Here is a 72,089-nt window from a genome sequence, read left to right on the forward strand (position 1 = left end):
GAGCTAGATTCAGAGAGGCTCATTTCCAATTAATAGAATATGAAAATAGAAAAACAGTAAGTTTACAATACAGAAACCTGGCAGACCCTACCTTGTCCAAATGATCAAGTGTAACATCACCATCTATATATATAAAACCCTAATATGCAAATAGACCAAACAGCGGAACAACTGAACAACCGGTCACTATGATGTGCGCTGACCACCAGGGTATGTGTGTAGAACATGGTGGGCATCGGCAGCAGGCGGCAGAATGTGGAACATGGTGGGCGTCGGCCATGGCAGGATGGTGGAGCAGGTGAGTGGGGGCACCAGAACAAGGCAGAGCACCGGTCACTGTCATTGGGGTGAGCCTCTGGTGGTTACTGAAAATTCTTTGCTCCCGCACACCAAGGTCCTGCCCAGAGCTCGCACCTGTTACTGGCGCTGGCCCTGATTGCCCCCTGAGGGCTTCTTCACTCTCCCTTCTCCTGAGGAGCGATCGGGGCAGCAGCCACTAGTTGCACCCACTGATGACACTGACCCTGCTCGTACCTGCTACTGGCGCTGGTCCCAATTACTCCGTGCTGTCAGCGGGTGTGAGCAGGGCTGCTGGCAGACAGAGAACTGGGCGCCACAGCGGGAGGAGCCGGGTGGGGGCGCGGAGAATGGGCCAATACCTGCCCCTGTGCCCTCTGCAGCCTCTTGGCCAACAGTTCCTTTCAAGGTGCACAAATTTGTACACTGGGCCCCTAGCCCCTAATATGCAAACTGACCAAACAGCAGAATGACTGGATGCTATGACGTGCACTGACCACCAGGGGGCAGACACTCAATGCAGAAGCTGCTCCGTGGTGGTCAGTGCGCTCCCACAGGGGGAGTGCTGCTCAGCCAGAAGCTGGGCTCACAGCTGGTGAGCGCAGCGGAGGTGTTGGGAGCCTCTCCTGCCTCTACAGCAGCACTAAGGAACAGCGAACAGGTGGGCAGAAAGGAGCAAGGGGTCCTGGACTGCGAGAGGGATGTCTGACTGCCAGCTTAGGCTGAGCAGGCCTAAGCTGGCAGTCAAACATCCCCTGAGAGTCCCGGACTGTGAGAGGGCGCAGACCGGGGTGATGGATGCCCACCCCCCCCCCCCCCCCACACACACACACACACAGTGCAGGAATTTTGTGCACTAGGCCTCTCCTTAATGATAATTGCCCTATATGAAAGAGACACATGATCTCTGTTATATTCTTCCCTAAACGTCTTAATCTCATTATACTCATTAGAAAACATACCTATGATCAACAAAATAACTTAGAATTCTTACAAAGTGTCAAGATCATAAAAGAAAAAGAAAGACTGAGAAAGACTGTTAGATTAGAGGAGACTAAGTTGATATGAGACCTAAAGGCAACATGGTACCCTAAATTATATCCTGGAAGAGAAAGAGGAAAAATTGGGGAAATGTGTGAGTAAATTTCAAAATTCATATATTCATATGTGTCATTTAGTTAGAAAGATTGCACTGATGTTAACACCTTAGATTTGATAAATTCACCTTAGTAAATAAATATTAACATCGGGAGAAGCTGTGTGAAGGCAATATGGGTAGAATCTGCACTAGCTTTACAACTTTTCTTAAAATCCAAATTCCTTTCAAACTATATAGTTAAAAAGATACTTTCTACAACAGTTATTCAAGTATATTGAAAACAAGATTAACTACTCTTTTAGAATGTCCTGGTGTTGCCAGAGGAATTAATGGGCCAGAGTTCCCAGACAGTTACATGAGTGAGGTTCCTGGGGTACAGCTGAAATGAGCACTTTCAGAAGCCCGCACAAGAGAATGAGATGTAGCAAAGGGTTTTATTTGCATGGAGTTACATTCATCCAGGTGTAATGTCCATGCCCCTTAAACCAGGCCTGGAAAAGGTGCAGCTGGGCTTCCAACAGAGCCAAGGCCAACTTCCAGAGCTTCCATTCCACATTGCAGCTGGGTCCAGTTCAGCATTCAGGCGAATTCAAGTCCAGCAGTCCACTGTGTGGGTCCCACATGACCATGAGCCACATGGATGAATGCAGGGGAATGTGTCTCCCTTCAACAGGAGAGACAATATCCAGGAGAGAGAGAGAGAGAGAGAGAGAGAGAGAGAGAGAGAGAGAGAGCAGGCGCCTCCTTTGTTCAGAAGGTATATATTCAGGTTTAGGGACTTTGCAATGGCCCGGCCTATTCTGGGCAAGGACCTTCTGGTTACTCAGACCTTACGGGGCAGGCATCCAAGCTTCCTTTGTCCAGTCCCTTCCCTGGATCAGCAGGGAACAGACTTGGAGAATGTTAAATTAGCAAAACTGTATTCTAGGTGTACGGTTAATAATTCGGATTTTTTTCAATAGGTGGAGTTACACATATGTTGATATATATATATATATATATATATATGCGATTTGATATGTATGCTATTTTGTTGAATTGACAGCAAGCTTCAAAAATTCATATGTCAAATTTGCTGAAGGTATTAACATCATAGATATTTTTACACCTAAAAATGTCAAATTTCGTGCCAAAGAAAAGAGCATTTGCGGAAAGTTTTAATGCATTACTTTATTTTGAAGAAAAAGTTATCGCATACTTCGGGAAGCTTATGGTGAACATGCTCCAGCTCAAGATACTTGTGAACACTGGTTTAAATGCTTTAAAAGTGATGATTCTGATGTGAAAGAACATCCAGGTCAACTGAAAAAGTTTGGAGACCAACAATTACAAGCATTATTGGATGAAGATGCATGTCAAACTCAAAAACAACTTGCAGAAAGATTAAACGTTGCTCAGCAAACAATTTCTGACAGTTTACAAGCAATGGGAAAGATTTTAAAGGGAGGAAAATGGGTGCCACATCAACTGAACAAAAGACAAATGGAAAACCGAAAAGTCCTCAGTAAAATGTTGCTTCAATAGCATGAAAGAAAGTCCTTTTTTGCATCGAATTGTGACTGGCGATGAAAAATGGATTTATTTTCAGAATCCCAAATGCACAAAATCATGGGTTGATCCAGGTCAACCATCAACATGGACTGCAAGGCCAAATTGCTTTGGAAAGAAGACAATGCTGTGCGTTTGGTGGGATCAGGAAGGTGTGGTGTATTATGAGCTTCTAAAACCAGGTGAAACTGTTAATACTGATCGCTACCGACAACAAATAATCAATTTGAACCACGCTTTGATACTAAAACAACCAGAATGGGCCAGAAGACAGGGCAAAGTAATTTTGCTTCATAACGACGCACCATCACACACTTCAAACCAGTTAAAAACACATTAAAAGATCTTGCCTGGGAAGTATTAACCCAGCCGCTGTATTCACCAGACCTTGCTCCTTCAGGTTACCACTTGTTCTGATGGATGGCACACGCACTTTCTGAGCAGCACTTCAAAATGTACAAAGAAGTGGAAAATTGGGTCTCTGAATGGTTTGCCTCTATTAGGACAGTTCTATTGGGACGGTATCCACAAATTACCTGAAAGACGGGGGAAATGTGTAGCTAGTGATGGACATTACTTTGAATAAAGCACTTTTGATGTTTCTCTTAAAATTATTGTGTTTTCTTTGATTACAAAATCCGCCATTATTAACTGGTACACCTAGTAAATGGCATGCCTATATTATGTAGTCTTTCCTTTACCCCTTTCCTGTTAATAATAACCAGATTATTACAACGGTATCACTGGGATTCAAAAGTCTTCACAGATTTTAAGTTTTGCTTGAAAAATAATCTTAAATTATGAGTTAAGAATATTTCAGTTTGAAGTTGCTTGTATGAGAAATAGCACAGCAGTAAAAATAATAGGATAGATACCTTGTGATCTTTGAATAAGGAATATATGTCTTCAAACAATACAGCACCATCATCCCAAGAGCTATAGAAGTTGTAGCACATAGGGCTGGCAGGCACACCTCTTATATAAATGACAGAAACAGAGGGCTTTCTTGTTCTGAGTTTTTAAAGGGATCATCCTATATTCTTTTTTATTCAAATGTGAATCTAAATGTGAATAATACCATCTTTACCTTTCCAGGTTCTACTTCAATTGCAGCAGAAAAGAGAAATTGACCACATTTTTAAAGAAAAATCAAGATGCTGGTAGTGGAAAGTAGGGGTGACCACTTGTCTAAATCTTTTTCTCAGTGAGACCTGTTAAGTTTGAAGCTGTGTATAGCATAGAAATAAAAGCAATGAGGCACTGTCTAGCAGAATCGCTTCTCACTCAGCAAATGCAATGAAACACTCCTTAATGTCAAGTCACCATGTTTAACTGCCACTGTCACCAACAGAGCAAACTTTATAATAACCAATTCTGAATTCTTATGAGGTTCTCTCACCAGTTAGCATTGCCAGGTTTTCTGCTGTTTTGTAGTTTACCACTCTGTTGTATTTTCAAAAAGATTGCCTGAGGCAATTAGCATTCCAGTGAAAAGAGAGAAAGAGAAGTGCGCTGCATCGCAACTCATGGCTGACACTGAATAAATATTTTTAGTGCTTTGTAATCATTTTTCTGTGTTAAAAAATCTGTAACAAAAACTTCACAATGGCTCAGTGGGCCCACTTTTAAATCTTGCTACTCTCCTGAGGCACATTCTTAGAAAAGGACCAAAAAAATTTAACTATGTTTACACATACACATAATCCTTGTAGATGAGACAGATTTGAATAGCCCTACAATAACTATGGTTACAATGGACTTAACTCTGCCTATTGCCCCTGTCAAAGAACCACAGTGTCACATTATTTGGATACCACACAAATCTAAGCAACTAGGAACTATGAGTAAGAAGCTAATTTTTTTCATTTTTACATTTTTCCCCACAAATAATTCTGGATCTGTTCTTTGGGGAAATTATATAAATCATCTGCCATAAGGTAATTAAAGACATGATAATGATTTCTGCTCGGTGAAATTCTCATTTAGAGCTCCATCATGGAGCTTGCACACTGCATAGGCTTCAGTCATGAAAAGATTGGCAGCTCCCTCTGCTGTTTCTCCGGGGGAGGTGCGAGGACTCAAGGCTCACCTCTTTGTATAATTTCCTTTCCTGTGAAGCTAGGCTTTCCAGGTTGTCAATTAATGGCTTCAAGCTGGCAAGCTTTCAAATACCAGCTGATTTTCAGCAATATGAAGGCACCTTTAGGATACATGCCTGGAAAACCAAGGTACTTCAAAAGATAGCCTGGTTACTGCTATTAAAGCAAGGCATGTGAGTCACACCCTTTCTTTGAAGCTTTCTATTTCTGTGTGTATTTGTCTGGTCTGTTTGTAACAGATGCGGGCTTCTGAAAAGCAGTCCTGCTTGGCAATAAAAAATTGTGGCTTCAGACTGATTTCTTTTACTTTTTTTTCCAGAAACATTTACTTTTTTTATGAAGCACAGATTAGTCGGTACTATTCTTCTAGACCTCATTCACATGTGCACAAATTGACTTTTTCATTTATTCATCCTACTAGATACATCTCTCACAATAAGGTCTACATCTCTTTACTCATGCCTTTGTTATTGTGACTACGGAGAACAGGGGAAAAAACAGGTGCTATCCTCTCTCTACATACAATTTTCCAGAAACTTGTCAGCATTCCTAATATCCTTTTTATATACTGAGAGAAAGAGAACCTTTTAAATAGCATGGAATAAAAGTGTTCATTATATTATAGTGGTTCAACTATTTTAGCTTAAGAGACAAGGATAAAATAACCTTCTTCATCTGTTAAAACATGTAGAGAAGCATAATTACTTTATTTCTTCTGAAAATGAAATTTAGCACAAGAGTATATATATTTGAAACATATTCAAATATATAAGAACATGAAAAAAGAACTAAATTATTTCATTCTAATATTTGTTCTTACAAATATTACTACTTATAAAAAAGATACAGACTTATTTTTGACACACTTGTTAACAGCCAACTAACATGAGTACTATTACTTTTCAAATGGACTATACTACACCTTTATTTTTTCCAACAAATACCTTTCTCTACTTTTAAAAAAAAAATGAATGCTCTTTGTATATTGAAATAATTGCTCTGTGTATCATAGTGATGGTATTGTGCATCTCTCTTGAGGTAAGATAATTGTTTTCACTACAATGAGGTTCAATGTAGAGAGATTTCCATGTAGTGACAAATGTGCAAGAAAATGGCCCTCCTTCTACCCTCTACTATGATCAATGAACCATAAGGCAGTGATAAGGATAAAATAATAAAGCAGACCATGGATGCTAAATTGAAACTCTTATAATTTTGAGAGGAAGACATGTACATAAATAAAGCTCAAATAGTAAGAGTCATACACAAGTGATGTTTAAAAATTTGAAGCAAATAGCATTTAAGTAAATAGGAATAATTAAAACTCTGAAACAGTATACTATAAGAAAAGAAGTCTGTGTCTACATAACAATGAAGCAATCATGTTAATTAAATAAAAAAATACCCAATTTTATCAGATAAGCAGATTGCAGAAGTTCTCACACTGTTGTTCCTTAAAGGAGAAGCAGATAATTATTCGTTGAGAATTCTTCATGGATTTTAGAGCACAGCACCATGAAGATAGAATGAATATCACAGGAATACTTACACATCTATTATTTGACCATTTAACTGTTCTTTATTCATTCAATGAAATTATAAATAGAAAGCCTTTATTGGTATCTAATGATAATAAAACACAGAAATGCATAAAGCTACATTGAATTAAATGGACATAAATAACCATAATTTTAAGAGAATCTTAGTCATTAGTCAAGGAGTATGAAAAAATTCAAGCTGGTGTCCATTAATTACATGATATACTTATCATGACAACTGGTAAGAATCAGTTAGGGGTTCTGTATGAAAATTACCTCCAGTGTCTGCAATATACTCCTTGCTGTTCTCTGAAAGTTTACTGAACTAACTCAGCCCCACTGTAATGTGCTGCAGCATTCATTACCTCCCTCACCTCAGGTTATTATAGTATGCACTGGAGCATTTTCTAAAGCCACTTCATACAGCAGCTGAACTGCAATGGAACACTGAACTATTTTCTTGTCAGGCATCTAGCTCCTAACTTGCAATGTTGAGATCCAATAATTCTCTATTTCCATTTCAACCATGAACTCACACAGTTGTAAACAGGACATGATAGATGTATACTTGTAGTTCCTGAGACTGTGGACAGAAAACTGACTAACTAGTATTAGATACCTAATAATGATCTACAAGTTTTGCTGCATAAGCAAACACAAAGTACGGTTCAAATATGACTTCAATCCTGAAATCATCGAGTCACATGATAAAAAATATCTCACACCTATTGTATTTAGACAAACAGCGTTAGTGTATTTTTCTTGCCTATTTCCCTAAGAAGTATCTTTACAACAGAAAAAAATATCTTATTTAAGGTATAATACCAACAAAAAAGTAAAGAGTTTAGTGTTCAACATTGTTGAATATGAAAAATAAAATTCACAATTTTTATTAAACATTGCAAAGGATCTTTAGTTGTAATAGATTGTTTTCAGAGCTGCTGCTGTATCTTGTTACAAACATGAGGACAACAGATGCATTCTTATGAATAGTTTAAATTAAGACTTTTTTCTTTTGTAGATATTAAACACTAATTAACAGTCTTTAGCTGCATTCCCCAGAGAAAAGTGAACACTCTGGTACTATGTAAGAGTTGGTAGTTTCATAAAATACACCCGTTGGAGGAAAGCTTTGTCAAGAAATGTCAATCCACCCACGTGCTTGGAAAGCCACTGCTGTATGTTCTTCTCCATTAGTGGTGTGGCATAAATTGTTGTTTGCGGTTCCATGCTTTGCAGATGTTACACTGTAGAGAATGTTAAGGGATAATATACATCTGTATGTATGGTCTCATGGGAGAACCAAATCCTGACCCAATGAGAATGACATGTTACATTTCTAAGGAAACTGATCAGAAAGAGTGTCTGAACTCTGCAGTTTATATACTACTCTCAGCATTGCTGTTTTCCAATGGTAAGTAATAATGCCATTACTGTTCACGGTGCACATCAATGTGTTCTGCATTGAGTTTTCATCTTTAAATCTTGGTATCCAGATTTTGAACTTCCTGTCTTTTCTGTGTGAAAGTGTGATCACATGAATTACAAATTTTGCACCACTTGACTGAAATGTCTTTTAAGATTTTATGTTAAATTTCCAAAGATCAACATATCTATAATATATTGAAAAGATAAATGTATTGTCAGCTACTCACCCAATTTATTAGTAGAAATACAATGATAGTAATTATCCTATTCATCACTATATTCAGGTTTATAACTAAAAATAGTTTTATAGATCTAAGGGTAACTTTTGAGACTCTTCACTATAGTTTAGATGCATTTAAACTTCTTTCTTAGGAATTATATTTCTACTTAATGTGTTTTATCTGTCATATGATCTATACCATAGCTCTGCTCAAACAAGCAAGAAAATTTTATAACCCTTGACCAAACTCTCTACTGGTTAGGGCTTTAAACTAAAATATGAATTTGATGGGATTAAATAATTAACCTCATTAATATGGTCACTCACATAATGTGATATTAAAACCAAATGAGTGTTTATCTCTAGATAGAGGGGAAAAAGCACTAGAAACTGGTTTGGCTCATGGCCATTTATCATGTTGGATTGAGAGTTCAGTGTTGTATAATTGCTGTAACAATTGGGCATGCTAAAATAAAGTATAATATGACTGCAGTACTCTAGGGACTTTATAATATGATCAAATTGAGGTTTTTCTTTCTGAAATGATTGTACTAATAAGTAAAATGCTAATAAAATCAATCAATTCAATGTAACTATGGATACTTGGACTGTCAGTTCATAGCTAATTAGCCAATGAAGGGAGATTTTTTAAGGAGATGGTTTTTTATTCATCCTATTAACCATATGTGTGAAGGAGTAAAACCACACTTGTGTGATTCATCAGCTCCAAGCACATCATCATTGTTTATATCCCTTTTAGAAGAGATTTTTTATTTCTATTCTTGATTGAATTATTGTTGAAATTTGAGGTCAGGAGAGCAAACATGTATTAAGTATAATTATATTGTACAAATATTAAGTGAGTATGCTCTGCAGATGATTATTATTGTTTCACATTTTCTGGACTATCCATTTCTATAAAGGCATCATACATTTAGCTTCCTCCAGACAGTGTCATGTGCCTGACATTAAGCTTTTTTATTGTAGTGTAAGTGCCTGACATTACAATTTTGATTGCCAAGATACATCCATTTCGAAAAGCATCTGTATTGAATAAGCAACTGCTAGCTGTATGACACAGCTACAAGCAAACCAACCTGATAAAGAATTAGGCCATCCACACTCATGAAGTTTCCTCTTTAGTAAAGCCTAGGGTAACCTAGATAACTGACTCTTTAAGTGACCTCTCTTAATTTCTGCTCTTATATTATAAACTAGAGGCCCGGTACACGAATTTGTGCATGTATTGGATCCGGCCAGCCCGTCTCAATATGGGCCCATCTGGCTGAGCCGGCGGGAGATAGGAGATAGGGGCCGCAGGAGGTTGGCTGGCCAGCCCTGCCCCCGATGGAGGTGTTGAAGGCCAATCAGGGGTGGGGTTGGCCTGGGGAAGGGAAGCTCCCTCTGTGGTTGGTGTCATTCTTTTAGTTTGACTTCTACTTTCTGAGACTGAACCTGCGTTTCCCCATCACTCCTTGACTTCATTCATGTACTTTTGATTTGGGTGTGGTAACCTCACTTGGACATTTAGAGCTCCTGTCTTTGAGCTGCTATATTGGTTATCACCTCCTTCCCCCTCCCCTTCCTCCTTCTCCCTCCTTTCTACCCCCTTCCTCTGGAGGTTTACTGAGTCAGTAGGTGACTCAACCTGAATGTTGACTCACTAATCAAATCAGTGGGAATTTATTAATTTGGCTCACAACAAAGGTACTGGGGGCCAATCAGGGGCCAGACTGGCCAGGGTGGAGGGGGCCGATCAGACCCGGATTAGGCCAGTTGGCTGCCACAGTGCACATCATAGCCAGCGGTCGTTCCGGTTGTTCTAGTAGTTCTGGTTGTTCTGCTGTTCCAGTCACTGGGCTTTTGTATATATAGATAAGCCAATAAAGAATGAGCCCATTAAGCCCTAGACACCCCACCTTAGGGATCTAATAAAGGCAGAGTCTCAGGTCCTCTCTCTCTATCTATGACCTTGCTGAGTGATCCTTGGGCATGCCATGTGCCCTCCAGGCCTGTGAGTAATAAACCTCATTACTTCCTGAGGGGCTTTGCTGAAATGCATCCTGAAATCATACTAAGAACCACAAGGTCCAGTCCAGCTGCAACACTGCATTCTGGGAAATCTCTGTGGGGCTCACTTCAAGTAACAGGTGCCTGGCCAAGTGCCTCAGGTGTTCCTCACTGACAGTGTTACTATTAATAACCTAGACTTGAACAGTAACAACAAAGTGGGTAAGGTCCTTGACATTGGTCTTGGCAATGAATTTCTGGAATTGACACCAGAAGTAAAGAAAAAAGCAAATGTAAACAAGTGCAACTACATTAAACTAAAAGAAAACAAAAAACAACAAAAACAAAAAAAACCTAAAAACTTCTGCACAACAAAGGAAACCTCAACAAAATTAAAAGAAAATCTATAAAATGGCAGAAAATATTTGCAAACCACATATTCAATATGAGATTAATATCTAAAATACATAAGGAACTCATAAACTCAATAATAACCCAATTAAAAATGGACAAACTATTTAAATAATCCTGTTTCCAAAGAATGCAAACATATGACCAACAGGTACCTGAAATTCTGTTCAACATCACTGGAAACATAAATTAAAACCACAATGAAATATTACTTTACACTTATTAGGATGTCTATAAAAATTTAGACAAATAGTTGCCAGAGGAAAAGGGGGTTGGAGGCTAGGTGAAAAAGATAAAAAGATTAAGCAAATAAAGAAAAACAAAACAAAATAACAACTCATAGACACAGACAACAGTATGGTGATTACTAGAAGGAAAGAAGGTGGGAGGAGGTAGAAGAAGGTAATGGGGGGGATAAATGGTGATGGAAGGAGACTTGACTTGGGGAGGTGAACACATAATACAATATGCAGATGATGTATTATAGAGTAATATATCTGAATAATGAACCTATATAATTTAATTAACCAATGTCACCCCAATAAATTCAATAATATAAAAATGATGCTCATAAAAATGTGGAAAAAGAGAACACTTGTACACTATTGGTGGTAATGTAAACTGGTATAGCCATTTGGAAAATAATATGGAGATTACTCAAAGAATTTAAAATAAAACAGCATATGATTTAGTAATCCCATTTGTGTTTATATGTCTAAAGAAAACAAAATTAGTGTCTTGAAATGATACCTGCACTCTAGCATTATCCACCATAGACAAGGCATAAAAACTACCGAAATGCCTCTCATCAGTTCAATGGATGAAGAAAATGTGACACAAATAAAAAAACACATAGAGAGAGGGACTGCCATTTGCATCAACATGGATGAAGCCAGAGGACATATGCTAAGTGTCAGACAAAGAAAGACAAATACAGCATGGTGCCACTAATATGTGGAAATTGGTTTTAAATTTTTATTAACAGTAGAGGGGACTAGGAGAAAAACAAATATTCAATATGAGCTTAATATCTAAAATAAATAAGGAATTCATAAAATCAGCCCCATGTACTATAATAACCCTTATTCTATAAATCAGAAAATCCATTAGGTATTCTTTCAGTTTCTACGTATAACTATTTCTATAACTATTGGGAAACTGGACAAAACTATAGGATTGGTCCCTGGTCCCATAGATTCACTGTGAGGCAGACTGGTGCCAAGACTTATATAACCTGGGCTTTGTAAACCCCCATTATGATTGACTGTACAGAGTGCCATTTTGGTCCCTGAGTACTATTGTCAGACATGAAATAACTTTTGACTATTATAAAAAATGCTTCTCAAATATCTGTGTGAATCTTTGTGTAAATATGTTTTCTTTTCTTTTTTCTTTTTCTTTTTCTTTTCTTTTTTTTTTTTTTTTTTTTTTTTTTTTTTTTTTTTTTTTTTTTTTTTTTTTTTTTTTTTTTGCATAAACATCTAAATGCGGATTTGTTTGGTACCATGGTAAAATCAGATTGAACTTTTGAAGAAACTGCCCAGTTGTTTTCCAAACTGGCTACACTACTTTACATTCCCACTAGCAATGCACAAATGTTTCAATCCCTCCACATTCTTGCCATCACAGCAGAATTTTTTTTATAAAAATAAAACTTAAAAATGAAGCTACAATGAAAGTACGATTCAAGTGGATCACTTGCTAGGAACATAAAAGACATTCACTGATGGGTAGTTAATCAAATACTCTTTGATTCAAGTAATGTATCCAGAGAAAATAAACTTGTTTAAGAATATGAGACTTTCAGTGAGAATAGTTTCTTGAAGAGTTGAGAACACTGAGAAAATATCAATAGTAAATTCGGAACAAACTACCAAATATAGTATTTTTTATATTTTAAAATAATGTAAAATATAAAATTAAATAGTTTCCATATAGAAAATAAAGTATCCTATATCTTATATTTAGTAGTTATTAAATATTTGTAAAAATCATTTTAAAATATCAAGGCAATTGATTTTGTGTTGTTTGCATTGGATTTTGAAAAATAGGTAATGTAATTGATTCTGCTTAGTTATTTATTCAAGGAGCCAATGACCAAGTGACATGATTAAAAATTTAGAGAACTTCCTTCTATGATTAGTCTTGCATGAACAATTACATATAAACATATTTTAGAAGAAGTTGAGAAGACACTAATTTAGTACAACCTGAAGTGGAATCTGCTAAGAAGTGTTACCAATCACAATAGTAAAAATAAGTGGACCAGAAAAGAAAAAGGATTCCTTGGACAAATTTACAAAGATAGTGGAAAATGAAAATGTTTAAAGCCTATCATTTATCATCAGGTACTTTGAGGAGGGAAATATGTAACTCTAGCATGTTGTTAAGCCAGTAGTGTCAATGGTGGATGTCATTCACACTTGCCAACTTGGTCATTGTTAATTCCATTATTTTTTATCATAAAAGAAGCTTAGTATCATGATTTGTCCTACTACACAGCAGTTTCATGCTTTAGCAATGGTGAAGTTTTACTTCAATTTATTGAGCTCAAATCCAAGATTAAAGTCCTTCTGTATTGGAAGAACTATTCCAAAAACACTATTATTGAGCACTGAATGAAATTTGGAAATAAACATTTGGCATATGCTTGAATATATTTTTTAGTGAATTAAATCTAAAATTATGAGGTTAAAACAGCGCTTATATGTGAATCTTAAATTGTGGCAAAGTAATTTTGAGAAAGACTAATGTTTGAATCAAAAGTAATGTCAAGCTACATAATACATTTTTCATGCTGTCAAAAGTTAAAACAAAGTGCATGATCTCTATTCCCACAAAAATTTGCAGCAAATATATTTTCTTAGTTAAAATTACATGTCAACAGACTTTTTTCAGACCTCAATGCATGCACAGAGGAAATTTTCATGTTTCACAGTCCATTTTACTGTGTAATTGAAGAGCATCCACCTAACCTTCATTTGGAAGTGTCTGATTTGGAAATGTGATGACGTACTATAAGGCACATATCAAGAGAAGATTTTAATATAATTCTATATATGTCTTCAAAGTGATAAATATACTCACTTAAAGCCATATGCTCATAGACTGATTACAGAATTTGGCAATATCTTTCTATGAGAAAAAAAAAAACATATTTAAAGATGACATGTAAAATCTGATTACAGATCAGCATTAACAAATGAAATTTTGTGACTGATTTTGCCAATGGAGATCGCTTATTTTGAAACCTATTTAAGAAAATATCTCCCCCAAATTTTCATTCTTATAGTTAGTAAATATGTATCATGAAAAATTATGTGCAATTTCAATTTTTATATACTTTTTCATTTTTGAAAAAAATCTTTATTGTTGATAGTATTACATATGTCCTCCTTTTACCCCCATTGGCCCCTTCTAGCCTGCCCCAGCCCCTCCCCCAGGCCTTCATCACCCTATTTTCTCTGTCCCTGCCTTATACATATATGCATACAAGTTCTTTGATTGATCTCTTCCCACCCACTTAACCACCCCCACCTACCCTCTGATATTTGACAGTCTGTTCATATTTCTATGTCTCTGGATCTATTCTGTTCATCTATTTATTTTGCTCAGTACATTACACATATGAATGAAATCATGTGATACTTGTCTTTCTCTGATTGACTTATTTCACTTAGCATAATACTTTCCAGGTCCCTCTATGCTGTCTCAAAGGGTAAGAAATCCTTCTTTTTTAACTGATGCATAGTATTCCATTATGTAAGTGTACCACAGCTTTTTTATCAACTAGTCTACTGATGGGCACTTGGGCTGGTTCCAGATCTTAGCTAATGAAATTGTGCTGCTATGAAAATAGGGGTGAATACATTCTTTCCCACCAGCACTTGTCATTTGTTGATTTGTTGATGGTAGCCATTTTGACACCTGTAAGGTAATACCTCAGTGTCATTTTAACTTGCATCTCTCTGATGATCAGTGACTTTGAGCATTTTTATCATTTGTCTCTTGGCAGCAAAATCTCAGACATCTCTCTTAGCAATATGTTTACAGATACATCTCCTAAGCCAAAGGGTACTAAGAAGAAAATAAATGGGACTACATCAAAATAAAAAGCATCTTCACAGCAAAATAAGCCATTAACAAAATGAAAAAGGAACCCACTATAAGGGAGAACATGTTTGGAAATGATACATCTGATAAAGGGTTAATTTCCAAAATATATAAAGAATTCATACAACTTAACAAAAGGAAGACAAACAATCAAATTTAAAAAAATGGGCAAAGGACCTCAATAGAGAGTTATCCAAAGGGGACATACTGATAGCTAATTTTTATATTTTAAAGGTGTTAAAATTATGGATTTTTTTCTCTTTTATTATACAACTAGAGGCCTGGTGCACAAAAATTCGTGCACTGGGGGTGCGGAGGTCCCTCAGCCCGGCCTGCCCCCTCTCACAGTGCAGGAACCCTCAGGGGAAGTCGTACTGATGGAGCTGCAGTCTAGCCTCCCTCTGCAGGAGGCAACCAGACCGATCAGGGCAAAGTGCTGCCCTCATCACCCCATCACTGCTGCTGCTGCTGGCTGACGCTGCTGCCTGCCCTCCGCCCTCACTGCTGCTGTGGCTGCCTGCCCTCGGCCCTTGCAGCCACCGTGACTTTGTGCGGAAGGACATCCAGAAGGATGTTCGGCTGTCCGGTCTAATTAGTATATTATGCTTTTACTATTATAGATCATCTACATAATATCCTTGACTTGCCCTTTAGCCCAACAAACCTAAACTGTTTATTATCTAGCCTTTAAACAAATCTTGCTGATCCCAGATGTACAGTATGCTATATTTTATGTAAAAAAAAGAGAAATACAAAAATACATATATATCCACAGTTTTGAACAGAAAAACACAGGAAAGGTAGTTAAGAGATTAATGAAACTGCCCCTATATGGCCTAGGTAGGAATGGAACAGAAAGGATATAGGGAATTAGGAAAGATAACATTTCTTTGAATATATCTTTTTGCACTGTCCTGCCATTTCAAACCATTTTAATGTTTCACATACTCACAAAAAAATACACACAAATAAATAGATTAATATATAAATGCAATCTATAAGGAAGAAATAAAGATCTATAAAATTTATCATAGACTCTAAAGAGCAAACCATGTTTCAAATGATCACACTGAAAGGAATAAAAATGAAACCCTCAAAACTTTTGAATAAAGTATTATAATTACATATTTTCATGCTAAAGATCAAAAGAAAAAAAGAATTCCAAACATGTATTAAACTCTAAATAGGCTTATTTTTGCAGAGGCAACAGCAATTCTGAGCACTTTTTTATGTTTAAAATTTTAGCAAATAAATGGATATTTTTGGGGTAACAGGACTAGATTTCTTTCTGTCAGAGTAGAGAATTGCAAATATGAAAACAACATAGGATAGCAACCACATTACAACACTGGATTGGGATTGAAGTTGTCACTGTAATCTGATATTTTTCTATGCATTTTTAGATAGTCTGATATAGAAATGGACATAAAAATGATAAATATGTGTCACAAAAATTACGCAGATTGGGTAACTTAAAGGGATCATAAGATTCTACAAAACATAAATATGCAGGGCTTTAATACAGGTAAAGGATAAGACACAACAGGAAAAATAAAACACTGTCAAGCTTTGGGGTACTCAGTAACTTGCAGGCACAATTACCTATAATCCTTTATTAGTTACACAGGAAGAGTTTTATTTCCAAATTATGAACCATTACATTTTTTCATGTGGAATCTTTATTTCAGCAGAACTAAGGAAAATCACTTTATTGGGGTCTTTTATGTTCCACATGTTGCTTAGCCAAATCAGGTTACCTAACTGAGTTCACTGGATTTAAACTGTCAAATTACACATCCTTAAGTTATTCAATGATGTGCTTATATATCTATGCATGCAGATGTACAAATATGTGTATATGAATATACAGTTGTATTTATATCCTATCAATGGAAAGGGTTTGGATGTAATGACACCATACATAGCTCCATTTGAATGACTATCAAGCAATCTTTTCTTTTCAGTATTGTTATTTTTGTTCTGTTGTTATTTTAATTAAAGTATGTTTTGTTTTGTTTCTTAATTCCCCTATTTTTCCTAGTTCTTGTCATATCCTGTTGGCTGGCTACCATAGTTTTAAATTCATGGTGATATATTTTTTTCCCCACTTCAACCTAGAGCATTCATGGATTTATTATAGCAATATTAATACTATTAATTAGTTTTTTAAATTCTTCAAAATGGAGCATCAACAAGGTTTTTCTCTTCTTTATAGATCCTTTCTCTCATCACAATCTGTTTTGAATATGTATCACTGTCTTACCAGAGACAATCTCATTCTGAAGAGGAAGAAAAGTAGTGAAGAAGGTGATGAAAGTGGGCTAGGAGAGAACACACCTTTTCTGCTTTTTTTAACTTCAGATTTCTTTGGAATAGTTTTTATTCTTAGAAAAGCAAGGTGTTTTAGGTGCTAAGCTGGCTGTCAGCAAATAATGCTGTAGGTTTTGTAATCTTGGGCACTTCTTCTCTTTAGAAACAGCTTCATGTGCCTCTCCTGACATTTCACCTCTGCTTCCTTGGGCTCTCAAGGGCAGGCTGTGTATGGTTGCTAGTCTCTGCTAAAGAGTTAGCTGTTCATGAAGATGACAGCTGAAACCTAAGGTGTTAGCTGACAAAGTTTAAGGTATCAGCCCTCCTGGTGAATTTATACTTTAATAAGAAACTTTGAAAAACAAAATCTTCATTTGCCCTTTTCATTGTCAAGACTCAGTCTTTAATATAATATATGGTCCTTTATTCTGAACATTCACAAAGATTTCAGTTGTTTAAATTAGGGTGGAAAAGCTATATTTATATTTAGATCAGTTCCCAACATCTGCCCTATTCTGCACCTGCTTTACATAGAATGTTATTTATCAACAACATTCTATATAAAGCAGTATATGACAAATAGATCTATGGGCCACATCACACAGAGCTACTTATAATTAATTTTATTTCTTTCAGCCAATTCTTTCAACCCTCAAAATGGCAAGTTACAGTAGCAAAAGAAGGGTCCTTGGAGCATAGGAGAAAGAAAGGCAAAGAAAACACATCTGGGGAAATAAAGGGGTGGGGAAAGGAGTGTGCATGCCCCAAAGAGAGAGGAAGAGCGGGCGGAGGGAAGAAAGGAAGAAGGTATAGGCTCCTCAAAAGAGAGAACCAGATGGGTCCCTCATCTTAAGGGGTTTTATCTGGAGGTCCCAAGGGAGGATCTCAATAGAATATTCATCATCTTTCCAGATGTGTTCCCTCAGGGTTATGGTCTCCACTGATTGGTTGGCACCAGAGCAGGAAGTCATTAGTCATCCCTGCTATTGCTGATGTCAGTCATGGCATTGCCTTTCCTATTCTTGCTGCTTTTCTGGGCCTGGAGATGAAACCCAACTAAGGCCTATCTGTTACCTCTAGGGCTTAATGCTTTGCAGTGATGGCGAACCTTTTGAGCTTGGCATGTCAGCATTTTGAAAAACCCTAACTTAACTCTGGTGCAGTGTCACATATAGAAATTTTTTGATATTTGCAACCATAGTAAAACAAAGACTTATATTTTTGATATTTATTTTATATATTTCAATGCCATTTAACAAAGAAAAATCAACCAAAAAAATGAGTTCGGGTGTCACCTCTGACACGCGTGTCATAGGTTCGCCATCACTGCTAGGGAGTGGTCATGCAAGGGCTTATAAGGGGTCTTATGAGGATATTCTCAGCCCCCCTTGTTCCTTCCCTACCACAGGACTATCAACATGCCAGGGGAGGAAAGTCAGATGAGGGTCCAAACCGCAACAAACACAAGACCGGTGATATGAAAGGTCAGAGGGCCTAAACCAGTGGTCGGCAAACTGCGGCCCCTTGAGTGTGGCTCTTCCACAAAATACCACGTGTGGGCGAGCACGTACAGTACGAATGAAACTTCGTGGCCACACTCAAGGGGCCAAAGAGCCACATGTGGCTCGTGAGCCGCAGTTTACTGACCACTGGCCTAAACTACATGACTAGCCATATGCTAGGGGAGGAAAGGTCAACCTGGGGGCAAGGACCCATCCTATAATTATTTATCGCTATCCACCCAGGCTTTCCACCCTGGTGACCTTCCTACCTAGTTTATAGTTCCTTACTGCCTACTGTATCAGAATAACTTTAGAAGTTGACCATACCTTTGATAATTTAAGAAGGCTATTTTAAGAACCATCCTCCTACAATTTCTGTAGATTCTTTTAATAGTATTATGTCTGCATAGCACCCCTTTACTAAATGTATACTTTGTCAAGTACTATATGTAAAAGGTTGTTCTATAACCTATGACTTTTATATCCAGATAAACCATTCCCAAGACTTTAGTATACAATAATATTAGATAATTCCTTATCCTGATCCCTTTCATCTGAAATAATTTATTATTTTTCTCCTTTCACTTATTTCCAGTTAGAAATATTGAGGGTCATTTTTTATGGTGAATTACATAGGACTGAATTATGACTCTCCTTGTATGTTCATGAAAGATTGGGAAACAAATACTTGGATTGTCTGTGGATAGACAGGCTTAACCTGACCCCAATTCAGATGGATGTAGGAGATGCTGACAGTTACAACACAATGCCAAGAGTCTGAGTGTAACAGGGGTGTGAGGGGAACTATACTGAAGGTAGAATCAATGTTTTAGGCAAATATTTAACTGCCAGAGTTTATAACAGGTTGAAAAGTGAGAGTAACTATGAGTAAAGAAGTAGCACTAAATGAAATGTGAGGATAATTAAAACGAGTTTAGGGACCAGATTAATTCAAACTGAAGCATGTGGACATTGAGCTATCAGAAAGACAGTTAGAAAGAAATAAATATTTTGAAGAAAATATGAAATTCAAGAGGTGATTTCAAGATAGTATCTTTAGAGATCTATATTCCAGAATTGAAATGGTTATATTTGAGAAGTGATTTTTTATTCCAAGAGTGTCTTAGTTCAGGCTGCCATTAGTCAGAATACCATAGATAGGCTTCCTAGTAAAGAACAAATATTTATTTCTCAAAGTCCTAAAGGCTGCCAAATCCAAGATCAAGTTATGGCATGTCTGGTGAGACGTTTCCTCCTGGTTTGCAGATGGCAGGTGGTATCCACACATGGCAGAGAGAAGAAGAAAACTCACTCCTGTCTCTTTTTATAAGGGGCACTAATCCCATCATGAGAACTCAAACCAATCTCCAAATATCTTCACTTGGAAATTAAGGTTTTGACATGTGAATTTTGGGGGAAAACAAATATATAGTCCATAGCAAAGAGAGAGAGTAAGGATGACCCAGGAGAGATTGTGAGTAGAAAAAAGACTTTGAGGAATAGATAAATATAAATATTCAAATGTAGGGATAATAACCAGAGACATTAAGAAGTATTCAGAGAAGTAGGTTGAGAACTGACATCATATATTTCACAAAATATGACAGATCAATAATAATGAGAATGAAAATCATGTCTAGCATTAACAGTTACTATTAACTAGAGACCAGGCGCACTGGTGGTGGGGTCCCTGAGCCTGGGCTGTGTCCTCTCACAATCCGGGACCCCTTGGGGGATATTGGACTGCCAGTTTCGTCCCTATCCCCTGCGGGCCTGGCCTGTGGGGATCGGGCGGAAACTGGCAGTCCAACATCCCCCGAGGGATGTAGTAGTGCAGGAAGTGGCAGGCGGCTGGGGAGGAACTGGAGCCTGGGGCGGGCGCTGTGCTGCTCCTGCTCATCCTGGCCCTGCTCTGCCTGCCGCCGCTGCTGCTCAGTAGTGCTGCCACGGAGGCGGGAGAGGCTTGCGCCACTGCAGCTGCGCTTGCCAGCCGTGAGCCCAGCTTCTGGAGCCCATTGGTCAGCTGAGTGGCGCTCCCACTGTGGGAGCACACTGACCACCAGGGGGCAGCTCCTGCATTGAGTGTCTTCCCCCTGGTGGTCAGTGCATGTCATAGCTACCAGTCATTAGTTGTTTGGTCGTTCGGTCGCTTAGGCTTTTATATATATTGATATGTACCAGATCCTGTAAGTGTTTTTTTGTTGTTGTTGTTTCTTTTAAATTTGTTTTTTAATATGTCTTTATTGATTTCAGAGAGGAAGGGAGAGGGAAAGAGAGTTAGAAACATCAATGATGAGAGAAAATCACTGATTGGCTGCCTCCTGCACATCCCCCACTGGGGATCAAGCCCACAACCCAGGCATGTGCCCTTGACTGAAATCAAACCTGGGACTCTTCAGTCCGCAGGCTGATGCTCTATCCAGTATGCCAAACCAGCTAGGGCTGTAAGTGTGTTTTGTAACTTATTTAATTCAATGTAAAATAATCTCTTTAAAACAGTAGCATAGCCACATGAAGTAAAAGGCTTGGACAGTTTAAGTAACTTATTTAATGGTATACATTAAAGTTGACAAAGATGGAATTTGAATTTCAGGCATATATAAATGTGGCATAACCACTAAATTACATTATCTTCAATTTACATATATAAAAGTGTAATATGCAAATCGACTGGACAGTGGAACAACGTTCCATTGGGGCCTGCCAGCCAACCTCTCAGTTCCTCCCCCTGGCCAGCAGGCTCCAATTATCAATGGAGAACGGGAACCAGGAGTGTGTGGCCGTGGGGGACGGGGCTGGCTTCCGGCAGCTGGGAAAGATGGCCCTGATCGCAGGCCAGGTCTAGGGACCATACCCATGCACAAATTTCGTGCGCTGGGCCTCTAATGACTGTAATATTGGGGATGAAGGGCAAAGGTATTTGTTGACTAAAATGTGGTCTTTGAAAGGACAGTTTGAGAATATTTATCAGGATAGAAGCTTAATGACAAATAATTGAAATGTGCCTGGACAGTAGATAGTGTAAAGAGTAACAAGAAATTTCACATTAAAATAAAGAGATAGTTTAGTTTATAGGTTACAGCAGCAGAATGAAGAATGTCTATATTAAGTGCTCTTTTTCTAATGATTAGGGAAACTAGAAGACTGCTGTATGTTAACGGAATCATTTTACATTTGTGGTATAAGTGGTTCTATGGGTCATTGACTCAGAGTAGAAAGCTGACACAATTGAATAGCAATTTATGCTCACTGATGCATCATTAGGAAATGACCTAAATCAACCTTTGTTAAAAGTAATTACATGATATTAAAGAAAGTGAAATGTTAAAATACTAGGTAGAAATTAAAAAAAGATTTCATTAATCTCATAGAAAATAATACTTGTTTTGTTTGAGAAATATTAAAAACTTAGAGTGTACTAGTTTTTGGTACCAATACATAATTTATAAAAATCTCAAAATATACACATTCTTTTAAAGATGCCAAGGTTGATAGATTTTAAAATTTAGAAGGAAATGGCTAAAGCCATGATTTTATTTTCCTTATTCCAGGACATTAGCAATTTTATAACAAACTGTGGTAAATTATAATAACGTCACTCACAGCATCTCTACCTAACAACTATTTTAGGGGGCACTTACGAGTAAATTTGTAATATATATATATATATATATATATATATATTTATTTATTTATATATATATATTTATATATATATATATAAATAGTAATATATATATACACACACAGACACACACACACACACACATTTTAGAGAGAGTGTAAGGGATAGAAAAACATCTATGAGAAAGAGAAATAATTGGCTGCCTCCTGCATGCCCCCTACTGGGCATTAAGCCTGCAACCTGGGCATGTGCCCTGACCTGGAATCAAACTGGACACCTCTCTGTGCATGGGGCGATACTCAACCAACTGAGCCACACTGGTCAGGGCTATAATTTATATTCTGAATGAAAATTCTAATTAATGTGACAACCTTATTTGAAATTCTAAAGAACACAACCTATTAGAATAAAAAGAGGCCATCAGATCTACAACACTTAATTGAAATGGCCAATAAAGTTGGAAGGAACATTTATTATTTATTAATATTTTAACCTCATTTCTCTATTGGACAAAATACAGTACTTTTTCATGCTTTGGTAGTTGGAATCTAAGTAAAGTCATCCACTCTAAGACAATGCAATAATTTTTGACACAAATAACAAATTTTCAAGATTATATTGAAATTAAAATGTATGCACGAAACATTATATGATGATCTAGGGCAGTGATGGCGAACCTATGACACCGTGTCAACTCATTTTCTTGGTTGATTTTTCTTTATTAAATGGCATTTACATATATAAAATAAATATCAAAAATATAAATCTTTGTTTTACTATGGTTGCAAATATCAAAAATATTTCTATATGTGACACAGCATCAGAGTTAAGTTAGGGTTTTTCAAAATGCTGACACGCCGAGCTCAAAAGGTTCGCCATCACTGGTCTAGGGGCAGAGTAAGAAAAAGGATATACATATACACGTGTGATCATGTGACCAAGTTATCAGCAATGGAATGACAGCAAAAATGAAATGTCCCTGCCTGAGGGTTTCCCCTGCCGACAGGAAATTGTTTCTTTGGGCTTTCTTTCCTTCTTCAACAAGATATGCAGCCACCCAATTGTGACTTTGTTGAAGAACACAATTGTGAAAACAATATGGAATGGACAAGATGGGAACCTAAATGACCTCATCAAACCGAATTGCATTGGTAGCCTGGATTTGTCAGATTGTACTGGAAGAGGGGAAATATAACGATTATCCTTTTTCAGCCACTGCATTGTTGAAAATTGGATCAGAATTCCAAGAGAAGTTGTGTGAAATGTATTTGCTTAGTCAATCATCAGCACTAATAGATGACAACTACACACAAAGCTAAAACTTTTATATTACGACCTAGCACCAAGAAAGCACAACTGGAAAATATTTTTTTTTATTTTTAAAATTGCATAATTTTTATAGAAAGGATGGAAAATTACTAAAGTGTAAAAATCATCTAAAATCCTGCATTTTCCTTTTAAATTCTATAAGTTAGGAAAATTCCTCTGCCTGATCTTTCAAGTATTAACCTTATAGGTGGCCAATGCTAGCAGTTTGATGCTTTCCCTCACCCAGGTCATAAAACTGTAACTTTATGCATAAACATTTATCCATGTAATTAATACATTTACATAATAAAATAGTATCATACATAACATTAAAAAACTTAATTTTTAATTAAAAAATATATCATGAATTGATTCCTGGTTTAGTTCATATAAATCTATCTTAATTTTTGGAAATATTGCTTTGCATTATATTCTAATCTTTTACTATATTTAAAGAGTCATTTATTATAACCATTTAAATTTTTGCCACTGTTTTGCTACTGTAACTTATATTTCAATAAACTATACACAGGGATGTATATAGAGAGGCCTTATGTACTCATGCTAGTATTTCTGTAGCTAGAGTTTTACTATTATTTTGCCATGAAATAAGAATAATTCATCCTAAAATCTTGCCTCCAAGATGTTGACACCAAGTTGTCACTACATAAATAATATATTTGAATGTCTGTCCTCAAACTCTGAACACCAAATGTTAAAACTTCACCCTCAGAATTTATTTAACTAATTCGTTCTTACAATTGTGCAAGGTCAGATATAGTATATTGCTACCTCTAGAAGCATCAGATGGTATAATTTATCGTTATACCATAACAATAATTGAAATGTGATTATATCCAAAGTAGAGGCCTGGTGCACGAATTTGTGCACTGGTGGGGTACCTCAGGATGGCCTGCAGAGAGCGGGCCCCAGCTTGCACCCCCAGCCTCACAGCCCTGCAGCCCTGCCTGGCACCCTGCCTTGGCCTGGCACTGCCCCCTTACCTGTTCCACCATCGTGCCTGTGGGGTGATCAATCAGGGCTGCACCCCACCCCCCCTGCCTGGCTCCCCTGCCACCACTGTTGGTAGCTGTCTGCAGGGTGATCAGTCTGGGCCGGGCCCCAAGTGGCGGTGTGATCGCGGACCCGCTCTCACCTGCCCTGGCCTGGCACTGCCTGCTCACCTGCTCCATCATCCTGCCGCATTCCCGCTTTCGTTGGGGCCCATTAAGGCCGGCAGAGCCTCCACTGCCACCTGCTGCCAGTGCTGCATCGCCGAGACCTGCCATGTTCTGCACCGCCCCCTGGTGGTCAGTGCACGTCATAGTGAGTGGTCGAACTCCCGGTCTCCTGGTTGATCGACTGCCTGAGGAGACAATGTGCGTATTAGGCTTTTATTATATAGGATTGCTTCCACAATTACCAATGCTTGAATTAAATTATTTTTGGTAACAAGAGTGGGGGAGGAATAACAAAAATAAATAATATCCCTTCTGTTTATGGCGCTGAACCAAATGCTACATAGATATGAAACAAATACAAAGGACATTAACTCTCAAAGATCCCTATTTCAAATTCTGTAGTATAAAAACTAATGGAGAAGGAAGAAGTTGATTTTGACTTAAAATAACTTCATATTTCTCTGATATATTTTCCTTTTCTATTTTCTGTCTATTTGTAGGTATACAGGAGCTAAGTGGTTCTTTTAGAAAGAATAAAAGAGAAGTGCCTAGATTATGTCATCTAGTAGAGTAACTGAGAAATCCTAGGTGATGTAAAGTGAATGAGGATTTAAAAGAAAACATCTAGCAAATGAACAAATGATAAGTGCTGGCAAGGATGTGGAGAAAAGGGAACCCTGGTACATGGCTGGTGGGAAGGCAGACTGGTGAAGCCATAATGAAAAACAGTATGGAGTTTCCTCAAAAAGTTAAATATGGAACTGCCATTTGACCCAGTGATCCCACTTCTAGGAATCTATCTTAAGGAACCTGAAACACCAATCAGAAAGAATATATGCACCCTTATGTTCATAGCAGCACAACTTATAATAGCTAAGATCCAGAAACAGCCCAATTGCCCATTGGTAGAAGTCAGACACAGCTAGAGCACAGCCAGAGCAGTGCACAGCTCTGGTGCTCTGAGTCCGTGAATTCCTCTAAATTCTTTCCGACTACGCCAGGGCAGGTTCCTTCTTGAACCCTGCCCACTGTACTAACTGTTGGGATCTTAGTCCAAGTTCCTCCTTTATCCTCTACTCACTAGTTACAGGTGTTGGGTTTGAGCCCCTCCGCATGGGGCTGGACCTCGGGTCTTAGATGGAGAAGCCATGAAAAGTTGTGGATATGTAAGAATGAGTATTTGTTGCAGAAGCCAGTAGCCATATAGCCATCAGACAAAACAGTCCTTCACAACAAGTCCTGTACAGGCAGCAATACACCAGCTGGTAAATACATATTTTTCCCACACAGTAGTAGCAGTCGCTGTACCCACAGTTATTCTCTGAGCAGCCGCACATTGCCCCCTAGATTCACTGCCTCACATAGTAATGGCACCAGAGCTCTCTGCCTCAGCATCTTCTCCTGTCTCTCTGGCTCAGCAGTACACCTGGCAGCTACATCCTCTGAACCTGCCTCAGCTTCTCCAGCTTCTCCAGCACACTCCTCTGCCCAGCACACTGGCTGGTTAATATGGTAGCTATATCTGAGCTCTCCATGAGCTCTTAGCCTTTCACCATAGCAGTACCAGCTCTCAGCTCTGTCTCTCCAGTTTCTTCAAAATCCAGCACACTAGCTGGTCAGGAACTTGTATATTATTCCAGAGACAAAGAAGGCTTCGTGCCAATAGTTACATCAATCATATTTTGGCTGCAGAAGGACACACATGTGCAGTATACTTTGTTGTGCTTGTGTGCTTGCACCTGCTTATGGTATCTTGGCCTAGGACCAGTGGTTCTCAACCTTCCTAATGCCGCGACCCTTTAATACTGTTCCTCATGTTGTGGTGACCCCCAACCATAAAATTATTTTTGTTGCTACTTCATAACTGTAATTTTGCTACTGTTATGAATCGTAATGTAAATATCTGATATGCTATATGTGTTTTCTGATGGTCACGACCCACAGGTTGAGAACCACTGGCCTAGGTGCCGAGTGGCCTTAGACATTCAGTGTATTGACCAGAAGGCCACTGTGCTTTAATTGGCCTTGACTTTCAGGCATCTCAGTAGATGAGTGGATAAAAAAGCTGTGGTACATTTACACCATAAAATACTATGCAGCAGTAAAAAAGATCTCTTATCCTTTGAGACAGCCTGGAGGAACCTGGGGAGTATTATGCTAAGTGAAATAAGCCAGTCAGAGAAAGATAAGTGTCACATGATCTCACTCATATGTGGAATCTAATGAACAAAATAAACTGATGAACAAAATAGATCCAGAGACACAGAAGCATGAAACAGACTGTGGAATCTCAGAGATTCAAATAAATCAGGTATCACTGTTGGACTGTAGATGAAATAACACACACATATACATAGAATACTACTCAGCCATAAAAAATATGAAATCCTGCCACATGTGACAACATAGATGAACCTTTAGCATATTATGCTATGTCAAATAAGTCAGAAAGAAAAGACAAGTACTATATGAATTCACTCATATGTGGAATACAAAAAGAAAAACCAAGCAGATGAACAAACCAACAAAACAAATGAAGATAAACTCATAGAGGCAACCCATTGGTAATTACCAGAGGGGAATTGGAATGGAAGAGCAAAATTGGAAATAGAGTTCAATTATATGGTGATGAAAGGAAAGTACATTTTTGGTGAAAAGCACAATGTAGTTCCTTACAGATGTTGGGTTATATTGCCCTACATTTTCAACCTATATATTATAAACCAATGTTACCTCAATTAAAAAAAATACACACAAAGGCCCTTCTCTGCTTGAAAATTTAAATAAGATTTTTATTTAGCACTAGAGGCCTGGTGCATGAAAATCGTACACTGGGGGGTTGGGGGGATCCCTCAGTCTGGCCTTTGCCCTTTTGCAGTCCGGGGCTCTTGCAGTCCGGGACTTGTCGCTCCTTACCACCTGCCTGCAGCAGAGGTGGGGAGGCTCCCGCCACCACCACCGCCGCTGCTCTCGCCAGCCATGAGCCTGGCTTCTGGCTGAGTGGCGCTCCCCCTGTTGAGTGTCTGCCCCCTTGTGGTCAGTAAGCATCATAGTGACCGGTCGTTCTGTCAGTGGTTCTGTCGTTTGGTTGATTTGCATATTAGAGTTTATTATATAGGGTTATTGTGTGTTTCATAGAAATACTATTTGGCATCTGGCTTTGTATTCCTTATATGTTGTGTATGTATCCTTATAAATTGCATATTTGTATCAAGTGGCAAATTCTTTAAAAGAAATGGAAAAAACAACAAATAGAAAGTATTAGAATTTAAAAACATATAAGATTTGTGATTCCTCACACAATGGTAATACAGTGCAGAACACCACTAAATTAACATTCCGCCCTATGCTATGCCTGAGGAGTACATTACTGGTAGGAAGACAGGTTTTAAATTATATCAGAGAGACACAGAGAGGAAATGTGCATACAAAATTTCCAGTTGTGCTTGTTTAATTATATGCCAGTAACGGCAGCAAACAATAGCAAAGAAGGTATGGAAACAGTGTGTTAACAATGAGAGTCAAATAATTCAGGTATCTCTGTTGGACTGCAGATAAAACATAAGCTGCAGTATATCTGCATTTTAATCAGCCTGATCATAGTTTTGATGAATGTGCCAAAGGGATTGTTCTTTCCTCTGTTTTCACAGTGAGTGAAAGGCAACAAAAGGAACAGTTTTGAATCTCACACTTCCTGACAGATGAGTCATGTGGGATTAACACTGGAATTCATTAAGACAAGAATTAGAGCAAAATATCCTATTTCACTTAACATATACATTACCATTTTATAAATGTGATACATAGGATCTTGGTTGGCTAATTAAATGATTGTGGCAATTGGGTAGAACCTGTGTGTATGAGTGTGTGGGGGGGGAATTTGCATAGATACATATGCACACACAAACACACAAATGATATCATGCATGACACTTTTCCAAGGAAAATATTCTGAACCATACAACAAAAAATAACATCAAGTTTGTTACCATTGATTAAAGCTCTAGATTACAGAGTTGTTTACCTTATCTAACCATGCATTATCCAAGTCTCTAGAGTTAGAAAGTTCTTTAAAAAGAAAAATTGTTTCATTGGGCAAATAGTTACTAATGCACTAACTACTTAAAAGAAGTCTCTAAAAAATGCTCACCACTTAACATTATCATTTATTCCAGCTGGACCTTGAATGACAATCATTACTGAATCCTAGATGTACAGAACACCTGACATTACAGTGCAAACATAATAGAAAATTAGAGCAACTTTCAACTACAGATCTTAAAAAAGATGTAGGATTTCATGAGGTTGCTGAAATTATTGTTGAAGAACTGCTAAAATCATCAACATGCTTTCAAAGTCTCACTCCTTTTCAAGCAGAAGTACCATCGGGCAGATAGGACTCAAAAACACACAAACAGATCTGCTCCTTTACTTGGGGTATTCCTTGATCCCCATATAAGTCTACAAGAGATATTCTAAAACATTTTGGTTTCAGTACTGCTTTATACTCTTACCAGCTATATTTTTAAGCAATCTCTTAAAAGAGCTTTTGTTTTGTGGGTCGTATCTTTATATATTACTCTTTAATAATTTAAACTTAGAACATTTTAAATACAACTTACTTCATGTAAAATAACAAAAGTACATTATGTGTTAGCAAAAATAACATGTAATGAAAAATAAGTATGTCTGAAACAAAAATAGTAATTCTGTTTGCTGCTACAGGTCATAGAAAGTTGCAAAGAGTGTCACTCACCTACTTACATTAACAACAGCAACAATAAAAGCCAAACTAAGTTGATATTAAAGACATTCTTTATCAACCCATTACAGAGCAGAGCAACCAACTGGCCCCAAATTTAAGAGGAGACACGTGCAGGCAGGGAGAAAGGTAACATGAGTACTCACTGGGATCTGCATCTTTACACATGCAAGTTATAGGAAATACTGTGGAAAAAATATTTTTGAGGGGGAGGCTATAGAAATTGAAATGATTGCCACCTGCCTGAAGATACTGTCTCTGGGCACACATAAATAAATAAGGGAGAGTCCTGCATAAATTTTTGTTTTGGTGACCCGGGGGAGGGGAAGAGAAGCTGTGAAGGATGGGCACAAATCTCAGGGTGAACCCTCTCACGGTCTCTATCCCAGCACGGAATAATTAATAAGCTGGGATAGGACTACACATATTTTTGCCCTAAGGCCACTGGTGAAAATTCAGTGCAGCTGGGGTAAAGAAACAGGATAAAACAATTATCCTGGGGAATAGGCAAGAAAAAAAACCTGGGCTCAAAACTACAGTGCAGGACAGAGCAGAAGAATTCTAAAATTCACACTCACAGGACCCAGGGACTTTGTGACTGCTAAAGGCCAATGCTTACTCAGAAAAAGTCAGAGAACATTCTGTCTTTTCCCCAACCCACCAACATTCTATGTCACCAAGCTAACAAGTTTCCAGTAATCACTGGGGGAAAGGGATCAGAGGTAAACAAGCACAACTGTCAGAACCAAAGCACAACTGTCGGAACTAAAGCTGAGAGTCCAACAGACTTGATTCTGGCAATCCAATCTCTACCATAAGCAACAGGTATGGCAGGAATTGGAAGTGTATGGTGAAGCGAGGGTAAACACAATAACAAACCTCAAATCCAGCCCTACTCCTAGCTGATTAACTGAAACACATCAATGAGGCCTAGAAAATGAAATGTCATGTCCATTCCAGAAAGAAAATTTCTTTACTTCAGTTTCTACTAGCTACTAAAGTTTCAACTTCCAATAAAAAAAATCATGAAAGATATTAAAGAAAAAACCAAACTAATAAGATACAAAAACATAATCAACTAGAGGCCCGGTGCACAAAAATTTGTGCACTCGGGGGGCGGAGGGAGGGGGGTCCCCCAGCCCGGACTGTGCCCTCTCGCAGTCTGGGACCTCTCGGGAGATAACGACCTGCTGGCTTAGGCCTGCTCCCAGGTGGCAGAGGGCAGGCCCAATCCCTAAGTGCAGCCCCTGGTCAGGCTCAGAGCAGGGCCCATTGGGGGGTTGGGACACCGCCCCCTGTCACACTCAGGGCAGGGTCGATGGGGAGGTTGCGGCACCACCCCCTGTCACGCACAGAGCAGGGCCGATCAGGGGGTTGAGGAGCTCCCCCCTGTCACTCACAGAGTAGAGCCGATAGGGGAGTTGGGGCACCGCCCCCTGTCACACACAGAGCAAGGTGGATCAGGGGGTTGGGGTGCTGCACCCTGTCACACTCAGGGCAGGGCCAATGGGGAGGTTATGGCTTTACCCTGTCACACACAGAGCAGGGCCAATCAGGGGGTTGGTGTGCTGCACCCTGTCACACACAGAGCAAGGCCCGTGGAGGGGGGTTGGGGCGCCACCCTCTATCACCCACAGAGCAGGGCCGATCAGGGGGATGGGGCACCACCACTGTCACACTCGGGACAGTGCCGATGGAGAGGTTATGGCTCTACTCTGTCACACACAGAGCAGGGCCCGTGAGGGGGGGAGGGGGGGCGCATTGGGGCGCAGCAACCTGTCACACATAGAGCAGGGCCGATCAGGGGGTTGGTGTGCTGCACCCTATCAAACACAGCTGCACTGCAATCAGGGGATTGGGGAGCTCCCCCCTATCAGGCACAGAGCAGGGCTGATCAGGGGTTTGGGGTGCCTTCCCCTGTCACGAACAGAGCAGGGCGGATAGGGAGGTTGTGGCCCTGCCCCCTGTCACACACAGAGCCACAGGGTGATCAGGGGGTTTGGGCGCTGCCCCCGTCACGCTGATCCCAGTGCCGGGAGTCTCGCTGTTCCGCTGATCCCGGTGCTGGGAGGCATATTACCCTTTTATTATATAGAATAGAGGCCTGGTGCATGGGTGGGGGCTGGCTGGTTTGCCCTGAAGGGTGTCCTGGATCAGGGTGGGGGTCCCCACTGGGGTGCCTGGCCTGTCTGGGTGAGGTGCTGAGGGCTGTTTTCCGGCTGGCGAGTGACTGAAGCTTCCAACCGCTCTTTGTTTTCTTTTTCTTTTTTTTTATTCTGGGCCAGCTTTAGCTCTGAGGCCTCGCTGCTGAAAACATGGATACAATGTTTCGGTCTGCCTGGCTTTCAGTCCAGCTGATTTCTGGTGTTTTGTTTAGCTTCTTATTTGCAACATAGTACATAGTTGCTTAGAGTTGCAGTTGATAGGCCGGCAAGTGAGGCGGGGGACGTTGGAGTCTGCAGCAAGCAAGCCTCATGCTGGCTTCAGTGCCTGGCTGCCGGCTGCCATCTTGGCTGACAGTTAATTTGCATATACTCACTGATTAGCCAACGAAAAGGGTAGCGGTCGTACGCTAATTACCATGTTTCTCTTTTATTAGTGTAGATATCATATTCAGATATGAGAGATGTTGTAACTATCTAAAAAAAAAACAAAATAACTGTAATTAACTTGTTAAATATAATGGAAAACATGGTCAAAATGCAAAATGAAGAGATGGAAATTATAAAAAGAGAGCAAATGTAAATGCTAAAAATAAAAGCCATAATAACAGAGACAAATAAAAACTTTTGATAGACTCTTCAGAAAACTAAAATGAGCTGAAGAATTAGTAAACTTGAAAATTAGTAATTTGAAATAAACATAAAGTAGAACAAAGCTGTACAAAAGAGTGAAAATACAAAGAAGAGAGCATCCAGGAGCTGTGACAAAAGATCAAACAGATTAATGTAGGCACATTTGGAATTTCAGAAGGAAAGGTACTATGGAAGAGACCATGCAGAAAAAAAATACTTAAAGAAATACTGGCCACACATTTTCCAACATTTATGACAGACACCAAACTTAAGAATCTGAAAAGCTCAGAAAACTCCAAACAGTATATCAATGCCACCTCCAACACAAACATATAAACTAAAGTATATCATATCCAAATATTGAACAGAAAATCATGAAAAAACATTAAAGACAGACATACTACAGACAACAAAACAAAAATAGGAATTATAAAAAATTTCTCATAAAAAAAATGAAGGCAGAAAACAATATATTAAAGTGCTGAGAGAACAACAATCTAAGAAGGAAAACACACACACACACACACACACACACACACACAAAGCAATTAACAACACAGAATTCTATATACAATGAAAATTGTAAAAAAATGAGGGGGGAAGTTCACATACCGAAACCAAAACTGAACAAGCAAAAATAACTGAGGGAATTCAGTACTAGCTGTATTTGTTTTCTACAACAAATTATCACACACTTAGTGGCTTAAAATAGCACAAAATTATTATCTTACAGTGTCCATGGCTCCTTAGTTTGGTAAAGCATGGCTGAGTTCTTGGCTCAGGGAATCACAAAGCTGAAATCAACAACTTGACCAGGACTACCATCTTATGGGAGGATCCTTGTCCTCTTCTGAGCTCATTCTGCCAATTAAGTCATGAACTGCCATCTATATATATAAAAGGGTAATAGGCTAAATGTCCATCCGGGTAATGACATCACGAAGCAATGCCCAGCTTCCTCTCCCTAGCGACTAGCCTCCTGGCAGTTTCTTCAGCCCAGAAACACGACTTGATTTATAGTCAGGTGGAAACATTTTATACTTTCACCAAATGTCTGTGAAGCGTTTTCCCATCCCTCATCTTATTTGATCTTCACAGAAGTCCTGGAGTAGGTAGATAGGAGACTCAGTAGAATCCTATTTTCTTTTCATTAGCTGGAAAACAGAGATTTAGAAATTTAGAAACTTGACCCAACTGAAAAGAAGAAAGAAATGGTGGACCTTGAAAATGACTTCAGGTTTTCTCACTGCGCAGAATATAGTCAAACACTGCTGAGTTAAATATTTTAGCCTTTGTTCTCCCTGCATGATCTACAATAATAATCTGCTTCATGTTGATATTTACTACTGTGTTGCTGACAATTACAATTACCTGAAAGAGAAGTTGGGCTGGAAAAAGTTTACCTAAATCAGAAAGCAGGTCTAATTAAGCAAGTTTATTCTATATATATAAAAGGCTAAGCTGACTCGAGAATGTGCGATACATGTAAAGCTCTCACTGGCGCTAATTGCATGGGTGTGTTTCGATCTGTCACTGGCAATCATGAATTTGGTTGACATTTCTATTATAGAGAAAGGGCAAATAGCGATATTAAAATATTTCTTCTAATTAATTTCCTTTCAATGTGCATGAATTCATATAATGGGCCACTAGTTAATTATAAGATAGTCCATTTATATTCAGAGATGTTAAAAAGTGAAAAAAAAATCTTAAAAGTGACAAACTAAAGTATAATATTGAAAATTATTAAAATGACATTACAGAACTTCAAGATTATTTACTTTCTATAAGTATCATTATATTTATGCTAAATTTATCATTATATCAATTGTCCCATGGAGGTCATCACCACCTTCTCTAAGATATCATAATTTAAAAAGCTGTGATGTTGTGTAATATCTTTCAAAATCTTATCATTTTAGATCATATATGTTTGCATGTATGGTAATTTCTAAATTTGAATTTTTGAAAAAGTGCTTTAATCATAATTGTTTTATTTATTTATTTATTTATTTACTCTCACCTTTCTGATTTATAGTGAAAGTGTTATGGCTCCAAACTCCTTACCAAAAGTAATATTCACTCACTTTGATTTATTAATATTTATTTACTTTTTTGTGGTCACTTGATTCATGAATATTTAATATTCATTTAGGGTTATAGTGAGGCACAGAAAATTGCAATACTTCTACAATTAATGCTTATAGGGAAAGTACATTTTAACAATTTAGTAACTTTTCTTTTTTTCTGTATTTAAAAACAATTTCAAGTACATTTTACATATAGTATTATATTAGTTTCACATGTACAACATAGTGAGAAGACATTTATATAACTTAGGAAGTGACCATTCCTCAGTGCCTTTTCTTTTTTTTTCCCAATTTCTTTTAAAATCCTATCCGAGGATACGTTTTAATGATTTTTTGAGAGAGGAGAAGGAGTGAGAGAGATATGAGGGTGGGGAGGGGAGGGAGAGGGAGAGAGAGAGAGAGAGAGAGAGAGAATGAGAATGAGAATGAGGAAGAGAGAGGACAGGGAGAGAGATTGAGAAAAGAGATAAGCATCAATCCATTGCCTCCTGTATGCACCATGACTTGGGAATGAAACCAGCAACCTAGGTATGTATCCTGACCGGGAATTTAACCCACCACTTTTTAGTGTATGGAACAACGCTCCAACCAACTGAGCCACCCAGCCTGGGGCTCAGTACCTTTTCTTAATTGAAATTTCAAAGCAGACAGCTGCTCCCAAGCTTTATAAGTTTGAGTTAAGGCAGTGAACCCTTGAGAAAGGTGATTTACATCTCCATTTCTGGTAGTGATCCCCATTTTTTTGTACTGGGCCCTGCAAATTTTGTAGACTGCTTTAGGAATTTATGTCAACTTTTCATACGTTTACTGTCTTGATTGTGTCATTGTTTTCTCTGGGGTATTCCTATGTCAAAACTTAGCAAATTGTAGACTTTTAAAATATCTTCGATATGACAAATATGCTTCAATTAAGCTACTAAATAAAATCCAAAAGCAGTGAAAAAGACAGGTCAGTTTAATACCAACTGATATATCTGTATTTAAACATCTGGTTTCGTGCTTAATTTAGTAAAAGAAAGATAATATTGTCTTCACCCCCTTGGAATGAACACAACTAGCAGTACTTTTATCAATAAGTATGGGCTGTGCAGGTACCAAACACAGAACCTAGGAAGCAAATTACATTCACATAATAATGCAAAATGTTGAATTTACCAGACTAGTTAGTACTTGGACCAGGCAACACTATAAAGCCACAGTTGGGGACCTTTCAAATCACTGCAAAATATTTTGTGGCTGGAATCCTGATTAGATTAAAAGGAAGGAACTAAGTGTGAGGGGTTTGGAGTTTCTTTTAAATAAATAATTTCAAGTGTGTTTCAGAAAATCTAAACCACTACAGTCTATTGCTTCTTTCACTGACCTATTTGTCAGGCAGAATAAATAAATTAATCTGATCAGAATTGCATTTTTCTACCTCCTCTACCTCCTGCTGTGACAACATGTTGTTTTTAAGCTGGGAGACCAGGAAGTTCATGTTGGAATTAACATGGTTTTACTGTTGACTATGGTAGCATCCTGCTGTGTCCAAAACACTCTTCCTCTTACTATGACCATGAAGGAATGGTGAGATTATCCAATTTAAAGAATGTAGAAGAGGAGCTGTCAACATGTACTACAGTATATTATGCATCAGTTTAAAGATAAGATGGATTCTCTTGATATAAGAGTACTGGCAAGACAGAATAACTGCTTTATCAATATATATGTAATAATAATAAAATAATCAAAAGCTTGATGACACATTTAGATTATCAATATAATATACACTAAAATAGGTAATACATAATAAAATTACCTTTATATGTGTTCATTATGTGTATATACATAGAAAAATATTCACACACCAAACTAAAAAAAGGATGATCCTTTAAGAAGTGTCTTGTATTGGGGAAGTAGCCAGGGGAACTGTTACATTGTTTCAGCTGCTTGAATTATAATACAATGAGCATGTTAAGATTTATTATGTTTATTTAAATATAATTTTAAAAATTATATATACATGTGCTTTATAAACAGTGAAACATTTAGAGAATGAAATGGTAAACATCAGATTATTCCACAATTTAGATTTCTTACTGTCAGTACAGGATGAGCATAAGAAAACGTACTGTAGCTAAAACATGAGAAAACTAATGTAAGGTTTATCAGGGATGCTGGCTTAGAAATCTAACCAATAGGAGAGGAAAAAAAGAACTGGGCATGAATTCAGAACCACTTATTATAGATAAGCTATGTGTGTTATAAATAGGACATTTATACCTATGGACCTCCAGTCTGTCCACAGTGAGAGCATATCTAAAAGAAAGTTCCTTTTAATACCATCTCCATGGTAAAGAAGAATTTATTGACTCATTGGAAATGACATTTGTTTGAATGCACAGGGTATCTTAGGTATTATTCTAGGCACAGGGATTCAAAATATATGTGTGATCTCTAATTGCTATAATAAAATAATAGGATGCTTTATCTGAATTATTCTAGTTTTCTCATCATTATACAACCCACACTGATAAGATGGCCTAAAGTTGATCTCCCAATACATTTTTTAAGACAACTTTATTGATGTTTGGAAGCAAACTTCACACAGGAAAAAAAAAAAAAAAAGACTTACTATTATAATACACAAAAGGCCCGGTGCACTAAATTCGTATACAGGTAGGGTCCCTATGCCTGGCCAGCGATCAGGGCCAATAGGGGCCTTCCGGCTGCCGCCTGGGGCCTTTCCATATTCTGCACTGCCCCCTAGTGGTCAGCACACATCATAGCGAGCTATCGAACTCCCAGTCTTCAGGTCGAACTCCCAAGGGGACACTTTGCATATTAGCCTTTTATATACTAGTATATAGATTCCAAGACATTTGTGTTAAAGATCCATTCAATATATTTCCCACTAAATAATGGCACATAGATATATTGTTTTGTTCTTTTTTTCCCTCACTCAAACAGGGTGGTACAGGGCTATTCTAAAACTCTGACAGAACTGAGGCAAATCTCTAAGCAAGATTATTTTAGCCTCTGTACTTAGGATTCATGTCTTTAATATTCTACTGGATCTAAAATAGAAGATCAAAGTGAAAATCAGTGAAGCTCAGCCAAATGTCAGAATTGGTTATACTTTAGTTAACATGTAAAAATGAACAGACTTGCATGATATTATTACCAGGATAGAAATTTAAATGTTACTTATAACTGCATACATAATCAAATAAAAATGAATGATGTTAACAATTTTATTTCATCTGAATACCTTCAGTATTTATAAACCTATACTACAGAGTTCATGGATTTTTATAATGATTCAAAAATATATGTATTTTTGTGTACATTTGTGTTAAATGTGAATTTTATAGAAGATAAGCTGGAAATTACCCATATTCTACCTGAGTCGAAGCTTAACTCATAGTAAATGTATATGGAATATGGTCTCCTACAGGGAAAAGAGCAGAGGCAGGACTGATTTTCACTATCCTTTAAGTTGCATAAAGTGTATGATTAACCTTTCACATGCCAAGTAAATCACACAGTCCATTACAAATGGGCTCAAATATATAACATTAATCTCAAAAAGTACTATTTTGATGGTCTAATTAACCATCAAAACTAAAAAAGAACAAAAGTGATTTCCCTCCAAACAAGGTGATTGAAGGCCTATTTATTTTGATTACCAAGAGCTCTCTCAGTTTTAGGTTTTGTAATTTGTCATACTCCAAAATTAGGGTAGAATTTGAAATACACTACAATTAAGATGACAATAAAAAGGCATCTAAATCGGAAAGAAAGAAGTAAAAATGTTTCATTTGCAAATGACATAATAGATTATATAAAAAACTAAAATACCATCATAAAACTATCAGAATAAAGAAATTCTGTAAGTTGCAGGATACAAAAATTAATATACAAAAATCAGTTGTGTTTATATAAACAAACAATAAAATATCAGAAAGAGAAATTTAAACACATTTTTTCATTTATAATTACTTCAAAAAGAAAAAAACAAAAACAAAACAAAACAAAAAAAATCCCACCACCTAGAAATAAATGTAACCAAGCAGGAGAAAGATCTCTACACTGAAAACTTTAAGACATTAATGACAGAAATTAAAGATACACTGTAAACAATATCAACTTTAAATTCAAAGTCTAATAAAAAAAAAAACAACTCCTCCAGAGAAAGAAAAAACATTAACAAATGAAAGGGCATTTAATATCCAAAATATAAAAGGAACTCACACAACTCAATGACAAAACATATAATTAAAAAATAGGTGTTGTGAGGGAGACAAAATGGCAGCCCAGATCCTTGATCCTACCATTCTTCAGGCATCCTCTGTCCTTTCCGGCCGAGAATTGTCTCACCAGCTATGTTTAATTTACCAATTCTGGGTTAATGTTATTTGATTTAGTTGTTTCTTCTATCTGCTCCATGAGAAGTCGCAGGACAAGTCCACCTATTCGGCTGCCATTTTGTCTCCCTCCCTACAGCCAACATCATACTCAATGGGCAAAAACTAAACTCATTTCCCCAAAGAACAGGAACAAGACAGGGATGCCCACTCTCACCACTCCTGTTTGACATATTATTAGAAGTACTAGCCATAGCGATCAGACAAGAAGAAGAAATAAAAGGCATCCAAATTGGAAAAGAAGTAAAACTGTCCTTATTCACAGATAACATGATACTATACATAGAAAACCCCAAAGACTCCATCAAAAAACTACTAGACCTAATAAATGAATTTGGCAATGTAGCAGGATACAAAATTAATGCCCAGAAATCTATGGCCTTTTTATACACCAATAAAGAACTCACAGAAAGAGAAATGAAAAAAATAATCCCATTTACCATTGCACCAAAAAAATTAAGATACCTAGGAATAAACTTAACCAAGGACATAAAAGACCTGTACTCGGAAAACTACAGGACATTGAAAAAAGAGATAGAGGAAGATGTAAACAAATGGAAGAACATACCATATTCATGGATTGGTAGAATCAACATTATTAAAATGTCCATACTACCTAAAGCAATCTATAGATTCAATGCAATATCTATCAAACTACCAATGGCATATTTCAAAGATCTAGAACAAACTCTACAAAAATTCATCTGGAATAAAAAAAAGGCCCTGAATAGCCACAGCTATCCTGAGAAAGAAGAACAAAGTTGAAGGGATCACAATACCAGACATCCAACTATATTACCAAGCCACAGTTCTCAAAACTGCCTGGTACTGGCACAAGAACAGACATATAGACCAATGAAACAGAATAGAGAACCCAGAAATTGACCCAAGCCATTATACTCAATTAATATTTGACAAAGGAGGAAAGAGCATACAATGGAGTCAAAACAGCCTCTTTAATAAATGGTGCTGAGAAATTTGGTCAGATACATGCAAAAAAATGAAACTAGATCACCAATTTACACCATACACAAAAACAAACTCATAATGGCTAAAGGACTTGAATATAAGACGGGAAACTGTAAAAATCCTACAAGACTCCATAGGCAGCAAAATTGCAGACATATGTTGCAGCAATATATTTACAGACACAGATCCTAGGGCAAGAGAAACTAATGAGAAAATAAACAAATGGGACTACATCAAAATAAAAAAGCTTCTGTACAGCAAGATAAACCATCAACAAAACAAGAAAGCCCACTGCATGGGAGAACATATTTTCCAATGTTATCTCTGATAAGGGTTTAATCTCCAACATTTACAGGGAACTCATACAACTTAACAAAAGGAAGATTAACAACCCAATCAAAAAAAGGGCAAAGGACCTAAATAGACACCTTTCAAAGAGGATAGTTAGAAAGCCAAGAGACACATGAAAACATGCTCAAAGTCACTAATCATCCGGGAGATGCAAATCAAAACCACAATGAGGTACCATCTCACACCTGTCAGAATGGCTATCATTAACAAATCAACAAATGACAAGTGCTGGAGAGGATGCGGAGAAAAAGGAACCCTTCTTCACTGCTGGTGGGAATGCAAACTGGTGCAGCCATTGTGGAAAACAGTATGGCATTTCCTCAAAACTTTAAAAATGGAACTGCCATTTGACCCAGTGATCCCACTTCTAGGAATATATCCCAAGAAAACAGAAACACCAACCAGAAAGGATAAATGCACCCCTATGTTCATAGCAGCACAATTTACAATAGCTAAGATTTGGAAACAGCCTAAATGCCCATCAGCAGATGAGTGGATTAGAAAACTATGGTACATCTACACAATGGAATACTATGCTGCTATAAAAAAAAGAAGAAATTCTTACCATTTTCAGCAGCATGGATGGAACCGGAGAGCATTATGCAAAGTGAAATAAGCCAGGCAGTGAAAGAAAAATACCACATGATCTCATTCATTTATGGATAATAAAGAACATTATAACCTGATGAACAAAAAGATAGATATTGAGGCAAAGAAGCATCAAACAGACTGTCAAATTACAGGGGGAAGGCAGGGAAGTGTTGGGGGAGGGTGGTAAGAGATCAACCGAAGGACTTGTATGCATGCATATAAGCGTAATCAATGGACACAAAACACTGGGGAAGGGGGAGTGACGGCATGTGCCGGGGGGTAGGGGAGGCCAGGGGAAGGTCAATGGGGAAAAAAAGGAGAAATATGTACTATGATTTGTAATACTTTAAAACAATAAAAAAAATAAAAAATTATATGATCATATCAATAGAAGCAGAAAAAGCATTTGACAAGATCCAGCACCCATTTATAAATAATAAGTATTAGAAAAAATTAGAATAGAGGAAACATACCAAAACATAACTAAAGCCATATATGGCAAACCCACAGCCAACAGCATAGTCAGGGGGGAAAAACTAAAACATTTCCCTTAAGATCAGAAACAAGACAGGGATTTCTCTTTTATTTTATTTTATTTTTTTGAGGAGAGAGGAGGTGGGGGTGGGAGGTTGGGGGGTGGGGGGGTGGGGCCTAGAGAGACTGTGGAGGACTGGGGTCTGCCCCTTCCCTAGTGGGGACGGGGACCTAGTGTTTTGTTTGCTACCCACCAGGACACGGGATTTCTCCTTTTACCATTTTATTCAACATATCACTGGAAGTCCTAACCACAGCAATCAGACAAGAAGAAAGAAAAGGCTTCGAAAATTGGAAGGGAAGAAGTAAAAGTATTATTATTTGAAGAAGATATACCACTGTATATAGAGAACCCTAAAGATTCCACAAAAATATTACTAGAACTGAAAAATGAATGCATTAAATTAGCAGGATATAAAATAAATATCCAAAAATTAATTGCATTTATACTCCAATAAAGAACTATCAGAAAAGAAATATAAGAAAACACTCTCATTTACAATTATCCTATATAATAAAAGGCTAATATGCAAATGAACTGAACAGTGGAACTACCAGTCGCTATGACACACACTGACCACCAGGGGGGGCAGACACTCAACGCAGGAGCTGCCACCTGGTATTCAGCGCACTCCCACAGGGGGAGAGCCACTCAGCCAGAACCCTGGCTCACAGCTGGCGGGTGTAGCAACAGTGGCGGGAGCCTCTCCCCGCTCTGTGGCAGCACTAAGGCTCTCCAACTGACAGCTTAGGCCCGCTCCCTGTGGATATCCCTCATCAGTTGGACATCCCTCTAGGGCTCCCGGACTGCAAGAGAGTGCAGGCCGGGCTGAGGGACACCCACCCCCACCCCCAAGTGCATGAATTTCGTGCACTAGGCATCTAATATATATGCCTAGTAATTGATATATATATCAATCACCTAGGAACAAATTTAACCAAGGATATAAAAGACCTATACTTGGGAAATTATAAGAAAATGAAGAAAGAAATGGAAGAAGATACAAATAAGAAATCCCCAATGATTTTTACGGGCAGTTGTTAAGCCTCTGTCTCTTCCCAGGTCTGATGCTCTGGAATGAGGAGCCTGGTAAGGGATTAAGACACCTCATTCCTCAGGGGCTACCTTTGCAACTGAAATATTCCTGAAGGTTCTCTACTGCCACAGAAGGGTGTGGGGCCAGCCCTTTTCAGGTCTCTTTCCTACCACCCTGGGTTTGGCTTTGTCTCTAACCCTTGGTTATAAGGCTTATGTCCAACTAGTCTTCATTTGATTGTTCAGGTTGCTTGTTCTATAATTTAGCTGTCATTCACGTTTGGTCCTGGGAGGAGATGAGTGTACCTTCCACCTACTCCTAGCCATCATGCATCCCCTACCATCTGTGTATCTTCTGTGGTGAGGTGACTGTCCAGATCTTATGTCCATTTTAAAATTGGGTTGTTTATTTCCTAATTGTTGAGGATTAAGAGTTTTGTTTTTTGCTTTTTTAAATATATTTGGATACCGCTTCTTTGCCATATCCTGTCTTGAAAACACTTTCCCAGAATCTGTGGATCATATGCAAATCGTTGAGAAGACTCATGGCCATGAAAATGTCCTCCTCTGAACTTTCTACTGTTCCCCCATCATCAAAGACTTTAAAATTTTAAAAAGTAAATGGCGTACTTTACTCCATAGATGAGTGATACGTGGATAACATTGAACATATGACATTAATATTATTAGAAGTATCAAAGTCGTACATGCATTACACAAAAAAGTCAACTCACGGAGAAGACAGATTTGGAAGTCCCACCCCAGAGGTGACTTGACCATCACTTGTGAACTAGTGTGTATATCTCACTTCTGCCTCTCTCATGTCTGTCACAGGCAGAGTCATAGGCACATATATATGTCCGTGTTGGTGCTGACAGGGTTCAGGACATTTGGAAAAGGCTGTGCGTAGATTAAACAGGAGTCCAGAGACAAAATATAATTTTGAAAGGCATATGGGGGTCAGAGGAGACTAGTTTAAAGGAAACTAAGATCTCCTCGTCTCAGGACCCCGTGCTTTTTATTAACACAGATTGTCCTGAGGTAAGGCAGAGATATACACTCCAAAGGGTCAGGGTTCCCTATACAGAGTCCATTGTCAGACTGGGGAGAATTAGCCTACGGCTGTTCAGGTGTTTGGCCAGTAGGAGGCAATAACATGTAGATTAAAATGCCCTGAGCTGTCTGGCATCAAACAATCAATTTAATGTATCCTATTCAGGTTTGGGGAAATGCCATCAGCCATTCCCAGATTCATCCCTGCTGTCATGTTGGAATTGGCTTCTGGCATGTCTGCCTGTTGAAATCAGATGTAAGGGGTTTATTGGGTGGGATGCTCAATGCAGATGGTTGGTCCATGTGTCTCATGTGAGAGAACCCCTGAGGCCTTCATCTGTTGACACGTAGAGACCCCTGCACCAAATTGAGCACCTGCTCAGCTTCCCTTGTCCACATGGACCAAGATTGGTGGTCCCATCCCCTCTCCATGGACCTCAGTGCTTTTTTCCAATCCCTGCCTATTTCATGAGTGCTCTGACGGGGAGTCTCAAAAAATACATCTCTGAAGAATTGTGCAACAATTTCTGTGGGGCAACCTTCTAGGGGGAGCCCTACCAGTGCAGGTGTGCCCCTGTGGGACTTTGGCAGGTCCTGCACACTGTTCTCCCAGAGGAGGGGCTTTCCCCTTCCTCCCCAGGGGACCTGCTGGGGCTTCTGCTGCCTCCCTTTGTCCCCAAAGCTGGTCCCCACCAGCCCAGAAGCCTTATCTGAGTGGAGGGGCATCTCTGACATGTAGAGGCCTGTGCACTGGCTCTCATGTTGGAAGTACATGTGTTTGCCCTTTGACCCTTTAGAAAACACCAACCTTTGAGAGTTTCCTGCACCACAGGGATGACACACCTTGGCCTTGTGTTGTGTGGAATGCTTTCCAGCTTGTGGTTTGTCTTCCCAGATTTCTGCATTTTTCTAGTTGTTTTGGGCACAGGAAGAGTCAACCATTGCCTGACTGGCTTCTGGCCCTGGGGTCACACTTAGCCTAGTGGTCTCTACCCTGAGATTATGTGCATGCTTACTGAAAGGGTTTTTTTTTCCTCCATCTAATCTCTAATCCATCTACAAATTCCCTATTAGCAAAAAAGGTATTTCAGATAAAAACAGATAAACATGTGAGCTGACACAAAAAAGCACTTATTGTGAGATTTCATGTCTTGGGAACAGGTAAGGGGCAGAGACAGGAATCAGATCAGGGGCAGGAGGAGTGGGGATTGAGTACCATCACTGCAGGGTCTCCTTTTGGGATGATGGGACATCCTGCAACTAGATAGTGGTGATGCTTACACAGCATCATGACTGTCCTTCATGCCCAGGAATTTAAAATATGAACAATAACATTTAAATTATGAACAATAGCCATTTAAAATATATGTATTTATTACTTACAATGGATTATACAATGGAAAAATGAAGACTAAAAACAGATATAAGAAAATAATAAAAGCAAGACCCCAAATAAGAAAAATAAAAAGACAACCCAAATCACACAATCAAGAACATATAAAGTAAATAAATAAAAAATTAAAAGGAAAAGATCAAGGAGTGAGGGTGAAACAAGGTTGTCCCTTGGGACAAGGCAATCACATTCAACAACGGGCCCTTGAGCTGGGCCCTTCACAGGCAGCTGCTCCTCTGAGGCAGGAAACAGCATGGCTTCCAGGGAAGGTTCTTCATCCAGCGGTGGTGGGGACTCAGTTTTGTCTCGGGCCAGCCCTGGCTCCTCAGCTGCAGCTGGAGAGGCTGCTGGAGGTGGTGAAAGCTCAGGAGGAGAACAGGACTCCAGCTCTGCATCCTGCTCCTCAGAATGGACTTCAGGTATGACAGGAGGAACTGCCTCCACCTCCTGGGCTGGTCCTGGAGATAGAGGAGGAGAAAAGATCACTCATGTGCCTGCATTTCCATCTGTCCCCCAAAGTGAGAACAGAGCTAGAGCCTAGGACCCACCAAAGGATGTGCTCCACACTGGCAGTCCAGCAGAAGAGTGGTCTTAGGCGGTCTTTGCTCCTGGCCAAGCTCTAGGGGTGCTCCCTGTGTATCTGGCAACACCCTCTCCCCATAAGCTCACATGGACCTCCCCAAACCTTCTGCCCATACACCTCCCCACTTTCTTACCCTTGGGCCCTTGAGCTGGGCCCTCCACAGGCAGCTCCTTTTCTGAGGCAGGATCCAGCATGGGTTCCGGGGAGGGTTCTTCATCCAGCAGTGGTGGGGCCTCAGTTTCGTCTGGGGCCGGCCCTGGCTCCACAGCTGCAGCCGGAGAGGCTGCTGGAGGTGGTGAAAGCTCAGGAGGAGGACACTCCTCCAGCTCTGCATCCTGCTCTTCAGGATGGACTTCAGGAGTGACAGGAAGAGCCAAATCCACCTCCTGGGCTGGTGCTGGAGTTGGGAGAGGAGAAAAGATCACCCACGTGCCTGTATTTCCATCTGTCCCCCAAAGACAGAACACTGGGCACATTTCAGGACCCACCACAGGACGTGTTCCCCAAAAACTTAGGAAGTGAGGTCACCTGTGGGTCCCCTACCCCGAGCATCTCCTCAGACATGAGCACTTCCTGACGATGGAGCCCAACAGAACCTGGTAACCAGGCAGCCCCATTCTATAACTGCCCCTTCCCGTTTCACTCGGACAGAGACATTGGAGAGGACACCATGTTTTCGTGTTGTCTCCCAGTGTGCCGAGGCCAAGGCCTCAAGAGGTGCAGCGATGAGAGTGTGTTTGCCTGCCGCTGGATCCGGGCTCAGCCCAGATGACACCTGTGGCCCTTTGCACGGCGAGTTCCAGAGGTAACACAGGGAGGCTTAGGGCAGTTTTTTTCGGGCCCAGCCACCACTCTGATCCCACCTGAGCAGCCCTGTCCCTCCTCGTGTGTGTGTGTGTGTGTGTATGTGTGTGTGTTTGTGTGTGTGTGTTTGTGTGTGTGTTGGTGGGGGGCAGTATAAAGGGTGTTCATGTTGAGAGGGCTTGCCAGGAACAGGAACAGGTTGGGTTGGGGGGTCAGGACCAGTAATGTTCGCACCCCAGGTCAAGGCTGGCTGGGTGGACATGGAGTGTGGGTGGCGTCTTCTGCCCCAGGTCTATCCTGAGCCCTGGAGGTGACTGTCATTTCCCCTGGGTGGAGGTCTGTGCAGACACAGGGCTGGGCCTGATACGGGAGCAGAAGTTCCAGGGGGCAGAAGCACCGTGACTGGGGACAGGCTTGAGGCCTCCTGACCAGCTGCTGGTCACTGTCATTGCAGAGCTCAACCCAAGTCAAGGTGGAGCAGCAAGTGAGGGAGGAAGACCCCCGCCCCACTGAGGGGCCGGTGAGGGTGAGCCACTCCACTGAGGGCCAGGGCAGGCCTGAAGTGAGTGTGGCCACCTGGGGGTCTGGGGAGCCAGGGCCTGTGGGTGGATGGAGGAGGACTCCTCCACCGAAGCCCCCCAGGCTCCACAAGCCTCGAACCTCGAAGCCACTCAGTCCCAATACCCAGATGGCAATATTCAACCCTGCCCTGGAGCGCTATTCTTCTGTTACTAACACCAGGAGGGAAGACCTGGAGCCCAACAAGGCAGAGCCCAAGGGTGAGGAGGCGAGGGGGGCAAGGGTAGGGAAGAAATGGGTGGGGGAAGTGCAGGCGAGTTTATGGGGAGGGCTTGTTGCCAGAGCACCCCCTGAGCCTGGCCAGGAGCAAAGACCGGCCTCAGGCCACATATCTGCTGGACTGAGGTTGGGGAGCACGGCCTGTGGTGGGTCCAGAAATGTGCCCAGTGTTCTGTCTTTGGGGGACAGATGGAAATACAGGCACGTGGGTGATCTTTTCTCCTCCTCCAACCCCAGCACCAGCCCAGGAGGTGGAGGCAGCTCCTGTCACACCCAAAGTCCATCCTGAGGAGCAGGATGCAGAGCTGGAGGTGTGTCCTCCTCCAGACCTTTCACCACCTCCAGCAGCCTCTCCAGCTGCAGCTGTGGAGCCGGGGGGCCAGCCCCAGACAAAACTGAGGCCCCACCACCGCTGGATAAAAAACCTTCCCAGCAGCCCATGCTGGATCCTGCCTCAGCGGAGGAGCTGCCTGTGGAGGGCCCAGCTCAAGGGCTCCTTGTTGAATGTGCTGGCCCTGTCCCAAGGGACAACCTTGTTTCACCCTCACTCCTTGATCTTTTCCTTTTAATTTTTTTTAATTCAGTTTACATGTTCTCCATTGTGTGATTTGGATTTTTATCTTTTTTATTTTTCTTATTTTGGGTCTTCTTTTTATTATTTTCTTTTTTCTCTTTTTAGTCTTCATTTTTCCATTGTATAATCCATTGTAAGTAATAAATAAATATATTTTAAATGGCTATTGTTCATAATTTAAATTCCTGGGCATGAAGGACAGTCATGATGCGGTGTCAGCATCACCACTGTCTAGTTGCAGGATGTCCCATCATACCTACAAGGAGACCCTGCAGCAACAGTTCTCACTCCCCACTCCTCCTGCCCCTGATCTGATTCCTGTCTCTGCCCCTTACCTGTTCCCTGGAAATGGAATCTCACAATAAGTGCTTTTTGTGTCAGCTCACATGTTGATCTGTTTTTATCTAAAATAGCATTTTTGCTATTAGAAAGGGAATTCATAGATGGATTAGAGATTAGATGGAGGGAAAAAAGCCCTCTCAGGAAGCATGTGCATAATCTCAGGGTAGAGACCACTGTGTTAAGTGTGACCCCAGGGCCAGAAGCCAGTCAGGCAATGGTTGACTCTTCCTGTGCCCAAAACAACTAGAAAAATGCAGAAATCTGGGAAGACAAACCACAAGCTGGAAAGCATTCCACACAACACAAGGCCAAGGTGTGTCATCCCTGTGGTGCAGAAAACTCTCAAAGGTTGGTGTTTTCTAAAGGGTCAAAGGGTAGACACATGCACTTCCAACATGAGAGGCACTGCATAAGCCTCTACATGTCAGAGATGCCCCTCCACTCAGATAAGGCTTCTGGGCTGGTGGGGACCAGCTTTGGGGACAAAGGGAGGCAGCAGAAGCCCCAGCAGGTCCCCTGGGGAGGAAGGGGAAAGCCCTTCCTCTGGGAGAACAGTGTGCAGGACCTGCCAAAGTCCCACAGGGGCACACCTGCACTGGCAGGGCTCCCCCTAGAAGGTTGCCCCACAGAAATTGTTGCACAATTGTTCAAAGATGTATTTTTTGAGACTCCCCATCAGAGCACTCATGAAATAGGCAGGAATTGGAAAAAGCACTGAGGTCCATGGAGAGGAGATAGGACCACCAATCTTGGTCCACGTGGACAAGGGAAGCTGAGCAGCTGCTTAATTTGGTGCAGGGGTCTCTACCTGTCAACAGATGAAGGCCTCAGGGGTTCTCTCACATGAGACACATGGACCAATCATTTGCATTGAGGATCCCACCCACTAAACCCCTTACCTCTACAGCCATGTTCTGTGTTTGGGAGGCACATGGAAATGCAGGCACGTGGGTGATCTTTGCTCCTCTCACAACTACAGCACCAGCCCAGGGGGCAGAGCAGGCTTCTGTTTCAACAACTTGTCCATCCAGAGGAGCCCAATGCAGAAGCAGATGTAGAGGCCTGTCCACCTCCAATGGTCCTGCCACCTCCAGCAGCCCCTGATGAAGAGCCAGGGCCGGCCTGTGCAGTTCTCCACACCGAGCTGAGGACCCTCCAACCCTGGCTGCAGAGCCCTGCCTCCACTCTGTCCTGGTTCCTGCCTCAGAGGAGGAGCTGCCTCTAGCAAAGGCATCAGGGCCAGCTCAAGGCCTGTTTTTTGAATGTGGTCACCCTGCCATCAGAAGTATTTGTTTAACCCTCAACACACTGACCTTTTACTTTTATTTTCTTTAATTATTGCATTTTTGTTTTCTTTATGCTGTGATTCAATTTTTTTATTTTTATTATTTGTGGGGTTTTTTATTTTATCATTTTTCTTATTTTCTGTTTTTCGCCTTCATTTTCCCATGTTGTAATTAATTTTAAATAATAAATGTTATTTGTATTTTGCACCATTTGTAAATTGCGCCATCCCTGAGCATGGAGTACATCCACGGTGCTGTGTATTCACCACCACTGCCTGGTTTCCGAATGTCCCCTCACCCCACAAGGAAAAGAAAACCCTGCTCCGAAAGTACTTGTGCCCCACTCCTTCTGCGCCTGGAAACCCCTATGCTATTTGTCTCTTTTTGTAACCTATTCTGGCTATTTCCTATAAACGGAATCTCACAATAGGAGCCTTTCTGTGTCTTCTCAGGATGCAAGACTGGTACAATATCCACAAATCAATAAATGAGATACCCCACATAAAACAAAATAAAATAAAATCACATGATCATAACAATTGATACAGAAAAAGCAGCTAAAAAAATCTAGCACCGGTTTATAATATTAAAAGCATAATATGCTAATTAGACTGGACACCCTTCCAGAAGTCCTTCCAGACAGACTTCTGGACCAAGCCGGGGTTGTGAGGCCTGAGGCAAGCCACTGTGGCTGCGAGGGCCAAGCCCCTTGCATGAATTTCATGCATTGGGCCTCTAGTTTATAATAAAACCTCTCAGAAAAGTGGGAATAGAGTGAACACACATCTACATAATAAAGGACATATATGACAAACCCACAGCCAACATTATATTCAATGGGAAAAAATTAAAAGTGCTTCCATTAAAATCAGGAACAGTACAGGGATGCTCACTTTCACCACTGGTAGTCAATATAGTACTGGAAATGCTGGCCACAGCAATCAGACAAAAAGAAGAAATAAAAGGCATCCAAATTGAAAAGGAAGAAGTAAAATTGTTACTATTTGCAGATTACATGATACTATATAGAGATAACCCTAAAGATGCCACTAAAAAATTACTAGAATGGATAAATGAATGTATTACAGTAGCAGGATACAAAATAAATATCCAGGAATCAATTGTGATTTTTACACAATAATGAATGATCAGAAATGGAAACTAAGAAAACAATCCCATTCACAATTGCTAAACACACACACACACACACACACACACACACACACACACACCTATGAATAAATTGAACCTAAGATGTAAAAGACATGTACTTGTTAATTTATAAGTCACTGTAAAGGGAGCCCACTTCATGGGAGAATATATTGACCAATAACACTTCTGATAATGGGTTCATTTCTACAATATATAAGGAACTCATAACACTTAAAAGGAAGACAATCAATCAATTAAAAAATTGGCAAAGGACCTGAATAGACACTTCTCTAAAGAGGACATACAGATGGCCAATAGACATAGGGTAAAGTACTCAAAGTCAATAATCATCAGAGAGATGCAAATTAAAATGACAATGAGTATCACCTCACTCCTGTCAGAATGGCTATCAGTAACAATTCAACAAACAACAAGTGTTGGTGAGGATGTGGAAACAAGGGAACCCTAGTGCACTGATGGTCGGGATGCAGACTGGTGCAGCCACTGTGGAAAACAGGGTGGAGTTTCCTAAAGAAATTAAAAAGGAAACAGCCATTTGACCCAGTGATCCCATGTCTTGGAATATATCCTAAGAAACCTGAAACACCATCAGAAAGAATATATGCACTCCTATGTTCATAGCAGCGCAATTTACAATAGCTAAGATGCGCAAGCAACCCAAGTGCCCATCAGCAGATGAGTGGAGAAAAAAGCTGTGGTACATTTACACCATGCAATACTATGCAACTGTAAAAAAGAAGGACCTCTTACCCTTTGATACAGCATGGAGGGACCTGGAAAGTATTAGGCTAAGCAGAATAAGCCAATCAGAGAAAGATAAGTATCACATGATTTCACTCATATGTGGAATCTAACGAACAAAGTAAACTTATGAACAATATAAACCCAGAGACACAGAAGCATGGAACAGACTGTGGAATCTCAGAGGAAGGTAGGGATGGAGGATGGAGGTGGGGAGAGATTAACCAGGGAACTTATATGCATAGATGCATAGCCCATAGGCACAGACAATAGTGTGGTAAAGGCCTGGGAGGGGTGGGTTTGGATTGGAGGGGGTCAATGGGGAAAAAGGAGGGACATCTGTAATACTTTCAACAATAAAAACAGTCCTATATAATAAAACCTAATATGCTGTGTTGGTCATCTGGTCGTCCATTCAACCAATCGAAGCGTAATATGCTAATGGTATGCTAAGGCTGCTCAACCGCTCACTATGATGTGCACTGACCAGCAGGGGGCAGTTGACCAGTTGCTATGACATGCACTGACCATCAGGGGGCAGATGCTCTGACTGGTAGGTTAGCTTGCGGCTGGGGTCAGGCTGATCAGGACTGAGCAAGATGGTCTGGACAAGCCCTGGAGCCCTCCTGCAGTCCCTCCCCAGCTGGCCAACCTCCCGCATCCCTTTCCAGCCCAATTGTGCACCAGTGGGGTTCCTCGGCCTGGCCTGCACCCTCTCACAATCCGGGACCCCTCGGGGGATGTTGGAGAGCCAGTTTCAGCTCGATCTCACAGGCCAGGCTTACGGACCCCACAGGTGCATGAATTCGTGCACTGGGCCTCTAATTTTTTTAATAAAAGAAAGAAATTAAAGAACCTACAAATAGTGAAAGCATATACCATGGTCATGGATAGGATGAATTAACATCATTAAAATGTCCACACTAGCCAAAGCCATCTATAGATTCAACACAATTCCTATCAAGGTACTAATAGCATATTTCACAAAACTAGAACAAATATCCCTAAAATTACTATGGAACCAAATAAAATAAAATAAAATAAAAAAAAACAATAGCCACAGCAATAAAAAGAAAGAAGAACAAAGTTGGAGGAATCATGCTATCTCATATCAAACTATACTACAAGGCCATAGTTATCAAAACAGCATGATATTGGCATAAAAACAGACATGTAGATCAATGGAGCAGAAGAGAGAGTCATGCCTTAATAAATGGTTAATACTTGAAAGAGGAAACAAAAACATACAACGGTGTAAAGATAGTGTAGTCATTCAATGCTATTGAGAAAATTGGAAAGAAACGTGCAAAAAAAAATGAAACTAGATCACCATCTTACACCATACTCAAGAATAAACTCAAAATGAATTAAATGTTAGACTAAAACCATAAAAATCCTAGTAGAAAACAGGCAGTGACATCTTGAACATTATTCATAGGAATATATTTTTTCTGATACATTGCCTTGGTTAAGGAAAACAAAATAAAAAATAAATAAATGAGACCACATCAAATTAAAAAGCTTTTGTACAGCAAAGGAAACCATCAATAAAATGAATAGACAACCCACTGAATGGGAGATCATATTCTCTAATGATACATCTGATAAGAGGTTAATATTCAAATTTTATAAAGAACTTATACAACTCAGTAGTGCTCAGGAAGATTCAGTGTCACAGAAAACAATTGGCCTTTAGCCTATTGGAGGTACCTAGAAATACACAATGGAAATTTGAGCATTTTCCTGTACCATATTTAAGTGATGTGTATGTGAACACACACACAACTTTTTGATAAGGAATAAAAATTTGTGTAGAAAAATAGTGCTTTGATCATGAAAGCTGGTTCCACCATTTTTTCACTTTCCAAATGCTTGTGTCTTCTTTGTGAACATTGAGGTAAATTTTGTAGAAAGCAGAATTACACTTCCTGTTCTTCCTGTTTGTATTGTGACTCACAATAAGTAATAACACTTTTGAGAAGACAGACAATGAGATTGTACTGGAAGAGGAAGGGGAGAAAAGAAGTCTGACGTGCCTAGTATAGACCTTAGATTTTCTTGATAAAAAATATAGTCAAATGTCAAATGTTGTAGGTTAATGGCTGATAGAGAAAATGTGAAGGTTACAGAATATAAGAAGACTATTGGCTCATGAATGAATGCATTCATTAATTCTTTTAAAAACATACTCAGATCCTAATGTTTCCAAATAATATATATAGTTATTAAAAAAGAAAGAGCACTTTTATCATAATTTTATAATTTTGAGAAAAAACCATAGTATACATAAATAAATAGCCACCACCAACATACATATACACAACACACAAACATGTGCATGCACGCACACACACACACACATTAACAGGGCTTTCTAAACATATGTGGTTGACAAATAATTCAGAGCAACTGGGGTGATAAGTGACTGCTGTTTGAAGAACATAATATTTGAACTGAATCTTGAGAAATAACTGGACATCATACAGGCAGAAATGGAGTAGAGGCAAAGCAGTTGAGATATTTCAAGGTGAGGGAAGAAAAGCATACTTAAAAATAGACTTTGGGAGGAATGTAACTTGCCAATAGTTCACTCCACTAGCCGACATATGAGGTTTGTTCAAAGAGGAGCAGCAAAAGCAATTGGAGGGAAAGATCAAGATGCATGTTCTTGAGAACATGCTTTGAGATAGCGAGAGAGGAACAGTGAGTGGATCTCAGCCGGAAACCAGACTTTCACGTTTCACATATACGTTAATTTCTACATTAGATTTTAGTTGAAGTGTTCCATAACTTTAAAAACATCAGGATCTGTGTATCTTGAAAAATAATAGAAGGGACATGGACAGACAAAAAGTATCAATAATAGAAAAAATACGAAAAGAGAAGAAAAAAATTCTAGGTTACAGCTATGAAAAATTCAGTATTGTGGATCTTTCTTAAAACTCTCCTTCCATGGTTTCTTTAATTTCTGTTTCCTATTCTTATCCCCAATATTCTCTGGATAGTTTCACTCACAACTTTTCTCAAACCTATACCTTAAATATTCACTCAAAATTTCATTCTGTCATTAAATGTCTTTTTGGGGCCAGACAATGCAAAAATTAATCAGAATGTCCCGGCTCATGAGAAACCCCCACTTTAGTTTACAGTAACATCAGAATTATAGGCATCGCAGAGGAGGAAGAGAGGGAGTATGGAATGGATAGTCTATTACAACAAATAGTGGATGAAAACTTTTCAAATCTATGGGAAAAACTAGATCCTCAAATCAAAGAAGCAAACAGAACACCTAGTTACCTCAATCCAAAGAGGCCCTCTCCAAGACACTTGGTAATGAAGCTCAAAAATTAGTGACAAAGAAAAAAAAATCTATAAACATCCAGGGAAAAGAAGGAAGTGACCAACAAAGGAAAACCCACCAGAATTTCACCCGACTTCCCAGCAGAAACTCTACAAGCCAGAAGAGAGTGAAACCAGATATTCAAATGTCTGAAAGAGAGAAATTACCAACCACACATAATATATCCAGCAAAGTTATCCTTTAAATATGAAGGAGAAATAAGAACATTCCGAGACATACAGAAATTGAGGAATTTTATCACTAGAAAACCTCTACTGCAGGAAATATGCAAAGGAATTATACCACCTGAAACAAAGAACATAAGGTCACAACACTACAAGTAGGATCGCCAAAAAACTTGCAGCATAAATAGGGATAATTTTTGACAATAAAAACATACAAGGGGAAGGGGTGAAGGTATGAACTGGCAAAGGAAGATGAAGATAAGGTGCACTCAAATGGGAAAAAAAAGTATGGTATATATGCAACTTCACTTTTTATAAAATTATTGGCAACCACACACAAAAAACCCCAAAACAAGACATATAGCTTAAGAAAAGAAGAAACAGAGGAAAGATGTATGGAATACCACCAAGCAAAAACAACATATGGAAGCATAAAGAAAAGAACCAATGGAGGCATAGAGTTACCAGAAAACAAAAGATAAAATGGCTATAGAAAATCCTCATATATCAATAATTACCCTAAATGTAAATGGTCTAAATTCACCAGTAAAACAGCACAGAGTAGCAGAGTGGATCAAAAAACAAAACCCAGCCATATGCTGCCTACAAGAGACACATCTATTCAGCAAAGATAAAGGTAGATTCAAAGAAAAAGGATGGAAAATGATTCTCCAAGCAAATAACATGTACAAAAAACTAGGTGTGGCCATACTTATATCTGACAAAATAGATCTCAAGATAACAAGAGACAAAGATGGACACTTTATAATGATAAAAGGAGCACTACATCAAGTAAACGTAACACTTCTTAATATATACGTGCCCAACCAGGGAACACCAAAATATACTAAACAGCTACTCAGAGAACTAAAGGGAGAAACAGATCAAAACACAATTATAGTTGGAGACCTTAATTCTCCATTGACAGTGCTAGACATATCAACAACACAAAAAATCAACAAAGAAATATCAGCCTTAAATGAAACACTAGACCAACGGATATAATTGATATTTACAGAACATTTCATCCCGGAACATCTGACTATACATTCTGCTCCAGCGCACATGGGACATTCTCAAAGAGACCATATGTTGGCTCACAGAAAAAGAATCAACAAATTCAAAAAGATTGAAATTATAGCAAGCATATTTTCTGACTACAATGCCTTGAAATTAAAAATCAAATGCAAAAAGGTGATAAAAAAAACACCTACAAATACATGGAAATTAAGCAACATACTACTAAAAAATCACTGGGTCAAAGAAGAAATAAAAGATGAGATCAAAAGATATATAGAGACAAATGAGAATGATAACACAACATATCAAAACCTCTGAGATGCAGTGAAGACAATAATAAGAGGGAAGTTTATATCATTACAGGCATATCTCGAGAAACAAGAGAAATTCCAAGTAAACAACCTAACATCACATCTTAAAGTAGAAAAAGAAAAACAAAAGCAACCAAAACTTAGCAGAAGGAAATCATAAAAATTAGAGTAGAATTAAATGAAATAGAAAACAAAAAGACTACATAAAAAAAAATCAATAAAATGAAGCATTGGTTCTTTGAAAAGATTAATAAAATTGACACACCCCTGGCTAGACTCACTAAGGAAAAATGGGAAAAGAACCCATATAAACAAAATCAGAAATGAGAGAGGAGTAGTCACCACAGACATCACAGATATACAAATGATCATACTAGAATATTATGAAAGACCTTATGCCACCAAATTCAATAACCTAGGAGAAATGCATAAGTTCCTAGAAACATATAACCTTCTTAGATTAAATCATGAAGAATTGGAAAATCTAAATAGACTAATTAGCAGTGAGGAAATTGAAACAACCATCAAAAACCTCCCAAATAACAAAAGTCCAGAACCAGATGGCTTCACCAGTGAATTCCATCAAATGTTCAAGAAAGAATTAAAACTTATTCTTGCCAAAACCGGTTTGGCTCAGTGGATAGAGCGTCGGCCTGCGGACTGAAAGGTCCCAGGTTCGATTCCGGTCAAGGGCATGTACCTGGGGTTGCGGGCACATCCCCAGTGGGAGATGTGCAGGAGGCAGCTGATCGATGTTTCTCTCTCATCGATGTTTCTAACTCTCTATCTCTCTCCCTTCCTCTCTGTAAAAAATCAATAAAATATATTTAAAAAAAAAAAAAAAAAAACTTATTCTTTACAAACTATTTCAAAAAATTGAAGAAGAGGCAATACTTCCTAACACATTCTATGAGGCCAATATAATCCTGATATAAAAACCTGGCAAAGATAACACACACAAAAAAGAAAACTACAGACCAATATCCCTAATGAATAGAGACACAAAAATCCTAAACAAAATACTAGCTAATTGAATACAAGAGTACATACAAAAAATAATACATCATGATCAAGTGGAATTCACTCCAGAAACACAAGGATGGTTCGATATTCGCAAATCAACGAACGTAATACACCACATTAACAAAAGAAAGATAAAAATCACATGATCTTGTCAATAGATGCAGAAAAAGCATTTAATAAGATATAACACCCTTTTATGAAACAATAAACAAATACAGTCAAGTTGCAGGACACAAAATCAATGTGCAAAAATCCATTGCCTTCCTATATAGCAACAACAAAACTTCAGAAAAAGAAATAGAAAAAACAATTCCTTTTGTAATACCCAAAGGATTAAAATACCTAAGAGTAAACTTAACAGAGAATGTGAAAGACCTATGTACTTAAAATTACAAAGCATTATTAAAAGAGATTGAAAAAGACACAATGAAATGGAAAAACATCTCATGTTCATGGATTAGATACAGGGGTCCTCAAACTTTATAAACAAGGGGCCAGTTCACTGTCCCTCAGACCATTGGAGGGACGGACTATAGTTTTAAAAAAATATGAACAAATTCCTATTCACACTGCACATATCTTATTTTGAAGTCAAAAAACAAATGTTTTCGGTGGGCTGCATGTGGCCCGCGGGCCGTAGTTTGAGGACCCCTGGATTAGAAGAATCAACATAGTTAAAATGGCCATATTACCCAAAGCAATATACAGATTTATTGCAATCCCCATCAATATCCCAATGTCATTTTTTAAAGAAATAGAAGGAGAAATCATCAGATTTGTATGGAACCGCAAAAGACACAGAATAGCCAAAACAATCTTGAAAAGAAAGAACGAAGCTGGAGGTATCACACTACCTGATAGTATTGGCAGAGAAACAGGCAGACAGATCAATAGAAGAGAACAGAGAGCCCAGCTATAAAACCACACATATATGGACAGATGTTTACAACAAAGGAACCAAAAGTGCACATTGGAGTAAAGATAGTCTCTTCAATAAGAGGTGCTGGGGAAACTGGAAAGCCACATGCAATCAAGTGAAACTAGATTACAGTTTGTCCCCATGTACAAAAATTCAATCAAAATGGGTTAAAGACCTAAACATAAGACCCAGAACTCTAATTTACATAGAAGAAAATATAGGTACCAAACATATGGACCTGGGTGATAGAGAAGATTTTATGGACTAGACCCCAAAAGCAATGGAGGTAAAGGTAAAAATCAATGAATGGGACTATATCAAACTGAAGAGCTTCTACACAGCAAAAGAAACGGACAGCAAAACTAACAGGCAGCCAACAAGATGGGAGATGGTATTTGCACACAGTATCTCCGACAAAGGTTTAATTTCCAAAATATATGAAGAACTCATAAAACTCAACACCAAACAAATAAACAATCCAATCAAAAAGTGGGCAGAGGACCTGAAAATACACCTCCTCCAAGAAGACATACCAACAGCTAGTAGATATATGTTCAACCTCACTGGCAATTAGAGAAATGCAAAATAAAACTACAATGATACCACCTTACACCTATTAGAGTGGCCATTATCAACAAGACAAGCAACACAAGTGTTGGAGAGGTTGTGGAAAAAAGGGAGCCCTCATTCACTGCTGGTGGGAAGTACATTGGTGTAATCACTATGGAAAGCAGTCTGGTAATTCCTCAGAAAATTTAGAATAGAGCTACCATACTACCCAGCAATTCCCCTCCTGTGTATATACCCCCAAAATTAAAAATTATTTATATTCAAAGACATATGCACCCCTATGGTCATTGCAGCATTATTCATGGTGGCCAAGACATGGAAACAGCCAAAGTGCCCTGCAATAGAGGATTGGATAAAGAGATGTGGTTACATATACACAATGGAGTAATACTCAGCCATAAGAAAAGATGAAATAGTGGTATTTACAACAAATGGATGGGCCTTGAGAACATTATGCTAAGTGAAATAAGACAGAAAAAGCTAAGAACCATATGATTTCACTCATATGTGGAATAAAAAATGAAACATATGAACACAAATAGCAGTGTGATGTTTCCCGGAGAATGAGGAGAGAAGAGGGTCCTAATATGAGGTGACAGGAGAAAACTTGATTTTGGGTGGTGGGCACAGGGTGCTATATACAGATTTTGTAACTTAGAAATCCATAATGAAACCTTTATGTTCATGTTGACCAATGTCACCCCAATAAAATAAAATAAAAATAGAAAAAAAATGACATCCACTACTATTGTGGCTTAAACTCTCAACTAGGCTAATGCTTCCTAAGGGGACAAGTTATATTTCTAATGAACTCCCTTTCTGTTGGAACTCACTATATTCATCTCCTATAACCACCACAAACTCCCAGACTTTAAAAGTAAACTCAGTCTTTCTCTGCCCCCACATTGCTTCTCCTCTTCCTATATTCTCTCTGACAATACAGAAATTTCAGACCATTGTAGACTCCTCCTCCTTTTGCCCCTCTGCCCCCTCCATTTGAATCATCACTAAACTTAGCTGATTCTATACAAAATTTATCTTCCAAATCTGGTTCACCCCTCAAAATGTATTCATCATCTCTTACCTAAACTTCTGAAATAGTGCCCCAGATATACTCCAATACCCAACATTCCTTTATTCAGCAATTAGCCAATCATGTTTATTCAGTCACTCCACAGAGATGAACTGAGCAACTGAAAGATGCCAGTAATTCTTCTATGTGCTAGAAAATCAATAATGAATACCTCTGAACTACTGAGGCATTTATTTATATTCGCACAGTATAACCTTTGCAAATTAATCGTGTCAACTGTTGAAAACCTCAATGAACTCTGTAACTCTGTATTGCCTACAGACTATGACTCAGTACAAATTCTGTAGCATGTCATAGAAAGTCCCTCACATTGAGAAGCCAGTCTATTTTAAAGAAACCTTTTCTGAACTGGAGAGCATTATGCTAAGTGAAATAAGCCAGTCAGAGAAAGATAAATATCACATGATCTCACTCATTTGTGGAATATAATGAACAGCATAAACTGATGAACAAAAACAGATCCAGAGACAGAGAAGCATCGATCAGACCATCAAACCTCAGAGGGAAAGTAGGGGAGGGTAGAGGTAAGGGGGAAAGATCAACCAAAGGGCTTGTATACATGCACGTAAGCCTAACCAATGGACACAGACAACAGGGGGGTGAGGGCATGAGTGGGGGGGGATGGGGGGATAAGGACACATATGTAATATCTTAATCAATAATGAAATTAAGAAAAATAAATAAATAAAAATGACTCATTTTTCAACTAACCAAACTATACCAAACTTATCTCTAATGTCATGCTTTCTGGCCTTTGTACACAGTAAATTTCACTTCTGCTCTTCCCTCCAGCTCTGTCTGATGAATGGTTCAACTTTTAATAACCAGTTTAGTGTCTTCTCTTTGAAAATGAAAGCAGTCAATTAACAAGTTTCTACTGTACCTCTTCCTGCTTTAGTCTCATCAAACCCTTTTGTATTTTCTGTTTATCTTAATTCCTTCTGATTACCAATTGAAAACAATTCTCTATGTCTCCTTAGAAAACTCACTCCTTTTGATTTTGTCCACATCTTATGCTATCCTGTTTATATTAAAATACTATAGGCCTGTGTAACAGAATTAAAACATACAGAGAACAGCAAGGGGGGAGCAGATTAAACAAAGAACATATATGCATAACCCATGGACACAGGCAGTTGTGTGGTGAAGGCCTGAAGATATGGGTAAACAATGCGATTTAACAGCCTTTGAACGTGGGATGATGGTTGGTGCTCAGAGTTATGGAGCAAGTATCAGCAAAACAGCTGAATTTGTTAAAATCAATAATGTAATTAAGAAAAATAAATAAATAAAAATGACTCATTTTTCAACTAACCAAACTATACCAAACTTATCTCTAGTGTCATGCTTTCTGGCCTTTGTACACAGTAAATTTCACCTGCTGTTAAAGTGTTTAAAGACTGGACTGTCAGCCGAAAATCTGGGTCTGAACGTGTGAATTGTGGCGGTCAGTGACTAGTCAATGTTAGGGTAGAACGGAGAGTGGCAAGACTGGTACAAGACAACAGAAGGGCAACAGTGCATCAAATTACTGCAGATCCTAATCAGGGATCCTCTCAAATGATCTCTGAACTCACTGTGCTCCATACACTGCATTTAGTTTTTGCCCATTGAATATGATATTGGCCAATGGAACAGAACAGAGAACCCAGAAATCGACACAAGCCATTATCTCAATTAATATTCGACAAAGGAGGCAAGAGCATACAATGGAGTCAAGACAGTCATTTCAATTAATGGTGTTAGGGAAAATTGGTCAGATATATGCAAAAAAATGAAAGATCACCAATGTATACCATACACAAAAATAAACTTAAAATAGATTAAGGATTTAAATATAAGATGGGAAACCATGAAAATCTTGAAAGAATCCATAGGCAGCAAAATAGCAGACATATGTCATACCAATATCTTTACTGATACACCTCTTAGGGCAGTGATGGCGAACCTATGACACTCATTTTTTTGGTTGATTTTTCTTTGTTAAATGGCATTTAAATATATAAAATAAATATCAAAAATATAAGTCTTTGTTTTACTATAGTTGAAAATATCAAAAAATTTCTATATGTGACACGGCACCAGAGTTAAGTTAGGGTTTTTCAAAATGCTGACACGCCAAGCTCAAAAGGTTCGCCATCACTGTCCTAGGGCAATGGAAACTAAGGAGAAAATAAACAAATGGGACTACATCAAAATAAAAAGCTTCTTCACAGCAAAAGAAACCATCAACAAAACAAGAAAGCCCACTGCATGGGAAAACATATTTGCCAATGCTATCTCTGATAAGGGTTTAATCTCTAAAATTTACAGGGAACTCATACAACTTAACAAAAGGAAGATAAATGATCCAATCAAAAAATGGGCAAAGGCTCTAAATAGACATTTATCAAAAGAGGACATTAAGAAAGCCAAGAGACATATGTAAACATGCTCAAAGTCACTAATCATCTGAAAGACGCAACTCAAAATAAGAATGAGGTACCATCTCACACCTGTCAGAATGGCTATCATCAATAAATCAACAAATGACAAGTGCTGGCAAGGATGTGGAGGAAAAGGAACCCTCGTTCACTGCTGGTGGGGACTATATCCCAAGAAATCAGAAACAGCAATCAGAAGGATATATGCACCCCTATGTTTATAGCAACACAATTTACAATAGCTAAGATTTGGAAACAGCCTAAGTGTCCATCAGCAGATAAGTGGATTAAAAAACTATGGTACATCTACACAATGGAATACTAAGCTGATGTAAAAAAGAAGGGACTTTTACCATTTGCAACAACATGGATGGACCTGGAAAGCATTATGCTAAGTGAAATAAGCCAGTCGGAGAAAGATAAATATCACATGATCTCACTCATATGTGGAGTATAATGAACAACGTAAACTGATGAACAAAAATAGATCCAGGGACAAAGAAATACTGAACAGACAGTCCAACCTCAGAGGGAAGGCAGAGGAGGATGCGGGGGAGGGTAATAGATCAACCAAAGGACTTGTAAACATGCATATTAGCATAACCAAGGGATACAGACACTTGGGCAGTGGGGGCTTGTCCTGGGGAGGGAGTGGCCGGGGAAGGGTCAATCAGGGAAAACAGAGACATATGTAATACATAAAAAGGTGCTCAACATCACTAATCATGAGGAAAATAGAAACCACAAAGGAGCCCCTGCTGGCTAGCTCAGTTGTTTGACCCATACACCAAAAGAGGTTGTAGTTTTGATCCCAAGTACAGGCATGTGTGTGAAGCAACCAACCATGTTTCCCTCTCACATCGATGTTTCTCTCTTTCTCTCTCTCTCCCCCTTCCTCTCTCTGTAAAAATCAATAAAAACATATCCTAGGATGAGGATTAAGAAACACACACACAAAGAAATATCACATCACCCCTATGAGAATGACTGTATTTGAAAACACAATCTACAACAAGTATTGGAAAAAATATGAACAAATGGGAACCCTTGTTTACTGTTGCTAGGAATTTAAATTGCTACAGCTACTATAGGAAACAGTATGGAGTTTCCTCAAAAAATTAAAAGTATAACTGTCAAATGATCTAATAATCCCATTCCTGGATATATATCCAAAGGAAATGAAATCATCCACTTAAAAAGATACCTGCCTTCCTATATTCATTGCAGCATAATTCATAATAGTCAAGACATGAAGTCAACCTAAATTCCAGCAATGGATGAGTGGATAAAGAAAACGGTATATACCACATGATTTCACTCATATGTGGAATCTCATCAACAAAATGAACTTACAAGCAAAACAGAGACAGACATAGATAGAGAACAGGCTGACAGTTGTGGGGTGAGGAGAGGGCTGGATGGGGATGTGTGGAGGGATTGAGCAAAAACACAAAAGAAAAAATCATGGAAATGGACAATAGTGTCCATGATTGATGGGGGGAAGGGAGGTGGGAATAAGTAAGGGGAGGGGAAGGAGGTCTAAGGGATGGTGAAGGAGGGTATAGGCGGGATATATGGTGATGGATGGAGACCTAACATGGGGTGATGAACATACAATACAGTGTACAGATGGTGTGGTTGCAGAATGTCCACCTGAAACCTATATAACTTTCTTAACCAGTATCACCCCGATACATTCAATAAAAAAAGGAAAAAAAGGAAAGTGGTATATATACACAATGAAAATTATTCTTATTATTTTGCCACAAAAATGATATCCTGACATTTGTGATAACATGAATGAATTTTGATGTCATTAAACAAGTGAAATAATTCACAAAGAGAACTACAAATATTGTATGATCTTGTGCATACATAGAATCTAAAAACAAATGAACTCATAGAAACAGAAAACAGACTGGCGGTTGGCAGATGTTCGGATTGGGATGTGAGGGTTAAAGGGAGATGGTGCTAAAAAGTACAATACTCCAGTTATAATAAAAATACACTCTGGTGATATAATGTATAGCATGGTGATTATACTTAACAATAGCATATCATATATTTGAAAGTTGTTAAGAAACTCAACCTTAAAAGTTTTCATCACAGGCAATAAATGTGTAACTATGTGAAGTGATGAATGATAACTAAATTTATTATGGTAATCATTCTGCAATATATATATATATATATATATATATATATATATATATATAATTAGATTGTATACCTGAAGCTAATATAATATTAAATTTATCTCAATAAACTGGGAGAAATAGATGACAATGGTAGTGATCTTCCAATGATTTCTAAACAAATAACTACCACTAAAATCAAATGAGTATATAATACTTAAGCTATGTGTTCTGAGATATTATAATTTCATTTAAGAAAAATGAGCACACAAGTGTGTCTCTTTCTGATTTTTCTTCATCCTTAGTAGAAAAGTAATTTTATAATGTTGTTCTAGAGCTTTATAATTTTCACCTTTAGCCCCTGTATGTATTATATTAATTATAATATGTTATATATTTGACTTAAATTAGAACATGGATGTCAGAGGTGAAAAATGATTGAATTTTAAAAGGCACTGAATGTGTTACAATAAAGTCCTAATTAAAACAACACTTAACAATACCAATACTTCATTGCTGCTTCAGAAGAATTAAAAATGCCACTAGATAGAAAGAATTCAGAAGTTTCTGAACAAAACAACTGAGATAATTCTCTAAAAGGAAAATAAACATCCATTAAAATGTGGAATCTAAAGAACAATATAAACAAATAAAACAGAAACAGACTCAGATACAGAGAACAAATTGATGATGCCAGATGGGAGGGGGAATGGAGGCTGGGTGAAAAAAGGTAAAAGTATTAAGTACAAACTGGTAGTTACAGAACAGTCGTGGGGATGTAAAATACAGCATCGGGGGTAGTATTGTAATAACTATGTATGATGCCAGGTGGGTGCTAGACTTATTGGAGGAAACACTTTATAAATCATATAAATATCTAATTACTATTTTGTACACTTGAAGCTAATCTATATACAAAAAAGCCAAGTGACCAGAACAATGGAATAATCGGAACAACCGGTCGCTATGACATGCACTGCAGCGGCCAACCTGCCCAATTAGGGCCCCAATCGCCCGCGCCAACCTCCTGCACCCCCTACTCCCCACCAGCCTGGCCCCCAATCAGCCCCCACCACCCCGATCAGGGATGGAGCTGGCCGGCCAACCTCCCACATACCCTCCCCACTGCCGGCCTGGCCCCAATCAGCCCCCATCGGGCAGGCCAGCAGGACCCCACCCATGCATGAATTCATGCACCGGGCCTCTAGTATAAAATAATATTGAATGTCAATGGTAATTTTAAAATTTAAAAAAACACAAAATATTAAATAAAATAAGAAGCTTTACTCGAAATGTATTATACTGAGCAAAGTAAAATAGAGCATGATATGGACAATCTTATCTTTACAAAAGCTGGAAATAAAAGTAAATGATGTTATAAGTTGTGACCTATTCTTTACTTGAACAAAAGGAAAGAAGATACCAAAATTATTACCCCCATTTTAGAGAGGGCAACACAAGTTCAACAGAATGAGGGCATTGGAAGTGCAGGCATGTAAAATAAATGGAAAACCTATTAGAGTTTCAATGGCTGAGAAGAAAAATCAGTGCACATATTCTTAAGGGCCCTATTGTTTTTGGTCATTAGAGCATCTTCTAACAATTAACTTTTTCCCAGCAAAGTTAAAAATACCTTGAGGGCTTACCATGATTAAAATACCTTTAGAAGGTTAATAATTCTCTTCTTTCTCAGCATTAACATTTTAAAAATCATCCTTTTTGTGTAAAAAGCACTTTACACACATTAGGTTATTAATAAAACTATTTCTATGGGAAAATTAAGTGGAAATTGTAAAAAACAACAACACACACAATAGATTTGATCACTTTTTGTAAACACACACACCTATGACATGGTGAAAGGGACACACATTACAGTTTTTAAAAAGTACTATTATTGTGAATTCATTTGTTAGATTTTTTGGAGTAGCATTTGTGTCTATAGAGATTACTCTCATAAAGGAAAATAAATGTTTTCATTCAAAGCTCAACTTGGAAACATAAAAAGCTCAGCTGGGATTTCTGTAGCTAAGTTTTAATTAAGAGGATGTCCTAAATACACTGTTACTATATCTTAATAAAGAATTGAACTGCATAATTTTTTTGAGGTTTAAATGTGTTTACTGAAAACTCGGTCTTCGTATTTTCTATAGGTTCTTTAGCATGTGCATTGTGTTTGATAAAACATAATGAGAACTTACTTTTTATAGCAGGCATTTCTTGACCCTGTTATGGGCAATAAGGGCAGTGAGAGCTGAGGATTTCACTGAACAGTTTTATAGCAATAGACAAAGTAGTTTCATTACCACAGGCTCAGTTCTCTCCCATGAGTCTTAGGCTATTCTTTTACTGTCCTTATTGCAGACAATTTGTTATTTTAACTGTTTTTTTTTTCCCTCTAAAGTTACGTTGTTTCATTGAGATCCTTGGTCAGTCTTGAATCTCTGGGATCCCTTTAACCTAAAAGCCATTCAGATGGGTCTAAGAGACAGGAATCACTCACAAAATCAATTTGAGAACTAAAAAAAAAAAAATATTTCATGTGGTGTGTGGAATAAATATTTCTTTGAATTGAAACAACCTTCCCGGAAGGGCAAGAAGTAATAAAGTCCAAATATGTTGTTGGTGGATCTTAAATAAGTTCTATCCTCTCATGGCTTGAGAGGCAAATTGCTTATGCTTGATGAGAGCCCAGCTTCTGGGCCCAGGAATATGAAGGATGAGCTTTTGTCCAGAAGGACCTTTTCACAAATATTGGTATTTTTATAGAGTATCTTATTTATTTGTTTTAATAAAACATATCTATTTTCCCAGTGTTCCACAAGTTTGACATTGTGATCAGATTTCGCCTTGCTCAAGCATCTTGCTCAAGGCAAATAGCATCATTTCTTATGACATCTTGTTTTACGTTATGAATTGCATCCAAACCCTGAGAAAGGCAAGCAGTTCAAGGCGAGCAGTCAGACAGCAGACTCTTTCTGGAAGATAAATCACCCTTAATGTCCTTTGTCTCCTTTTAGTGGTTTACTCATTATGAACTGGAATTGTTTTCAAATTTCAATTTTTTATATATGAATTTCAACAAAATGTTGTTTAGAGGTTCTAAATCAAAAGTGAAATCCACTCCTTCTTGGGTAGAAAGGTTGAAAAATATGGGTTATGAGCAATTGTACACATTTTAAACCCCACGGGTTTTAATCTTCTTACTTAAAAAATAATTGGGTTGACTTACATTATCATCAATGTCTAATGTTATTTCTGATTATCTGTAACTCTCTGATTACATTATCAAGTAATCACCTATTTTCTATAAAGCATTCATGACAGTTTTCTTAAGAAATGTTAGAATATAGAAACTTGTTTCCTGCAAATAATGACTAGTATTCATTTCTCTCTCTCTCTCTCTCTCTCTCTCTCTCTCTCTCTCTCTCTCTCTCCCTCTCGATCAAAAATTTTAAAAAATGGAGATGACTATAAAGAATAGTATAATAGATAGTGATGTTTCCACCACTGCAGGGTTTGCCTTACACATTTTCTTAAATTGCTTCCTGTCATTTAAAAAAATAGAAAATAGAAACATAAATTAAAACAGATGGAGTTCAAGTTCTCCTTACTCTCCTTATTTTTCCCTTTCTCCAAAAGAAAAAGACTACGAAAACTTTCATGTATATTTCTCCAGCCCACAATTTTATTTTTATAAATAAAAATAATTTTCATAAATTTTTGTTTTATTTTTAATAAACTTAATATATTTGAATAAATCTGCATCTTCTCTTCACCTACTTTCTATTGTAGACAACTATCCACACTGATATATAAAGATGTAGTTCATTCTTTTAACATTTGAATGTTATTTTATTTGAGTATTATTACAGATAAAATATTTAGACCCTTTCCTGGCTCTTACAATAAAAAAATGGCATGACAAACACACTTGTAATTGTTCTTTATAAAACAAGAGGTTTGTGACATGTAGGTTGGGTAAAGTTTTAATTTTACTACCATAAATTTTAGTTAAGAATTACTTTAATTTAATGTATTGCAATTAATTGTCTTTTCAATTTCATAAGGATTTTAAGCCTACTTAACATATTTTTTGCTAAAATGGGGGTTTATTTTTTCCTAATGAAAAAAATGTAGTGGAATATCTTTATGTTTGCTCACAATATTAAGACTAAATACATATTGTGAGCCATTCAATTGTTGATTTACAATTGAAAACAAAAAAATCGAATAATAGCAGATTCCCCATTAAATTTTCTCTACTTCGCTTTGCCCAAGCCACACCCACCAGCCAATCAGAGCGACTATATGCAAATTAACCCAACCAAGATGGCGGCCGGTAGCCACGGAGCTGGAGCAAGCAGGAGGCCTGGTTGCCCCGGCAATGGGGAAGCCAAGCTTCCCACCAGTACTGGCCGGCTGTGGCCTCTGAAAAAGGCAACAAAGTTTCAATTATAGAACCTAAATAAATCCCAGATACCTGCCTCCAGTCAGCCTCCACTGGGAGCTTGGGTGGCTGGGGGCTGTGGCCAGCCTGCAAACAGCCATCAGGCCCTCACCCAGGCTGGCCACACCCTCATGGGGTGAGGGTCCCTGCTGGGAGGGTTGGCCAGCCTGAAAATAGCCATCAGCCTCTCACCCAGACTGGCCAGGGACCCCAACAGGACCCTCCACCCTAAAGGGAGTATGGCCTGCCTGAAAATGGCCCTCATCCCCTCACCCAGGCTGGCCAGGCACTCCTATATAATAAAAGGGTAATATGCAAATTGACCCTAACAGCAGAGCAACTGGGAATCACTGGTCACTATGACACACACTGACCACCAGGGGGCAGACACTCAATGCAGGAGCTGCCCCCTGGTGGTCAGTGTGCTCCCACAGAGGGAGCTCTGCTCAGCAACAAGCCAGGCTGACGACTGCCGGTATAGTGGTGGTGGTGGGAGTCTCTCCCGCCTCCTCAGGAGCGCTAAGGATGTCCGATTGCAGCTAGGTCTGCTCCCCACTGGCAAGTGGACATCCCCCGAGGGCTCCCAGGCTGCCAGAAGGATGTCTGACTGCCAGCTTAGGCCCAATCCCCCAGGAAGTAGGCCTAAGCCAGCAGGTGGTCATCCCCCGAGGGGTCCCAGACTGTGAGAGGGCACAGGCCTGGCTGAGGGACCATCCCGAGTGCACAAAATTTTGTGCACTGGGCCTCCAGTAAGTTAATATTGTTCTAAGCCAAATAAATGATATATATTGCTACTCCTTAATATTAAGGTTCATTAATAATTTTAGGCATCATTTTTAATAAATGAACTAAGCAACCTTTTTCAAAAATTTATAGCATCTTCCCATCAAATGATTATTTTTATACCTCTTATGTATGAGCAATCTTCATTAATGTAGAAATGGGGGATGTAGATGAAAATTAGAGCAATGTGATAGTGTAAGCATATATACCAGTGATGGCTAACCTTTTGAGCTCAGCATGTCAGCATTTTGAAAAACCCTAACCTAACTCTGGTGCCATGTCACATATAGAAATTTTTTGATATTTGCAACCATAGTAAAACAAAGACTTATATTTTTGATATTTATTTTATATATTTAAATGCCATTTAACAAAGAAAAATCAATCAAAAAAATGAGTTCGCGTGTCACCTCTGACATGCGTGTCATAGGTTCGCCATCACTGATATATACAGTGGACAATCCATAGACTACTACAACTCCATTCCACAAATTTCAATACCACCCCTAATTTAAATATGCTTATATGCTCATGGCTGAATAAGCATGTGCGCGCACATGCACACACACACACACACACACACACACACACAGAAAGGGCAAGAACGAATTAATTAGGAAACACTGAGAATTCCCTTGTTTTTTAAAGTATGGTCATATAAAATATGTACAAGGATTGTACAGAAATACAAACCTAAAAATCATGTGATATTGAAAGTTTTATTGAAAGGAACTCCCATTTCATTCATAATTGAAGAGTTAAAAAATAAGAGAAACGGTTTCAGTGGCTGTTTTGCCCTCTCCACAGAATATCTAATAGATTTTTCTCTCTCTCTATGGAATACAGATTTATAGATCTTGTGGGAATGTTTTGAGTAAAAACGCCTTCTGGATTATTAATCAATACAGGACACTATGAATCAATTATTTTTAAGAATACGTAAACTGATAAAAGGAAACCTATGAATAATTCTGAATATCAATGGAAAAAAACTATCCACTGTTCAGGAAATATTCAGGAATTTCTAAAATAAATTTAAATCAAGAGCATTTACAAATTTTATAGAATGTGCATAAAATTTGTGTGGTCTGTGTTCTTAATAAGAAAATATTTCCTCAGTGATTTCACCCAAACAAGTGTGAACAAATGGACAATCTAAACATTAGATTTTCTGTAATGACATATGTGCAATTAGACTGCACAACTAATATAGTTAGAAGGGATTGTTGCATATTAATACCTTTATATAGAATATGCTTTGCCTCTAAAACATAATAATCCCCTTAGATTAAAGTAATGATTACTCTCAGATATTAAATCAGAAAATAATATGTATCTTTATATTTTCTCAATAATGAAAACGTAAAGATTTGTTTTAGAGCACAGTGATCTCCAGGGTTGAAGCTGCTGTTCTACAGGAAAATCCTATAAAATAAAAGCCTAATATGCTAAGTGTCTGGTCGTCCTATTGTACATTCAATCAATCAAAGCATAATATGCTAATGATATGCTAAGGCTGCTCAACCACTCACTATAATGTGCACAGACCACCACAGGGCAGACGCTTAACACAGGAGCATCCCCCTGCTGGTCAGTACGCTCCCACAGGGGGAACACCACTCAGCCAGAAGCCAGGCTCACGGCTGGTGAGCACAGCGGTGGTGGCAGGAGCCTCTCCTGCCTCCGCAGCAGTGCTAAGGATGCCTGACTCCCATGGGGAGCAGGCCTAAGCCGGCAGTTGGACATCCCCCGAGGGCTCCTGGACTGCGAGAGGGCACAGGCCGGGCTGAGGGAATGAATTTCGTGCACCAGACCTCTAGTGTTAAATAGGGGGGATATGGGATATTAAAAACATATACTTTAAACATCTATACTAATAAAAGGGTAATATGCTAATTAGACCGGATATCTTCGGGACCTCTTCTAGACATCCTTACAGACAAAGGCATGGTGGCAGGGGCCGAGGCAGAGGCGGTTAGGGGCAATCAGGCCTACAGGGGGAGCAGTTAGGAGGTGATCAGGCCATCAAGGGAGAGAAGTTAGGGGGCGATCAGGCCAGCAGGAGGGAGCAGTTGGGGGCAATCAGGCCAGCAGGAGAGAGAAGTTAGGGTGCGATCAGGCTGGCAGAGGAGGGCAGTTAGGAGCTATCAGGCTGGCACGGGAGGGCCGTTAGGGGGCGATAAGGCCAGCTTATGAGGGCAGTTTGGAGGCAATAAGGCTGGCCAACAGAGGGGTTAGGGGCAATCAGGCAGGAAGGCAGGCGAGCAGTTAGGAGCAACCAGTCCCGGATTACAAGAGGGATGTCTGACTGCCAGTTTAGGAGGGACTGGGCCTAAACTGGCAGTCAGACATCCCCTGAGGGGTCCTGGATTGGAAAGGGTGCAGGCCAGGCTAACGGGCCCTGTCCCCCTCATGCACGAATTTCATACACCAGGCCTCTAGTGTTTTATATAATTTCAAAATAAAATTGTTTTATATTTGTTATCAATCTACTAAGGCTGTCATAACAAAATAACACAGACTGAATGATGTAAATTACTGACTTTTTTTTAACACAGTTCTGATAATTACAAGTCTGAGCTCAATGTGTCTGTAAGTTTGGTTTCTCCTGAGGCATCTTTCCTTGGCTTATGCATGGTTGTCTTCTTGCTGCATCCTTACGTGAACTGTTTTCTGTTTGTTTCCATCCCTGATATATTCCTTTGTATGTCCTAATCTCTTCTTATAAGAACACTAGTAACATTTGACAGAGTCCAAGTGTTATTTTATTCCCACTACAATGGTATAAAACTAGACAGCAGTACAATGAGAAAACAAGAAAACAGACCAATATGTGGGAGTTACACAATACAGTACTGAACTAATAG

The sequence above is a fragment of the Myotis yumanensis genome, unplaced genomic scaffold (genome assembly GCF_028538775.1).
Source record: "Myotis yumanensis isolate MYYU_CA2020_CCGP unplaced genomic scaffold, mMyoYum1.0.hap1 SCAF_12, whole genome shotgun sequence".
Classification (NCBI taxonomy): Eukaryota; Metazoa; Chordata; class Mammalia; order Chiroptera; family Vespertilionidae; genus Myotis; species Myotis yumanensis.